This window comes from Pinus tabuliformis, chromosome Q (genome assembly GCF_031772625.1).
Source record: "Pinus tabuliformis cultivar Carrire ecotype Pingquan chromosome Q, CPIR1, whole genome shotgun sequence".
In the NCBI taxonomy this organism is placed as follows: Eukaryota; Viridiplantae; Streptophyta; class Pinopsida; order Pinales; family Pinaceae; genus Pinus; species Pinus tabuliformis.
In genome coordinates, this window is record NC_142296.1 from 876,108,533 (window position 1) to 876,180,621 (window position 72,089).

The window sequence follows — 72,089 nt, forward strand, 5'->3', positions numbered from 1 at the left end:
GGGCAGGTCCGCAAGTAACATTACCAAGGGATGCGGGACTGCAGGTAATGGTAAGAGAAAGTGCGAAACCATAGTTTTAGATCTTTTCAAAGACTTTCTCTCATTTTTAAGGCTTGACATGAAGAGCTGAGGTTTGAGACTTACAAAGGAGGACAGTATGAGTGGTGATAGACTCACACTGACTGCAGAAAGTAATGGTTACAATATTTTGTGTAACAGTCCCTTCCTAGACGAAGCTAAAAGAGTCTTGGATAATCGTCCTGTATCACCACAGAGACTCCCTCCTGGGTATAAGAAACTCTTGCCGAATCCATTACTAGTTGAAAATCCAACTGACCCACAATTGGAGTCGGTCGAAACACCTATCATTGAAGATAAACCCTTTGAGTCCTCATCATACCAAGGTCAACAGGTCGAGACGGCAGTCAACCCACACTGACTGCGGAAAGTCATGGTTATAATATTTTGTGTAACAGTCCCTTCCTAGACGAAGCTAAAAGAGTCTTGGATAATTGTCCTGTATCACCACAGAGACTCACTCCTGGGTACAAGAAACTCTTGCCGAATCCATTACTAGTTGAAAATCCGACTGACCCACCGTTGGAGTCGGTCGAAACACCTATCATTGAAGATAAACCCTTTGAGTCCACATCAGACCAAGGTCAACAGGTCGAGACGGCAGTCAACCCCATCTTGACTTTAGAAGATTTACCTTCAGATGATACAATCACCGAAGAGAATGAGAACGACACCATTCAAATTCTTTTCACAAACATAGACTCAGATGAACATGGGGGCAATCTGCCCATTCCTTTACCGCAGGAAGAAAATTCGTCGGAGTTGTATCCGGCCGTTTATTCGGTCCCACCTCCAAGCAACCTAGTCATTTCCTTCGATTGGAATCTACTATGCAGACCCCGTTTACCATCTAATATACCATTTCGAATCATAGTGCAAACTTACAAAATGGTGATGGTTGGTACCATCATAGATGAAGGGGCTTCTGTGAGTATCCTTTCCTCAACTGCTTGGAAAGCGCTTGGTTCACCATCACTTTTGCCTGAGATGTGATATCTAACAGGCTGTGATAAAGGAACCAGTCAATCGTTAGGGATCCTTCCAAGTTTGCCTATAAAATTGAGAAGGAAAACCATTTATCTGAACGTGATGGTAGTCCAAGGACCTTTATATTACAGTCTACTCCTTGGGCGTGACTACATTTATAGCATGGGAGCCATCGTCTCCTCACTCTTTTGAGTAATTTATTTTCCACATGAAGGCAGAGTGGTCCAGCTCGTAGACCAGCTTTCATTCCCTGGTTCACACATAGCTAATAGTCAAATTCCATCCCTAACAGGTCTTTTCGCACAAGGAATGTCTCATCAATCTCCAGTTTTTCCACCTAATCAGCGTGAGTGATTTGGTGGTCAAGACTGAAACCCAGGGGGCATGCACCCTCGCCTGCTTCTACAGGAAAGCTTCAGGTATAGGGTCAGTTTCCATAGAGGATATATGACTGGTCTGACACACCCGTCCATTTAGGAAAATGGGATTAGACCGAAATAAGATACCTCTATTAGAAGGTAGGCCTTTCCCGATAGAACAAATGTTTTGTCTGCAAATTGAAGGGTAACATGGGAAGGTAGGCCTTTCCCAATAGAACAAGTGTTTTGTCTGCAAATTGAGGGGTAACCTTGGAAACTCTACTTCACTATACCTGGGGCCATGAAAACTTTTTGCATGAAAGTGAAAAGCGACCATTTATTTTCTTATGTTATAGGTTCTTAACCCTTTAAAATTATAGGATTGGTTGTTCCTAGCTTACATAATAAAATGAGTCTCAGCATAATTTCGAATGGTGCAAGCTCCCTAAAAACTGAACCTATCGATGAGACATCCTTATTATACGACTTGCATGAGCAGTTTCACGCGAAGTTCAAGCTCGTTCAAAATTAAACCTAGCAATGAGCAAATGTTCCACCAGAGTTTAAGCTCATTAAAAAATGAACCCATCTCTAGTAAATAACCATTGCGAATGCATTTTCATCAGCTTTTGAGCCTTGGTCGTGTTCTTACCATCACCTCCACTCTGTTGTTGCCGATCATTCACCTCCATTTGATTGTTTACCCCTTTTGAGGAACAACTGCGACGAGTGATCCTATTAGCCACCTTCTTACACTGTCGTGATTGGAAAGTTCCAAACCTTACCTGGAACCAGCTACTATTTGAAAACATCACTCGTTCCTCAAAAAATGAGTCTCCTTTAAGCTCTTTTCATCTGACTCGTAAAATATGAAAAGATTCCCAAGCAATTGCCCTCTCCAGCTTGTTAAAGTGATTGGAAGTGCTATCCCTCCTCTAGATTTTAATCTTTTTTGACTTGAGGGATTATTACACAAAACGATCAAGCATTTGTCTTGTTCGGCTCGTTAAAACTATCAAAAAGTCATCCCTTTCGCATTGTTTTATACTTTTTCAAACTTAAGGGATTATGTTACTAAAAAGGAATATTGGAGTCTTCTTTCTGTCTTTTTGAGACTCTCTAAAATTGAAAAGGACCGAGTTATCCTTGTCGTTAAACTCATTAAAACAATAGTGACAAACTTCTCCATTCAGACAAGAGCAAGTTTCACTGTTGCTAGGCTCGTTAAAACATAGCAACGGGTTTGCCCTAAGGGAAAATTATAGAACAAGCATACGTTATCCTCCTCAAGCTTGACAAAAATAAAGAGGTACTGGTCAGAAATGACTGGGGAAAATTGGGAAGAAAACTTAAAGAAACTTTATTGGTAGCAGGTCGCTCTTGAACATGACACTTTCACTCCATCACCATGATTGAGTCGGGTTGGGTTATTCCATTCATTAGTCATATCACCATTGGTCCACCGTACCATCCACTTTTGGGGTTAACACTACCAATCCATTTTAGTGTCACCGATATGTTCAAGAAAATTCGCTCAGAGAATTCACCTACCCAGCTTATGTCTCATCCGCTACAATACCTTCATGCTTCATTCTTTCATGACCGCCACCCTGAACCTTGTATCATCAAATCATTTGCTCCATTCCGTGTCATAGATGTGGGATCCATTAATGCCCTCCTACGATGGGTCACTTCTTGTCGACGTTAGCTCATTATCCAAGAAGCCGACCTAGGGACAACCCTTCCAGTACTTTGAAGCTTGCATGCCTCAATGGCAAGTTTCTCACTTCCAGCGACAGGTTTACACTAATGGCCTTCGACCGAAAGACTTTGCATGGTGTTCGACATCAACTCATGTATTCACACCACGTGAATTGTACTGCAGTACCTTGAGGGTCATCATCATCATCAGTGATTCCTCTCATGCCTATTAACAGTTTACATCATTGACTGGTAATCAGGAGATTTCTTTCCATGTTCGACATCAGAACATATTTTCATATGGATCAACTTGTACTTCGGGCGAAGATTGAACAAGTTTTGAAGACCCTGAATCTAGTCTCATCCATCCAGGCTGCGATATAATCAGGAAGATAAAGACATCAAATGTACATCATTGCTGCACAGATAATCATCCAAACTAAGGGATGATGGCTCTACCAGAATCATCAGTCTGCACACAGACGATTGTCTGTCCCATGTACATGAAAATGAATTTATCAAGCTGAGCATGGGAATTCCCACCTCAGCTAGATCATGAAAATATATGAAGATAATGTATTGTATTTTATCTTATTACGGGTCACCTTCTAGTGCGAAAAACCTCGGATCCTCATTATAAAGCATTCCACCCGACATCAAAAGATTTACGACCTCATGCTTTAGGGGGCAACTGTTATAGACATATTTGGGCACTGCAACCCCAATCACATATGTCCATAAACCAAGGGCTTCTAAGTCCCTAAAAGTGTTGTTTCATACCCTAAAGGAGCAAGTTCAGTTGATTACATCATCTCCCAGAAGTTCTCCATGAAAAGCTACTCAGAATTGGTCAAAGCAGGACCATACAGATTTCCCAGTGCTAATGGTGTGATGCATCTCACCTGCCACATGCAAAAAGTGCAATGCATACTGGAAAGCACTTCTATAGGGTGTGATGAGCGAGAGCAGACAAATGGCACAAGCCGTTTGTTAGGTGGAAACCCAGAGAATCCTCTAGAAACTGCTCATTTGACACTTGCCTCTCCGAGCTTGCCCAAGGATGAGTAAGAGATCTAAAATCTCCATGTGGAACCAGGAACTATCAGAGAGATGACACTAATCAAAATCCCAGAAGCTGACTCACCCCCCTACAAATATCTATAAATGGATCCCTCATCCAAGAGATCCAAAGGTTGGAATTGGGTAATTTGCAAAGAGGTGCTACTGGTTTCTCTTTGAAGACATCGTTGGGTGATCTTGCTTTGTGTGAGGTGAAGAGGGCTTTCAAGCTTGGAGGATGGTGCTGGGTTAGACCAAGTGGTTGTAATCCTCTCTTCTATGACTTTTACTAATAAAGCTATTTGAGTTTTCCTCCATATTCTTGTGTATCTCTAAATACTGTGTTTGTTATATGCATTTGTATGGTCAATATATATCTGATCCTATATTTTTTACAGTGAAAGATCTCTATGCTTTGATGGTATTATGCTGTTGTGAATCTATAGGTGCTCTTTGAAGCTGGACAAGTAAGGAAGCAGTGGCGAGATTCTGTCAAAGGGGAAAGGAAACAAGAAAGGAGCCAAGTAGAAGACTAAGGTTGGTATTCTCTACTTCTTCCTCATCTCTCTCTCGTAAAGGAAAAACAAGTGACTTTAATCTGTTTGTTTCTAAGATAACTACCCGTATTAGTGGGACTAGCATCTCTGAATAGACACTAGATTTCCCGATAACACCTATGCCTTTAATATGTTTCTCAAAAGACCCAATACAAGCATTCTCAGAAGAATTTGAAAACAAACTGGAATCGCTTACCTCTTCTTCAAGCTGATACTTGATTAAGTCTTCTTTTGCAACAAAGAGTTGTGACTCCAACTCATGAATTCTTTTCAGGTTCATATTTGAAGGATGAAGCTGCCTCTCCATTTCCTGTAGCCTGTCAACAAGCAACTGCTTCTCTTCCTTCATAGAATTCAACTTCTTTATAAGTATTTTGCTCTTCCTTCCATCCTCATACATTTCTCTCACCATATCCATCATGGTGGATAATTCTTGCTTCATGTCTTCATCAAAGAGTCTCATGCAGAGAAGAATTTCAGGACCCACTTATAGAAGTTGTCATTATGCCAATGAACAAAAAAAACTTCAATAAGATAAAATAAAGAGCTTATTTAAGCAACCTCTTGCAACAAACCTCTTGTGCTTTGGATTGCCTTGAGGTCCTTTAGGATAGAATAATGCCTTCAGCCATTCTCCTTCTTGTCCTTCCTAGACTGAGCTATCAATAGCTTTCCCTTCACCTCTGCAAACTCAAACAATGGTCAGTCTGCAAACAAGCATACAATCAGCCTTTTTCTGTTCAAACACCTTTCAAACAAGTAGTCTTTGCTTTGTCAATCAAGCATTCCGATATAATCCTTCCTTGAAGGTGTGGTTAATCAATCTTAAGCTCCGATACCACCTAATCGGGGCACTTAGGCTTCTTGTCTCACTTGCAAGAATCTCTCCCATTTCAAAGCTTGAATATTCCCAAGTCTTTAATGATTAACCAATGCGCAATTAAGAAATGCTTGAAAACATAGGCATATGCTTGTTTTTATTGTTGCCTGTTATGTGCTTTAAAATCTGTTGTGTATGTTGATATTTAAATGTGATTAAACATATATGTAAATGCATATAATAGTGAATAATCCAGAAATAAAACAATAAACAGAAGACAACAATTTAATGAGGAGTTCACCCAACTCTTGTGGGCTACGTCTCTGTGAGCTCTTGTCAATTTGACTTGGCTCTTTGGGATTATGGCTTAAATTCTTTTACAAGTCCGTGACTCAACTCCATATGGTTTACAAATGAACCAATGTGCTTAGAATACCATCTTACCCCTGGATTTTGCTGCAAATACATCCAAACTCCCTTGGACTTGATTCCTTCAATCAATGCTCCTCGCTATCTTGAGCTTCTTCAAACACTAACTCCATCAGAATTTTGCATTTCCTCAACTGTTGAAGCTAACAGCACACTTGAATTTAGACTAGCCCTGACTCTCTGGCTCTTGGGCTCTCTGTGGGTCTCTTGGCCTCTTTCGCTCCTCCTCCCACTTCTCTATGGGATTGTGGCTCTCTATCCCTCTTGGGATTAAGGCTCTTCGGCTCTCAATTCTCTGTCCCTCAGCTCTTTTGCCCTCAGGCTCTTTTGAATCATTATTGTTTTTGAGCTCTCTATTTGTGGCTTCAAAGCCAAAGCTGCATTGCCTGTTCATTTCAGATTCCTCTTCCAGGCATTATACAATCATTGCTTAATGCCAAAAGGGGAGGTGGCCACCATTTCTATAATGTAAGAGTGCCTCGGGCCTCTTGAAATCCTTCAGAATCCCAAACGTAGTCGCCTTCTATTTTACACAGGAAAATGTATTTTAAATGGAGAAAATCTGCCAAAACTCAATGTATCGGACTTCAAAAGTCCTTAAATCCACCTTATTCTCCTATCGAGTCCACTTGCAAGTCGCCATCGCATGCCGAAATGGCCCGTCCCTTTGTATTTTGGAAATACATTAAAAATAGTGAAATTAACGTAAAAAATGGCTTTGGGCAGATTTGTAATTATATATATTTCCATTTCCGAACCCTTTCAAGTGTGGTTTACATCACATCGTGCTTCCTCTTTGTATTTCTCTTAATAAGCAAGATATACGAAAATGCATTAAAAATGCATTTCGACAGACTTTAAAATATATAAAACCCAGTTTATATCGTCGTCGGGTCCGGCTATCGGATCACATATATCTATAACATATAGCCCCACATTGTTTTGTATCTCCGATTGCAATCCACTGACATCGGCGATCAGCATATCGGGGTGTTACGGTCTGGGGGTCTTCACTTATGCTTCCCCGATCGCCGATCAACAATCAAATCTTGATTTTTTCTTCCCTTTGCCAATCCGACAGCTGTAATGTGCTCATCACATTCGACCCATCGCACATCTTAAGGCCTCGGGGCACTAGTCCTTCTCCCATGGACCTGTGCAATGCGATAAAGCAGCAATCGCTTATCGCAATCGTTGATGGCCCGAGGTCCTTCCCTTTGAAATAATTGTGATGCGATATTTCCATTGTTCTATGCAAATAGGGCCATGTGGCCCAATCCAACCCTGCCATGTGTCAGCTGTGGATTGGCTCGTGAGCCTATACTAAAATCAAAATTTTCAATATAGTTCAAAATTTAATGAAATTGCCTCCTTTTCTAAGTACATTGGAAAATTTTGATTTTACAATAACTCCTTCATCCGGAGTTTGTTTTGGTCCATTCAAATTGTGTCGGCTTTAGAATGAATAGATCTATGCAATGGAAATATTTCTGAGAGCAACCTGCGATTTTAATTTTCCTCTGATTTACAAAGGATTTGTGCCATTTGGCACCTTTTACCTCTTATATGAAGTCTTTTAGACTTAGAGGTTTATCCAGGATCCATTTTTGGATCAGGGAAGTGATGAAGAAGGAATAGTGAAGTTTTCTCCATGAATTACTATTTAGTTAATAAGACAAGGATTCCCACGAATACCACCTCTGCCCACACCACCTCCAACTTCACCACCGTTACCTCCAACTTCGCCCATACCACCTCCACCTCCAATGCAGTTCAGTATGGAAAATACAGTGAAGTTGCCTTTGTTCAAAGGCTTGGGAAATGAGGACCCAAACCAATTCTGGTTTGTTGTGAGGGTTGTATGGGGAGGTCAAGGTGTCCTAGATGATCATATAAAGAAGGTGACATTGGTTAGTTCTCTACAAGATCGCGTGCTAACCAGGTAAATTAAGTACTCTAATGATAACCCGAATGTTGGAGTAGTAGACATTCAAGCAACACTAAATAGGGAATTTAGTATGCCTAATATGAGGCACATCCGATTGTGGGATTCAAAGAGATCGCGATGCAACTAGGCGAGATGCCTTGGGAACTAGATTAGAGGTTGAAATGCACAATCCACGAAGCCAACATGAATTTGACCGATGGAAATCATCGCGAGTGGTTTGTGGCTTCACTACTACCACACTTAAGGAGTGCATTGTCATAGAAGCATATAACAACTCAGGCAGAGGCCTTGGAGATTGCCATGAGACTACATGAGACTCTGATGCAAGATCCTAATTTAGGAGGTCAGCAGATCCATGTGCAACTAAAGAATCTGTGCCTTGAGATGTGAAGTCTGAAGCAGGACAGGATGGTCTGACTAGAGGTATGCGAGGAGGTATGGTGCTTGAAATGAAAGAGTTAGGGTCATGACAAAGACCATTTCCCGGTCTTTGCAAACTACATTGCAGGAGGAGGATCGATGCCTTTAAGGCCAGAAGCTCAACCAGGACCTAGCGCGAGAACTGCATTATGGTCCGCTATCTGTCAGGTAGCCGGAAAACATGTCAGGGATAACTGTCGCTTACTGTAGAAGTATGTATAAGCACTGCAATAGTTGTTCTGAAACTTTTGTAGGTCGATAGGACATGATGAGCATACTTGCAGGAGATGTGAATTGATGATCGATAGAACTCCCACCTATAGGGTTCAGGCCGAAACATGGCCCCTTGACCAGAATGCAAGAATGGCATGATTAGGATTTCGGGGGCACAGATGAGGCCGAGGCCAAGGAGGACCTGACAGAGTTTGAGGACAATTGATTTGATACAATTGTGGAGGACTAGGAAACTATGCTTACGATTGCACTAATCCAACGCGTCCATCGTACAAGTATTACACATTTTTTATCATGAAACAGAAGAATGTCCTACGCTGATAGCTAGGATACATGACAAAGGGGTGATACCAGCTCCGTCGACTCAAAACCTGCATATGCTGAGGTATGAGCCGCGCGAGGAAGATCCAAATGTAAATACAGTGCTAGAAGTGGATATCACGACAAGAGATGACAAGGGGAAACATCCAGAAGACAGTACATGGGTTTGCAAACCCCCAACAAAATAGGTTGTGTTCGATTTGGAGCGCGCTTGTGAAGCCTTCATGGAAGCTAAGAAGAGCTTCGCTGAGGCCTCCACCTCAAGAAGCAAGGATAATCATGAGCCGGAGATGGACCCCTCTATGCTCACAAATTTCCTGGAAACCTGTATGAAGTTACTGTGCGACAGTAAGGCTATGAAAGGATCACAAGAACTCATCAATAGATGTGCTAGAACCGCACCGTGTGAGTCACACATAATACAAAAGATTGGCAAGCATAAAACAAGGATGGGATGGGAGATGAGACTGACAACACAGATAGGAGAGTATGAAATGGATCAGATCATTTTGGACCTGGGGTCAAATGCGAATGTCCTACCAAAATAGACATGGGAGTAGATGGGGAGACTTGCGTTGCAATGGTCTCTGATTCAACTAAGGATGGCGAATCAGCATAAAATCATCCCCATGGGACAGCTGCAGGGGGTGACCATGGATATTGAGGGAGCGAGCGCACTGGCTGAATTTGAAGTAATATAGATAGTAGAAGACAACAATCCCTATCATGTGGTCCTGGAAATTTACTGGGCTACTGATATGAAATGAGAAATCAACTTGAAGAAGCGAAAGATGATCTTTGAGAAGTAATTGTTGCGTGTAATATTACCCATTGATCCTGTTGAAGGATCGCATTATATTGAACCTGTCCGCGATTATGAGAGTGGTGAAGATCTAGACTGTATCTATAAGATAATAGCACGAGACCAAGATTAGGTGAATCCCACCATGGATGGATGGATTGCATGGGATCGCGAGAGTTCCTGCACTTCGAACTCTGACGAAGAAATAGAATTCTAGCATAATCGGTTACATGAAGTAACTATGCTGAATTGTAACATGATGACCCAATTGTTACATTGTGTGTCGTCAGAGGTAAGAAATATGCTTATTTATGATGGTATGAATGAGGTGGATATATTTTTGGATGCATTTGAAAGGGAGGTACCAGAAAAGCAGTGCTTCCAGGCCTTGGACTAGGCACTGGGCACTACGCCTGTAAGATGGTGGGGTACGCACAAGGGAAGCTTTGGTGATTGGAGCGAATGTAGGAGGATGATGGGAACATGATTTGGGAAGCCTAATATGTGACTGATAGACAATTATGATGGTCAGAATGATCTGAGTGCGCATCTGGCCAAATGGACATAGGCTTAGGGAGAAAATCCCCAACCTAAGTGGGTGCACCTGTTCTATCACACCCTAGATGTTATCCCAATGAATTGGTATATAGAAACAGAGCTCCGCCATGTGACAGATGAATGGGATATTCTGCATGAAGGATTCATGATGACATTTAGTTTTGAGGATGGGTTTGACAGTATTGATGAAGTGCTACAAGAGGTGAAAGTAGTTATCTATAGGATACTACAGGATCCTTTAGACCTGATTCAGCCTGAATGGGCTACTTAGCTGAGTCACGTGCTCGAATGTTATAATGTAACTACTGAAGAAGAGGACGAGGATCTATGGACGATTAACATTCCAGAAATAGAAGGCCACCATGAGGTTCAAGGACCACAGATTGAGAACCCTGATATAACCGCTCCGTTGAAAACAAAACAAGTGAACATTGGTATGGAGGAAGAACCCAAATCCACGAAGATTGGAGACTACTGGGATGATACGATAGTGGATAAGATCACTGAATTGCTGCATGAATACCAGGAATTATTCCCTACCAAGTTTATGGATCTAAAAGGAATAATCGAGGACCTAGGAATGATGAAGATCACGTTAAATCCCGATGCAAAGCCATTTAAGCAAAGGCCTTATCGTCTCAATCCGAAATATAAGGAGAAGGTTCGCTTAGAGTTAGACAAGATGCTTGAAATAGGCATCATTGAGCATGTGGAATAATTTGATTGAGTAAGGCCAATGGTGGTGCAAGAGAAGAAGCAGAAGGATGAGATAAGGATATGTGTGGATATCGAAAAACTGAATGACACTTGTGTGCACGATCCTTTCTTGACTCTGTTCACAGATGAAGTGTTGGACAATGTAGGTGTCTAGGAAGCATATTCCTTCACTAATGGGTTATCTGGGTACCACCAAAACAAAATTGCGCCGAAGGATAGGAGCAAGACCACCTTTGCGACTGAGTGCGGCTGTTTTCAATACACTGTAATGTCGTTTGGATTGAAGAATGCGCCTGCAATCTTTTCACGTGTGGTGGTTGCATGATTCAAGGAATTTATTCATAAGTTCCTGGAGGTATATTTTGATTACTGGACTGTATTTGGGTTGGTTAAGCACCATGTAGCAAGCTTGCGCCTGATGCTGGATATCTGTTGAAGATAGCAGATCGTGCTCAATCTCAAGAAGTTTGTTTTGCATTCCTTTTGGGAACCTATTAGGGCATGTGGTTTGCAGACAAGGACTGATGGTAGACCCCACGAAGATCACAGTGATACTGAACTTGGAAGCGCCGAGGAGTGTGAAAAAGCTGCATGCTACTCTACGACATATGTGATATTACAAAAAGTTTATTAAAAGCTATGCCCAGATCACCGTGCCGATGGAAAAATTGTTAAATAAGGATGTCACGTTCTGCTGGAACGATGACTATAAGAAGAGTTTTGATATATTGAAAGAAAAGATGGTTATTGCACTGATTCTAGTCTTCTGAGACTGGAAGAAAGAGTTTTACGTACATTTCGATGTGTCATGTAAAGCGCTAGGGGAAGTACTAACACATGCTAGTGGAGAGGGCTTGGACCATCCTATCGTGTTCACAAGCCACAGATTATCCAAAGCAGAGAAGAACTATTCTACCACTGATCGCGAGGGGCTAGCTATGGTTTATGGACTCTATAAGTATAGGCACTACTTGTTAGGAGCCCATTTTAAGATGTATACAGATCACTCTACGTTGAAGTACTAGTCAATAAGCATGTGTTGGGGGGGTGAATCTAGAGATGGCTCTTATTATTCCAGGAGTACAATTTTGAAGTTGTTGTGAAGCCTGGACGATTGAATGTGGGACTAGACCATTTGTCGTGCATCAAAACATGGGAGGAACCTACTAACTTGGAAGAAGGATTGCCTGATGCATAGCTATTTGTAGTACGTGTCCTTTATGGTCATTTTGAGGACATAATACACTTCCTAACAATAGGAACTGCACTAAAAGGATAATTTTTCCAGCAAAAGAAGAAATTAGTGGTGTGCACGACATATTTTTTTGTCATTGCTGGGCATCTGTAAAAAATGGGTACTGATGAGATATTTTAACGATATGTACCTGAGTTCGAGAGAAGAAGCATCCTCGCGGACACTCATGGGGGTGTCGTGGGAGGACATTATGCAGGGAGAGCAACCGCATAGAAGATTCTATGCATAGGGTTGTGGTGGCCAACCCTTCATCAGGATTCAAAAGAATATTGCAAGGTGTGTGATGTATGTCAAAGAACAGGCAGGCCATCATGGAGGGATGAAATTCCTTTGAATCCACAAATGATGTTGTAACCCTTCGAGAAGTGGGCGATAGCTTTTGTAGGACCCATTCAGCCACAAGGGAAGACTGGAGTAAGGTACATTATCGCTTTGACAGAGTATTTGATTCGTTGGATAGAAGTGCAGTTGTTGAAGGATTGCATAGCCACAAAAACCGTGAATTTCCTATTTGAGCATGTAATTACGCGATTTGGGTGTCCAAGGATCTTGGTAAGTGATCGTGCTACGCACTTCCTAAATGAGACGATTAGCACACTAACAGAGGAATTTCAATTATATCACAAGAAGAGCACACCTTATCACCCACAGGCTAATGGGATAGTGGAGGCATTCAAAAAAGTGCTTGAAAATGCACTGACCAAGGTTTGCAATGCTCAACGAAGTGATTGGGACCTACGCATACCTGCAATATTATGGGCTTATCGAACGACATCCAAGAAATTGATGAGACAAACCCCTTTTATGCTTGTCTATGGTGTGGAAGCCCTAATGCCTATGGAATACATCGTGCCTAGTCTGTGCATATCAGTGCTCATAGGTATGATGGATTGTGGAGCCCTGGAAGAGAGGCTCGCATAGCTGGATGAGCTCGAAGAAGAAATATTTCTGGCTGGATTTCACTAGCAAGTCCAAAAGTAGCATGAGAAGGCATGGCATGATTGACACATCAAGTTGCGCACATTTAAAGTAAGTGACCTGGTTTTGTTATATGATAGTAAGTTTGATAAATTTCCAGGGAAATTCAGGATGCACTGGTTAGGGCCTTATGTTATTAAGGAAATTACCAATGGAGGAGCAGTATAGTTGGTCAAGTTAAATGGAGAACCCTTACTAGGAAAGGTGAATGGAAGTCTCTTGAAGCCATACACTGAGGGTTCGACCATGTGACTAAATGAAAGTAGCACATTCTTAGTGCTCCAGGCAAATGAAAGGAGGCACAGGACTATAAACTACACTTCGCGGGTTGGAGAGCTGCGTGATTGGAATATGGTGCGGAGTGAGGACATGTCACTGGGTCCGTGACAGTGCAGAGGGAGCTGCGCTACTTAGGGAGAAATCGTGCAGGTTAGCTGGAAAGTGACCGTTAAAGTCACTATTCATGGAAAGACGGTAGAAGTGAGGGCAAATGGAGTGGGCGACCGACATTTAATATGAAATTTATGGCTTATATTCTTGAAAATTTGTTGCTAATCCATAATTAATGAACTGATTTTGGGGGTAACGGTCGGATTTGAATTCAAATTGCCCTATAAATTACAAGTGATTTCCCAACGAAAAACACTTGGAATTTTAAGTAGTTATTGGTTGAGCTCTCAAGCGCCTATGAATCGTGATTAATATGAGCTTATGATATTTTCTGGGGTATTTTCGACTTTGCCAGTGGACACACATGAATTCTTGTGGAAGTGTTACACTAAAAAATGTCACCATGACTATTTGTAGTTAGTATGGCTCCATCCACTGTCATACTATCCTCCTTGGCAAGTCTCATGCCTCTACTCTTCATGTCAAACTTCAAGAAAGAGAGAAAAGTCATTTAAAGTCAATTATCTCTGGTACGCAGTTTCTCTTAGCCTTACCTGTGCGTACGCAACCCAAGTTCACAATACCTGCGTACTTGTACGCTCTGTATGTAAAGGGGTGGGTGCGTACTCCTGTAAAGGTCAAAAGGCACAAGTTTCACTCTAAAAAAGTTACTTGTGGTCATTTCTAGAGCCTTCTAGAAGCTTGTTTGACGTGTATGAAGCGCCTCCAGATGGTTCATGTATCCCTACCAAAGAGGAACTTATCCCATCAAGAGGGGAGCTATCCCATCCAAAGAGGGGCTTATCCCATTGATGGTGGACCTGAATAACTTCCTCTAGAGCACTATAAATACAGGCATTGGGCCAAAGGGAGGGGAGGTTAAAAAGCTGAACATTCCTAAGGGTAGATGCTTCTGGAATTAGGACTTCCTTGTAGAAGCTTGTGAGGAGAGATTGCCATCTTTGCTTGTTCTATTTGGAAGTGGGTGAGTTGATCAGAGTAAAGGAGGACTCTTGTGGACCCTGGGAGGGACTTGCACAACACCAAGGCTCAGGTTGTAATGGTTCCTTTTGTTACCTTTTAATACAAATTAGTCCATTCTTCTCAACAATTTGTTATTTATGAGTTGTTTCATATACTCCTTGGTCTATATGTTAAATATGTTTTATTTTATGTGATATTCAGGTGCTATTTAATTGTTTGATTGTTAGTGAATGCAGGTTTCGAAGCGAAGGAGGAGCTCATCCGAATCAACGAAGCTAGACTACTACAACAGCGTTGGCTTACAGGTAGGATCTAAACACTTGATTTCTCATATTGTAAAAGCATATTTAGAGAAGGATTGCTCTCATTTGTCTTGTTTGTCACTAGAAAGTCTTAGGCTTCTAGGGATGTCAGTTGTGTCCGCACTAACAACTCTTTCCACGTGACAAAATGGCGACTCCGCTGGGGAATCCATGAATGTGTTTGAGTTCTTTTTGATTTGATATTTTGGTCTGAGAAAAATCGCTTGTTTTCTGATTTTTGGCTGTTTAACAGTGTATTTGGGTGGGTTAGCTTAGAGTCAATTTAGATTTTTATTTTTCTTAGCTTTGCCAGTAGTACGCAGTCTCAGAGTTAGGCACAGTGTGTACTTGTACGCACTGCGTCTTTGTGCACAGGGCGTCCCCGCACCTGTGTAAACTAATCACCTGCGTACCCCGGTCAAATTTGAGAAAATTTCATTTTTCCTCTTTTTGCTCTTTAGATTTTGTTTTTACTTTGTTTTTACTGCCCAGATCCATTAGTTTACTGTCAGAGATCTTCACTTGAACTTGTCCCGTTAGTGTCGAGGGTTTTGGTGGAATTCATAGGGATTTTTCCTTAGGGTTTTATTTTTAACTGGTCCTGTAGTGACTTTGGCGTTAGAGGTTGTCAAACTTTGGATCTCCTTGGTTTCGGTCAGTCCTCTTAGGAGTCGGGCCTGTCATAGAAGTCACCCTTGTGAGAGACCTACCTTTGTGTCTTCTCTTTGTGAATCTTGAAAAGTTTGTTTGTTAAAACCTTGAATTTCATTCTTGAGAAAAAAGAACAAAAAGATTTCGATTTTGTTTTTTGATTAGTTTATGGTTCTGCATGAACTGATCCTTAGTTGCATTTTGACTGAGTAAAACATCCGGGAATTATCCTTGTAGGCTTTTGTCCTCATTATTTTTTGCTTTTAGGTAAATTTCCTTTTAATTTGCTTTTGAGTGAATTTGATTGTCTTAGATTTGTTAGATTTCATTTGATAAATAGTTTTTACATGCTTTATTAATATAGAAAAAACACAAAAAATTCTTTTGGAAATTTTTTTCTTTGGTAGCATTTGTAGTCTTTTGGGAGAAAAAGAAAATTTCGTGAAGTAATTAGTGGTCATGAGTTGTGTGTTTTGAAAAGATAAAGAGATTGTTTCTTTGATTGTCTTTACTAAGAAAGTTGTTTTCTATAAAATTTGCATTTTCCAACTCTCTTAGTTAGGAGATTCATTGAAAAATAAAAGTAGTGTAAATCATCTTAGGTGCATCTTTGTAGTGGTTGCAAGTCGAGTCTACACACCACCAGTTTCATCTCCACTACCTTTTTGTCTTTAAGAAAAACCATAAAATTAACGCTTAAAGTAAAATTAACTTAGTAACTTTTATTTACTAGGGCTCTGAAACACCAATTTAGATCAGGCTAGTGTCTTGGAGTAGGAGAGTAATTAACTCTCCAAGACAACAAAACCAAACAAGTAGCTTATCCTGTGATAGAATAAATCCAATTGTTTCATTTGTACTCTGGGAAAGCTCCTCTTAAAGGAGAAGCATGAGCTCATGTCCGAACCAGTGAGGGGATCAATCCTCCCTCGTTGGGAACGACGCCAGACACGCACGTATTACAAACGGTAAACCTCAGATTAACCATTGTCGAGGAGCCAGGGGTCACTTGTCAGTAAACCTTGGATTATTGTCAAGGAGCCGGCAAGGGGATTGAGCTTGATACTCTGCCCTTGCGTGCTGTCGGAGTGTAGACTGTTCCCCCAGGTGCATTTGTTGTTGTTGGTAACCTTAGTGACCATTATCTTTAGGACTCTACCGAGGTGACGGTGGAGGGAAGATCCCACTGTACCTGGAGCAGACGTCGGCTAGACTCACTTGGATTTTCTGGGGGGTTCACTTCACTCGAGACGGTTAAAGTGGAGGAACTTGTGCCGGTCTATTCATTAAGCAGGTTGTCGGGGTAACTGTTCCACCCGCCACTTCTGTACTGAATCCAGCGATGTTGGGTTTCATCTCCAACTAGCGTTTTTGGTTCGGAAGGCTACTGTTTGTGCTTGGTTTGACGCCCTAGATTCTTTAGGTGTGTGATTCAAATTTGTTTGGTTCTTTAGAGACTTTAGGTGGTTTACTTTGAGATTTTACTTTGTTTGTGTGTGCAGTAGTTAAAAGTTTTTAAATGTGGCGGAATTACCGAGACAGTCCCGTCGACTTCGGGGCAAGTCTCCTGAGGTTGTTTCTGTGGCCGAATTGTTGAGGAAATCCCGTAGACTTCGGGGTGAACCTCCTCAAGACGTCCCAAGTCATTACGAAGGTTTAAAGGTACTTGTTACTCCTAGTGGCAGTAAAGTAGGTTCACTTGAAGAAGGAGAATCGTCATTGGTAGTCCATCCAGATTACCAAGGTCTAGAAACAGGTTATAATCCTGAGGCAGTTGCAGTTTCCGAGCTTGCTGGTAGTTTTTCATCTACTAGTGATATAAGCGAAGAACCTGAAATATCTGAACCTGTTACTCCAACTTCTAGTGCACCAGATTCACCTAGGGTAGAAAGAGTCATCACCGAAAATCTTCCTACTGGTTTGATAGCTATTGAAGAACTTGCTCCAGAGGAAGAATTAGGCGTATCTATCCTTGAAGATCAACCTACTATTGATCTAAGGGAGCGTGAATCTATCTTTTACAGTCCTCCTAGAAGTACTACTTGGTACCTTTCGTTAACCAGTTATTTAGACAACTCAGGGATAAGTTTTTCTCCACCTCGTACTCCTTTTCCACCTGGAGGTATTTATACTCCTGTAAATATGTCTGGTCAGTTGTCCGTGTTCACTCAATCTCCTGAATCTTTCTTGCACGACGGTCCTTCTGTTCCCGCTGGGTATTAGTCACTTTCTGGTACCTTTGCAGGGGCATCTCCTCAACCCATTGATCATGGGTTATTAGCTGGAAACAATGGTAATAAACCGTTGGGTGTAGGGGACATTTATTTGATGTCAGGTTCAGTTCCCGTTTCTCAACCTCAAGGTGGCCAATTACCGCCTGGGGGGCAGCCTCAATTAATGCCTGGGGGACAACCTCAAGGTACACAAATTGCGTCTGGGGGGCAACCTCAAGGACAGTATGTACCCATAGTACAATACATGCCTCAAGGTCAACCCCAACCTCAATATGTACCCCAGGGTCAACCTCAGTATCAATATTTACCTCAAGGGTATCAACCTCAAGGTCAAGGTCAACCTCAGTATCAGTATTTACCCCAAGGTTATCAACCTCAAGGTCAATACTCGAGTCAAGGTTATCAACCACCTCAAGGTCAGTCATATGTTCAAGGTATGGGAACTGTGCCTTTCAGTTATCAATCCTATCCTCAATCCGGTTATGGATCTCAGTATCCTCAACCTGTTACGGGTCAATACCCCGGAATGATAGTGTGGGATCCATCACAAGGTCAACAGGTGTTGCAGCCAAGTATACAATTGTTACCTCAAACTGGACAACCCGTAGTTTCTGGTTCACCCCAGCAACCGCAACCTATCCAGTCAAATATTCAAACTTCAGTAACTTCGGTAGTTACTCAGCCGCCAATTGCACCTAGTACTCCATCTCAAACGACTGCTACAACTACCGCAACATCTACCGCACTTACTTCTGGAGTATCGACAGCTCCGGTTTCTATTGTCTTTGCAACCACTCCTCAGACATCTTTACCGTTTTCCGGATCTACGATTCAAACCACGGTCCAGATGCCTGTAGGGCAGCCTGGTTTAAGTACTTTTATAACAAGTCAACCTCAATTTACCTACCAACATTACCAGGGACAGTACCAATTCGGTCCTGCTGTCCAAAAACCAGTTTACGAGTATCAACCGTATCCTGGGTACACTTATCAACAATCTCAACAACCCCAGTACGGTCCGGTTAATCCTAGTTTTCCAGGAGGATATAATATCCCGAATGCGATTCCTGTTCCAAGTTATCCTGGATATCCTCCTCCTGGGACTGGTCTTGTGACCCAAAGTTTTAGGGATCCTAATCGGCAATTACCGTTTATCGCAACTTTGGATTTACCCGACTTGACGCGCTTAACGAACTATCCAATACAATATGTTCCGTTCTGGCCGCCAATGCCAAATAAGTTTCCCAGTGATATACCCAAGTTCGAAGGTAAGTCTGGAGAAGATCCGTCCAATCACGTGATGACTTACCACCTCTGGTGTGCTTCAAATTCCATCTCGGATGATTCGATCCGCTTACGTCTTTTCCAGCGTACGCTCATTGGTCTCGCGGCCAAGTGGTACATTGAGTTACCACGGGCCTCTTTTTACAATTTCAATCAGTTAGCTACCTCGTTCCTAACTCATTTTCAGTTGCTGATTAGATACGATAACGGCACGGAGCTATTAACTTCATTAAAACAATCGACGTCCACTTATATTTCCGATCATATTCATGAATGGAGACGTCGAAGACGTTTAGTGAAAGTTTTTATCCCGGACCAAATCTTAGCTGAATGGTTTGTAAAATCATTATTACCGAAGATTACTGAAGATGTAGCTAAGGCCGGAGTAGTTACTGAGGAGCAAGTCATTGCTCAAGCCCAGTACCTTGACTTAGTTTACACTCAGTCGGGTACGTTGCACGAGAAGATCCCAGACCTTCCTAAGTCGAATCAAATCGCTGCTGCTCCTTCGGGGTCTCATGCTGCCGATGCCATGATTGGTACGGTGAATATTAAAAGTAAGAAGAAATCCTCAAAGAATTCTTCTCCAATAATAACCTTACCAGACTCCCCGACAGGAGAGTCTTCTCCTGAAATTACCGCCGACATTCACGCTGTAGAGTCATCTACGGCTAAATCAAAAAACGGTGGTAAGAAGAAAGGCAAGAAGAAGGATAAAGAAGACAAGGCTCCAAAGGAGAAAAAAGAGAAGTCGGAATCTAACGACGAAAAGTGAAAACCTCGCTATCCTTGTTTAATTTGTGAAGAAGCTCATTTCACAAGAGATTGTCCTCATCGGGCAGAGATTGTGAAAATCGTTAAAGGTTCCCCAACTCCTGTTGTTTTGAAAGATCCATTTCCAAAGCAGGAGAGTAAAATGATAGGTTCTTCCTCGAATGCCAGTGAAGAACCCATATTGATGATGTCTCATGTACAGATTGCGACTCGATCACAAGATTATGGTAGTAAAATTCCTGTTGATGGATCGAAAGAAGCAGAATCTTCTCGTTCAAATCCACCAACCTCAGCTCCCGGTTCCGATCCACTACAGATAGAGAAACCTAACCCGGACTTAGTAATAAAACCGCCCGCCAAGGGTGTACTTCGAAGGTCTGCTTTCAACCCACATGCGAGAGCGGCCCAGAATTACAACATTGTTGAGGATTTAGTTGTTTCACCCTCAGCAATGTCGGCTTTGGAAGTGCTGCAATCATGCCCAGCACAGAGAAAACTACTTTTTTCGGCTATAGGAGCTGTTGATGTTCAGGACCCGAACCTGATAATCTTTGATCTAGAAAATAGTACACCGCGTCTCTCTCATCAGATGGCTTTCCAGATTCCAGTGATAGCCAAAAACAGGCCAATTCATTGGACTGTAATTGATGAAGGAGCTTCTACGTGTATTATGTCGATTCAGTGTTGGAGATCGCTTGGTTCCCCTTCACTGAACCAATTCTCGACGATTCTTAAGGCCTTTGATGGCCGTGGGTTCCATCCGTTTGGCATTCTACAGGATTTGCCTATAGGGGTTGAAGGAAAAACCGTTAGTCTGGATGTGGAGGTGGTTGATGCCCCTCTAGACTACAACCTTCTTTTGGGTCGCAGTTGGTCTTACGCTATGACAGCGGTCGTGTCATCGGTCTTCAGAGTTATAAAGTTTCCACACAATGGTAAGATCATGACGATAGACCAGCTGGCTTACTTTTCATCCGACCCAGCCTCTTCAGAGAGTATCCAGCATGTCGGTAAAACGACTATCCCTTACAAGGATGTTGGTGTAGGATTAGTTAAAGATTCTGGTTTACTGGGAACTTTTCCTTTCCCTCCAATCAACGCAGACCCTTCATTCGCAACCATTCATATGATTACTTCAGACACTATTATCTATGATGATCCTTGGATTGTCCCATCTGAATCTGAGGTAGATTCATTCGGTAACACAATGCCTTTGAGTCCATATGAAATTGCTTATCAGGTCGTGCAGTCTTTTTCCGACTCAAGTTCAACCCAAATCGACCAAATGAATGTGGTCCGTGAGGAATCACTTTTCACATCAACCTCAGAACGGATAACGTTTCCTGAAGTTGTGTCATCTGACGAACAACTTCGCGAAATCCTAAGTGTAGACGATCTACCATGGGAAGATCTTCATCATCGATCTTCGTTTTTACCTGAGGGAGATGACTTTGAAAATGATTTTTCATCAATTTTTACAGCTGAATATGTCAAGGATGCTCAGAATCCCATGAAACATCCTGATTCAGAGTTGAATTTGGGAAACATTTCCAAAACTATTGCCATTGACATTTCAGTCAAAACCGGAATTATTGAGAACATTCATATAGGTGCCTCGTGTACAGATGACGAAATTCAAACATACAAGGTCCTATTTCAAGAATTTCGCGACGTGTTTGCCTGGTCCTATGAGGAAATGCCAGGAATTGATCCCTCCATTGTTGTTCATGAAATCAAGACTTACCCGGACACTAAACCCGTTCGGCAACGTCTGCGTCAGATACACCCTAGGAAAGCGGCTGCGATTAAAGAAGAAGTCGAAAAGCTGTTGAAAGCAGGTTTCATTTATCCGATCCCGTTAACGGATTGGGTATCGAATATTGTTCCGGTTAACAAGAAACAAGGAACAATAAGAATATGCACCGACTATAGGGATATAAATCGTGCTTGTCCAAAAGACAACTATCCTACGCCCTATATCGATCAAATAATTGATGATTGTGCCGGCAGTGAAATATTTTCCTTTATGGACGGTTTTTCCGGTTACAACCAAATCAATATTCTACCTGCCTATCAACCAAAAACGGCTTTCATTTGTCCCTGGGGGACATTTGCTTACTGCAAATTACCTTTTGGACTTAAGAATGCCGGAGCCACTTTCCAACGGGAAATGTCTTACGCGTTTCACGACATCAAGCACATTGTGCAGCCGTATCTCGATGATTTGCCTGCTCATTCTTTACATCGAGTTGATCACCTTGTCCACTTACGCACTATTTTTATGAGGTGTCGGCATTATCGAATTCGGTTGAACCCACACAAATGTGTCTTCTGCATAGAAGTGGGACGATTGCTAGGATTTGTCGTTTCAAAAGCCGGTATCCGCGTTGATCCCTCGAAGGTCGAAGCTATCATCAAATTGCCTCCTCCTTCGAGTTTGCGCCAACTCCAAAGTTTGCAGGGGAAAGCAAACTTTTTACGTCGATTCATTCCTAACTACGCCGAGGTTACAAAGGGTTTCACCCGGTTGTTGAAACAAAACGCTCAATTCTCTTGGGATGAGATAGCTCAGAAATCTTTTGATGCACTTAAGCACGCGTTGACCCATGCACCGTTGCTGCATCCTCCCAATTACAACCAGGACTACTTTTTGTATCTCGCCGCCTCCCACTCCACCATTGGAATGGTCTTAGTTCAGGAAGATGAATTCGGAACGGAACATGTGATATATTATCTTAGTAGGACGTTAAATCCCACTGAGCTAAAATATTCGCATGTGGAGAAATTGGCCCTGGCAGCTGTTCAGGCTGTCCAGCGTTTTCGTCATTACATTCTTCTCCGTAAAACTACAGTAATTTCGGATTGCAACCCTATGATCTATATTTTGACTAGAAAATTGCTAGGGGGCAAGTACTCCAAATGGATTGTTATCCTGCAGGAGTTCGACTTGGAGTTTGAAAAATCTAAGTCTAAGAAATCCTTAGTTTTTGCGGAATTGATGTGTGACTTCCCCCGTGCTGACACGGAAACTGTGGCAGAGGAACCCATTGTGGACGAGTCGTTGTTTCTTATCAGCACTTTAGATCCGTGGTATGGGGATATAATCGTCTATCTCCAAACCCAATCCTTTCGGCCCGAAGCTTCAAAATCGGAACGTCGGAAAATTCGATTCCAGTCCCAACAGTACAAAATTATTGGAGATACTCTTTATCGTCGTGGGGCGGACTTGATTTTTCATCGTTTCTTAACTCATGAAGAGGTAGAAAGGGTTTTGAATGACTGTCATTCTGGAGCATGTGGCGGTCATATGTCTAGGTATGCCACAGCTCAGAAGGTGTTGCGTGCTGGCTACTTCTGGCCGTCCATGTTTAAAGATTGTATCATTGCGGTCCGAAAATGCCACAACTGTCAAGTGTTTGATCGCAAGATGCGCGCACCACCTGCTCCTCTCCACCCTATAATTACCGTTGGTCCTTTTGCTAAATGGGGTATCGATTTTATTACATGTAACCCTCACTCGGCCGGGGGGCATGCGTATATCATCCTTGCGGTTGATTATTTTACTAAGTGGGCCGAGGCGATGCCTACATTCGAGGTAGATGGCAAGACAGCTGCGATTTTCGTATTCAATCATATAATTGCTAGGTTTGGTATCCCACAAGCGATAATCACTGACCATGGACGCCATTTTCGAAACATTATGATGACAGAACATACAAGCCAGCTTGGTTTACGCCATGATAGTTCTACTCCTTATTATCCTCAAGCAAACGGTTTGGTTGAATCCATCAACAAAGTTCTAGTTATCATGATCCCACGAATCATTGGTATTCATCGGTCGAATTGGCATAACATGTTATTTTCAGCGCTTTGGGCGTACCGAACCTCAGTGAAAACATCAACAGGGTTCACTCCTTTCCAACTAGTTTATGGTTTGGAAGCAGTGTTGCCCATTGAATTACTCCCAACTACTTCCGAAGAGGAGAAGCGTCTGTTATACTTAGCTAAATTAGATGAGACTCGACGTGATGCTGCTTTGGCAATCGAGACTCACGCAAAAAGAATGAAAGCTCAGTATGATCGTAACGTGACCCCTCGTAATTTTTCGGAAGGAGACCTAGTGCTATTATATGATCAAGCTAACGATAAGTTAGGTGCTGGAAAATTTGTTCCCATGTGGCATGGGCCCTACATTGTCAAGCGAAAGCTAGCAAAAGGGGCCTATGAGCTGGTAGATTTTGATGGGGACTCTTTGGGTAAGCCCAGAAACGGACTTTACCTAAAGAGGTATTATGCTTAAATGGTGGGTATGGAGATTCAGTTACTTTAGTTAGGTTAATTTTTCTTTCTAGCTGGTGTGTTTTGTTAATTTAGACAGTGTGCTTAGCTTAGAGAGTGTGTTTTCTGTCGTTATTCTGGCTTATCTAGGTTTTACTCTTGATATTGCAGATGTCGACACCTCTCCAAACATACATTGGATTTGCTGATGGTGCTTGTTGTAGTACACGGAATATCTCTTCCGCAGCTTGGGTTATCTATTCGCCCTCTGACGAGTTAGTTTTTATGCATGGGGTGAGCCTCAGTCAAACAACAAACAACATTGCAGAATACAGTGCAGTGATTGAATTATTATCTGAATCTATTTCATTTGGGATTCGGAGTTTGATAGTGAGGTTAGATTCTGAACTCGTTGTATTACAGCTTAATAGAGTCTATGCCATTAGAAATCCAGTGTTATTAAGATTGTTTTTGAGGGTGCATCTCTTGGAACGTGAATTTGATTACATTGAATATCAGCATATTCCAAGGTCTTTAAATACATTAGCAGATGCAATGGCGTCTCGAATGTTAAATAGACATTTGTAACAATCATAAATGTAAATTTATAAACATTTCATCACATATGTTTAACAAAATAAGCCAGTAATAATGATATATATATAGATATGAGTGTGTCAAAAAATATACATCGTCTTCGATCATAGGTTGAAAAACACCTTATGATCGACAAAAATGATAAGTACAAAAAACCAAAAATGTCACATGTGTCTACAAAAAGTGACTAGCCAATCACTGGTGGTGCTCTCTATATGAGACCACTGCCCGCGCTACCCTACACAGGAACCTCCTGAAAGGTCCTGGGACTGCGACCACATAGCGCTGAAGTAGGATAGGAATATCGTCTATAGTCGTCTCTGGTATGTCTACCGTGAGACGCTCTAAGTCCTGTTCCAGCTCGGCTAAGGTCTCTGCGGCCGCGTCCTGTGGAACTGGTGCTGGTACAGCTGGTACTCTTCTCTCAAAAGCCCGGAGAGTGGCCGGACGCCGTGGACCTACATTTGCATTTTGAAAATTTTTTGCTGTCAGTTTTGAGACGATATATAAAAAACAAAAAAAGTAGATAATTTAAAAACTTGTGAAAAATGAAGTACCTCTGTCGTCCCATTGTTCTCCCTCTGGAAGAACCATGTCCGGATCATTGCGAAAATCTACTCCGGCATAAGGAAAATCCTGAATCGCAAAGACCTGGCTCTCCAACCAGTGAAAGTAACCCGCAGGAAATCGGACAACCCCCGCTCCCTCATCAGGATGCCGGGCCATTACCGAAACCCATCGCGTCAACTTAGGCTCCCGAGGAGGCCCAACTGGAACAGTAAGATGCTGTGGGATCAGCATTGGAACTCTCTCTAGGGCAAAGCTCACAACTAAAGGCCCATATCCAAAGGTCTTCAGTTGTCCATTCTTTGCCCTAGTCAGTTGGCCTTTCATATTGGCCAGCACATCATCGCACCAGTTGAAAATGGTGCCTCGGAAGCAATCTATAGCCATCCGCATTTGGGAACCAGTGGCTATGTGCAAAGCGGCAGCACCGCAAAGTCTGGTAACTGTAAAGGCAATTACCATAAGTTCAGGTCGGGATATGTATTTTATTTCTATCCCCTTCTCCTGGTTTTGATTGTTGCACCACTCTAGCCGGATACTAGCAAGGGATTGGCCACCCGGCCTAGTCCCGAATAGAGAAAGTTGCTCGCCCCTGTTAGGCAAGCCAGTGAGAAAACATATGTCGGAGGACTCTATCTCGAGCTGGTGTTCTCCGATGTAGAAACATTGATCCTGAATGTTCCACCTTTCAACTATCCACTCTAATAATGGCACCTGGGCCCTCATGCCAGGTATGGCCCAGTACTTGTAGAGACTGCATGCCTTTAAAGCATCAATGGAAGGTTGATGACCTATTGCGGCCAAATCGACATCTTCGTGTTCTCTTTCACGCAAATCTAGCATGGTGGGCAATCTACACACCAAAAAACATTGATTAGAATTCATTAAATCAAATTTTGATGGTTAGGTTTTGAGTTTGGGTTTTGAAAATCCGCTTTGCGCGGAGTACGCACCCCGCATTCAGAAAACAGAGCGTGGGTACGCAGCTGTTCTGAAGGTGGGCTGCGTACTCCGACCAATTTCCCATATAGGAAAATGTCGGGGTACGCAGGTCACCCATGGCGCACCTGCGTCCCCCGAAAAGCGGACCCTAAAACCCCAAACCCTCCAAAAAATCAAACTAGAACTTAAAATGGAATTCTAAACGAATGAAATTGAAGAGGAGGATGTTGTGAAATACCTGAAAGAGACGGCGCTCGATTCCGACGGTCGGATTCTCCGCAAAGTCCACGGGAAGTTTCTTGCCAAAAGCCCTTTTCTCACCCTCAACAGTAAAATGGTAAAAATGACATGGTAAAAAGTCTTTTTATAGGTTTTTTGGATAAATGAATGCTAAGTTTGTTTATTTTTCACCATGAAAGGATGTTTTTCAATGTATTTTTGCCTATCTTAAACAGGTATGAGTAATGTGTTGTTTTTGTGCAGGACAAAAGGACTTTAGGGTAAAATCATCATTTTTCACAAACCAAGACATCAGAGTCATCTTTTAAGCCCTTTTCTGACTCCTAAAACATGAAAAGATTGCCGAGCGTTTCTTTTACACTCGTTAAAATGGAATTAAAAGACGGTCCTTTTTACAACCCTTTTCTGACCGTAAAAACAAGAAAAGATTGCCGGATTTTTGTCGTTTCAAATTTGATACTGGAAATAAAACGACATGCCTCTGATCGCTTTTTACTTTTCAGGTCAAAGGCATTAATCATGAAAGTACTCCTTGGTCCCAAGATCAAGCGGTTCTCTCAGGTATTATTTTATACTTTTTCGGGCTTGGGAGACACAAATTTACGAAAAAGTTCACCTTGGAGTCTTCTTTAGTTTTTTCAGACTCTCTAAAATTGAAAAACGCCGAGTTTCTCCTATATTGGACTCGTTAAAATTTCACAGTAAAGGACCTGTTCGATTACAAACAGGAATGGACCACTCCTTCTTAGGGTCCGAATCTAAACTAAGTTGGACTCATCTGAAGGATGAGCTTATAATCAAGCATATGTTATCCTCCTCAAGCTTGTAAAAAATAAAGAGGTACTTGCCAGAAATGGTGGGGGAAAAGAGAGAAGAATGAACCTATTTGTTATCCTTTGTTACAGAAGAACCTTATCACCGCTCTTGAACACGACACTTTTCATTCACCTGGGTTGGGAAATCCTTTGCCTTAAAGCTGATAAAACCACTCTGAAAGTCTTCAACTGTTTCTGGGTATTAACTTTGGGTCAATTTTCACCAAGCCATCTGTTGTGTCGTTATGTGTTCAAGAGGTCTCTGCAAATAAACCATTCATATGCAAAATACTTGTCATCCATTTGACCATCCCTGAGTCAGTCCTTATAGCAACATTTCTTCAACTTGAACAATGATTTCGTGTTGTGGGCTTGCCTGCGACGGGTCGCTTTCTATCGACATCAGCACATTATCTAGAAATATGACTTAGAAATCGTCAGTACCTTGAAGTTTGCATGCATCAATGGCAGGTTTCTCGCCTTTGACGACAGTTTACATCATTGACTTTCGATCAAAGGATTCCGTGACGTGTTCGACATCAACCCATTCATTCACATTTCATGGATTGTACTGGGTACTTTGAGAACCATTGACATCACTGGTGGTCTCTCTCACACTTGTTAACAGTTTACATCATTGACTGGTAATCAAGTGGTTTCTGCCATGTTCAACATCAACTCATTTATTCGCATGGATAGAATCGTACCAATTCAGGAAGTAGAGATGAAGACCCTGGATCTAGTTCCACCATCCAGGCTGCGAGGAGTTTTGTATTCATTATATAGTAGACTAACCATAAACAGATGGCTGCGTCCATACTGTGTCTAAAAAAGTCTACGATTGTGATGTACTGCAAAATCATTCTTGTATCAGAGCAGTAGTTAGATTGTTAGTTAAAGTTTTTAACCTGAGTATGGGAATGCCTACCTCAGCGATGATATCATCTTATATATGTATTTTGTGTTGAATATTTGCAGGTTCTGACCGGGCTCTCCGCAAGATACTCCTTGAAATGATAAAGTACTTCACCCTTCCTAGATCATATAAAACCCTAATCTACTACAGGCTTCGCACTTTAGGGGGCAATCTGTTACACTAAAAAATGTCACCATGACTATTTGCAGTTAGTATGGCTCCATCCACTGTCATACTATCCTCCTTGGCAAGTCTCATGCCTCTGCTCTTCATGTCAAACTTCAAGAAAGAGAGAAAAGTCATTTAAAGTCAATTATCTCTGGTACGCAGTTTCTCTTAGCCTTACCTGCGTGTACGCAACCCAAGTTCACAATACCTGCGTACTTGTACGCTCTGTATGTAAAGGGGTGGGTGCGTACTCCTGTAAAGGTCAAAAGGCGCAAGTTTCACTCGAAAAACGTTACTTGTGGTCATTTCTAGAGCCTTCTAGAAGCTTGTTTGACGTGTATGAAGCGCCTCCAGATGGTTCATGTATCCCTACCAAAGAGGAACTTATCCCATCAAGAGGGGAGCTATCCCATCCAAAGAGGGGCTTATCCCATTGATGGTGGACTGAATAACTTCCTCTATAGCACTATAAATATAGGCATTGGGCCAAAGGGAGGGGAGGTTAAAAGGCTGAACATTCCTAAGGGTAGATGCTGCTGGAATTAGGACTTCCTTGTAGAAGCTTGTGAGGAGAGATTTCCATCTTTGCTTGTTCTATTTGGAAGTGGGTGAGCTGATCAGAGTAAAGGAGGACTCTTGTGGACCCTGGGAGGGACTTGCACAACACCAAGGCTCAGGTTGTAATGGTTCCTTTTGTTACCTTTTAATACAAATTAGTCCATTCTTCTCAACAATTTGTTATTTATGAGTTGTTTCATATACTCCTTGGTCTATATGTTAAATATGTTTTATTTTATGTGATATTCAGGTGCTATTTAATCATTTGATTGTTAGTGAATGCAGGTTTCAAAGGGAAGGAGGAGCTCATCCGGATCAACGAAGCTAGACTACTACAACAGCGTTGGGTTACAAGTAGGATCTAAACACTTGATTTCTCATATTGTAAAAGCATATTTAGAGAAGGATTGCTCTCATTTGTCTTGTTTGTCACTAGAAAGTCTTAGGCTTCTAGGGAGGTCGGTTGTGTCCGCACTAACGACTCTTTCCGTGTGACAGGAAGATCATGTCCGCACCCCCAGAAGTTATCAATACATAACAAGTAGTAGAGGATATAGCACAAGGAATGAAGTGAGAGGCCGAAGTAGGTGCCCCGGAAGTAGCCGAAGTATTGCGAAGGTCCCTAAATCCCCGAGAACACCGAGACCGAAGACAACCCCAACCAAGGAGACCATGAAAGACAAGAAGGGAAAGCAGCCTGCCATACTAGTGTGCGTATTACCAAGGAAAAACCCACTAAAGCCCACTCCCCAGGAGAAAGGCAAGGCTATAAACCTAGAAGTAGAAGAGGAGGATATTGATGACATCCCCCTAGATGATGAGGATGTGGGAGTGGAAATAGAGGAGGTTGAAGCCTAGGGTATGAACCTTATTACATAGTTGCCGGAGTATGTCCCTCTGTGCAAGCCTAAGTCCAAGGTCCGAAAGGACATCAATGAAAGTAAGACTCCACTGCAAACCCCTTTGATACTAGATGAAGTCACTTTCGACAGTCCACATTTGGCATGGGTGCCAATTTTGAAGCTCGAAGACTGGGACTTAGCGTACCATGATAAGTTCCCACACCTGGCGACTTAACCGTTGATGCACCCCATCATAGACACAAATATGGTGATGACTACAATGGAGCCGTGGAAGTGGCTTAGAGGAGTAGAGAAGGCAGGATTACTCAACCTACTCTTAGTGCCACACTATAACCGCACCCCCATGACAGTTTTAGTCATCAAGCAGTTGTTGTGCTTCGTGCATGATGGGTGTCTGTGGTTGGAGGAGCTGACACCCATCACCAATATGTTGATTCATTGCATAACGCGCCTGCTATATATAGTTGAAAATCCAGCTATTATCTTTGGCTGCAAGGGTGGCGATCTGGCGCTCGTATAATCAATGAAAGAAAAGTTCAAGCTGATGAAGAAGCCACGTGGGTACGCTATGTACAGCATCTATGACCCTGTTTTGAAGGTGGTAACACAAATCCTTGTAGGGAAGGTGATGCAAAAGTGTCACGTTGATAAGGTACCAACACTTGTCGTCGCACTCGCACGGCAGTGCACGGAAGGAGTCCAATTGAACTGGTGTGGAGAGTTCCTGGTGAACTACCATGAAGCGCAAGAGAAAGCAAGGCATTCCACTATGTGTGGCTCTTGTTGTCGATTGTGCTCGTAACGTGGGAGCTACCATAGGAGAGCCAATTCCCCTCAGTCGCGCTAGACCTTCCTGAAGCAGTGAAGTATGCTTCATTGTGGCTGACCAAGGACACAGAGCGCATTCAAGACAAGAAGATCTTCTGGATCTTGATGGAAATGAATATCAGGATGGCTATCAATTGCAAGCCGTAATTTTTGCCCATGGTATATGCTAACCTACAGAGCTATGCCAAGTTTAAAGCTAATTTCCATCAGATTTTGATCAGGTTGCAGAAGGACCCTGCGCAGAAGTGGTACGAGTTTGTGTACCTAGCCACAAATGATGCCATGATGCGATGTTGGATAAATGGCCAACGGAGTGGTGCACCTCAATGAAATTGGCGGTGGGTGGAAGCAAGTCTGCTGCACAAAAGAAGAAGGAAGAGGCCAAGCTGAAGATGGCGTAGCTGGTCGAAAAGAGGAAAAAGGAGGCCATTGAGTAGGCCCAGGCAAAACAAGCAGGAAAGGAGGCATGAAAATATACAGGTGGCACAGAGCGGGGCTCTGACTAAGGCATGCAGTCACCTTCACCTAAAACTAGAGAGGAGAACACAGAGCAGCACAACGCGGACCCTCAAGAGATGTCTAGCCGCATTAAGTGCCTAAGAGAGCTGGAGAAGGGAGGGTCTAGAAAGAAATCCAAGGCAACCAAGACCTCGCTGGACCCTATCACACTAATGGAGGGTGACTTATATGACATCGGTGACACAGTCTGAGATGTCACCGCGAAGTCCCTGCAGCAATTCGAAAAGTAGCAACAGATCATCCTAGGGATCATCCAGACAGGACTGCAGGAGTTGCAGACCTATGCATCACAAGTTGGTACGGTGTCTACCATCTTGGCTATCGGGACATCAGAGGTTGCCGATATGCTACGCATGAAGGCTTCCAGTACGCTAGTGCTGTTGGATGGAGCACTGACAACAGAAAATGAGGTTGACAAGCCCACTGTCAGTGCCTTTAAGGGAGTGGGATTGAACCTAGTAGTGATCCCGTGTGAAGCACTCCATCTCTTGCATGATGGAGTCATTGTAGAGCTGAGGGCCCGTGAGCATTGCGCCCTCCAGGTTATTAGTGAATAGAAGCACTCCACCTCTTGCATGGAGGAGGAGCCAATCAAGTTCCGCATCCGTAAATTGGCCACAAGGGTGCACAATACTCGGAAAGATATGGCATGGGTTCAGTTGGAGATAAACCTGTAGATTACAAAGCTCCAGTTGAGGGCTCAACCTTCAACACCACCAGAGGTAAAGGAACAATGAGTGACCACTATCACAGAAGTAGTTGTGATAGTGGAGAGTGCAATAGTAAACTACACACAATTGTTCAAACAATCGTTTGAGGTCCTGGCTAGCTTGTAGGAGGACCCAAACATCTAGAGGCTAGAGATAGAAACACACGAACTCCAAAAACGCTATGAAGAAGTTAAGGGCATAGTGCGAACCGTCGTGCTGAAAAAGTTTAGCCAAGTTACAGGAAGCCAAGCAGCTGAAGGAATAGGTGGACATAGCACTGCACAAGGAAGCAGTGCTGAAGGTTCGACTAATGCCCTGGATGAAGGAAGCTTATGCAGTCATAGGAAACATTGAAAGCAAGCTTGCAACCCTGCAAGCAACACAACAATAGCTTCAGGCTGATAGTGCAAGGGAATTAACTAAGAAGACAATCGAAGATGTGAAGTAGGTTGCAACTCAATGCACAATCGAAGTTGTGGTCATCAGGGTCGAGCTGGATGGGCTTTGCATAAAGATCTCGGTGCCTACCAAGTGACTCGAGGGCAAGTCACAATGTTTGTGTTGGGGGCCTGTCGGGAGCGGGATCCTCCAAGGGAAGTTTTGGGGCTAAAAGCCCATGTCTAAGTCATTTTTTGTAATATTGTAAAGAATCTGCATTTTGTGGTCATGGAGCATGAAGGTGTTATGTGTCATAAAGGGTAGTCCACCCTTAGTTTTGTAAAGTAAAGTCAGCTATAAGAGATCTTACCATGGTCCGCAGACCATGAGATTGTATAAAAAGAGCTAAAATCTAAGTAGTTTGGGAGAAAACATGTAAGAGAGTCATAGTTTTAAAGAAAGAAGTCTAGGGCTTGGGTTGTAGTGTAGGTAAAGGCTCTGCAGCTGAGTGCGTAGAGGCCTAGGGTAGAAGTCTGCAGCTGAATGCGTAGACCCCTGCAGCTATGTGTGCATGGTGGACATAGTCTGTAACACTTGAAAGATATTAATAAAAGGAGTTATTCTGCAATTTCTGTGTATTTGTTTTGTTTATGGGTTTGGATATTTTGTGTATGAATTTCCTTTGTTATTCTTCCCTGATGTGTGAATGAATACAATTACATTGAATAATTAAATGCAATTACGAATATCTAATTGCGCGGTGATAAATTTAAGTATTCAGAAAGATAAGAAAATCACTTAGTGTAATTGAGGAATTTGTACGGCGCGCTACCATAATAGTGAAAAAGTACCTGAGCCCCAAGTTAGGGTTGCACGAAGGTCGATCGTATACTTTTGTGAAGGTATTGAAAGATGGAATAGAGGGTTTGTCTTACAAGCCCTAGAATGGGGTCACCTGCGTGAAGGTATGTTGGGTCCCTATAATACTATTGATTACCCCATTACTATTGTAGTTGTACCCCTTATTAATATTGTTGTGCCCCATATAATCCCTCTATTATTATTTTTGTGGATTTATATTATTATTGTTAGGTCGGCTGGGTTATATTGTGACTCCTTAGACTCCTATATATAGAAAGGAGGTTTTGTCATTTGAATCACACAAGAATTGTTCATTTATGTAATGTAAAGGAGGTTTCTCCCTCGAAGAGGCTGAATTGTAAGGTGTTGATGTATATTTTCTATCTTTTTATTGAGCTGGTTTCATAACATTTGGTATCAGAGCTTTGGATTCTAGGGTTTCACTGCTCCAAACAGGTCATCGTGGCAGTTTCACTATAACTTTTTTCTGCAATGTTTCAGAAGCTAAAAAAAATCCATTTGATAAGACATCTCACTGAATCTCGGGTCCAAATTTCAGAGCTTTTCACGCTATATTTGCGGAGATATGATCTGAGGAAGTTGGTATTTTTGCAGATTCCTGAATTACATTCCAAACAGGTGACCTGGGGAAAATCATCATAACTTTCTCTCTGAGCATTGGATTGACATTTTGTAAGAAGGTACAGAAAGAGGACGGACTATAGTCTCTTGTATATATTATTCAGTGCCAAAGGTCGAAACAGTGACTCGGGGCACATCGTACAAGTTCGCTCTACTGAACTAGTCTATAATCAGGTCACTGTGGGAGATTTTGCATAACTCTTCCTTGGAGAATACAATTTGGATCACACTGGTGGCATTGGGAAGAGGACATAGAGGGTTACTACAGATCACAATTTCAAAACTGGATGATTCGAAAGTACAAAGATACATCGGACGCAATATCGAGCTCCTACCAAGTGAAAAAAGGTGTATAGATTTTTTTAAATTTTTGCTTAAGCTTGGTTTGAAAATTTATTTTGAAGGAATTCAAAGGGCTTAGTAGAGCATTATTATCGGTAACTAATGCCCCGAGAAAAGAAAATGCAAACACCTAGTAAGAAACCTGAAAGCTCTAGCATGACTCATGAAGAAGAGGAAGAAATGCTACATGATATATCAAAATTACAAGACGAGGTGCAACAAATGTCACTCTCACAAAAGCTAATAGAAGCTAAGATAAAGGGCATGGAAGCTAAGATGGACAATTTGAAGATAGATTTGAAGACAAATTTGACAATTTTTCTACAAGAAATACTTACTAATGGTGAAAATGTAGTAAAGGAAACTCATGATGCAAACAAAAGAAATGTTAATCATGATTTCATAGACTCCAATGTGGGATCGAAGACCCACCATATTCCAAAAATCATTATGAGGAAGTTTGATGGCAAGGATCCCGCAACATGGATATTACAGATGGAGCAATTTTTCAATCTCTATAACGTGCAAAACACACAAAAGGTATGTATTGCAACTTTATATTTGGAACCAAATCAATTTGTATGGTATTAATGGCTTTTCTCTCGTCAACAACTTATCATTTGGGCAATTTTTACGGAAGAATTGACAGCACATTATGAGGATACAAAAAGCAACACTTTTTTTAGCCAATTGATAAGTCTCAAACAAAAGGGTTCAATAATGGAGCACATTGAGGAGTTCCAAAAATTGAACATAAGGGTAAAAAAATATTCTAGAGGAGCATAGTATTGATGTGTTCATAGGGAGTTTAAAGGATAATATTCATCATGATGTTCGCCTTTGGGAACCTGATTCATTAGAGAAGGCATTTAGGTTAGCAAAAAAATGGAAAGCAAAATTATGGCTACCAGGAAGCATACCACTCACAACTATCAAGATGGAAGTGTTGTTGCCCCTAGTCTTCCACAACCTATAAGGTTGACACCATAGCAATTGGAAGAAAATAGAGCAAAAGGGATTTGTTACAGTTGTGATAGCAAATACACTAAAGGTCATAAGTGTGCTGAGAAGAAATTATTCTACATAGATTGTGAAAAGGAAGAAGAAAAGGAGCAAGAAAGGTCAAAAGAAGAGGATATACTCCAGGAACAAAGCCTAGATAAAGAAGAAATGAATCTGACCATATCTTGTAATGCATTGGCAGGAATTACCACTCCTCAAACCATCAAGATAAAAGGACAAATCAAGAAGAAAAAGGTAATAGTTTTGATTGATTCAGGAAGTACCCACAATTTTATTCGTTGTAAGGTAGCAAAAGAATTGAATTGTTTCTTATATCCAGCACCATAGTGTCAAGTGATGGTTGCAAATGGAGGAACAATAAATTGCTTTGGAAAGTGCCATAATATCAAGCTATCCATGGGAGAATATGTATTGACTAGCCCAATGCTTTCCATTCCAGTGGGAGGTGTTGATGTTGTACTAGGAGTCCAGTGGCTACAATCCTTGGGTACAATAGCTTTTAATTTTCAAGAATTTTTCATGAATTTTTTTGTGGAAGGAAAGGAAGTTGAATTAAGGGGTATTGTAGGGAAATCAGGAAAGATAATTAGCTCTAACGGTATGACAAAGCTTCTAAAAAAGGAACAAAGAGGTGTAATTGCACAATTATGTTCGCTAGACGTTTCCACATTGGAATCATCTATTTCTTTAGATCTCCAAAACGTCTTGGACAATCATTCCAAGGTATTTGAGACTCCCAAAGGTCTCCCACCTATTCGTGATCATGATCATGCTATTCATCTGATTCCAGGAAGTGTTCCTCCAAATATCAGGCTGTATAGATATCCCTATTCCCAAAAGAGTGAAATCGAACGTATGGTTGCAGAAATGCTAGAGGCCGGTATAATTCAACCGAGTCAAAGTTCTTTCTCTGCTCCAATATTACTGGTGCACAAGAAGGATGGATCATGGCGCATGTGTCCAGATTATAGGGAGCTCAACAAGCTCACTATTAAATATAAGTTTCCCATTCCTGTCATTGATGAATTACTAGATGAATTGCATGGTGTTATAGACATTTTTGTGCCTTACAGCATTGAGCATGAAATGTCCATAATCTAAGGGATCCAAAGTCCCTAAACATGTTGTTCCTACCCCTAGAGGAACAAGGCTAACAAACCACAACAATTCACAGAAGTTCTCCACCAGAAACTGCTCAAAAACAAGTCAATTCAGGATCATTTCAGTGGCTACACTGGCTACCTACGTTGAATGTCAACTGGAACACTGGCTACCTGCGCCGAACGAGAATGGACAAGTGGTAGGCTCATTTCTCAAGGTGTCAAAACCCAGGAAGCTTCCAAAATGACACTTGCCTCAGGGAATTCGACTGGTGATGAGTAAGAGGTTCCAAATCTCCAATTGGAAGCAAGAACCTCCAAGTGGACTCAAGAACTGATAGAGGGAGAGGACACTAGTCAGATATCAAGCTGACTCATCCTCTCTCCAAACATCTATATATGGATCTCTCCTCCATGAGATCTGGAGGCTAGAATTTTGTTATTGCGAAGAATTGCTGTTGGTTTGAGACTGGAATCATTGGGTGCTTAATGCTTTGAAGGGGCTGAAGATAGGAATTCCATTTGCTGGGAAGGAGATGCTGGATTGGAGCCCTCTGGGTTGTATCTCTTCCTGAACCTTGTTATTCATCAATAAAGCTATCTTGGTTTCTCCTATATGCTGATGTATTTTGATGTATGAATGTATTAGTGTATTTGGTTTATTTCTAATCCTAAACTAGTTATGTATGTGAATATTTGTCTTTGTGTAGTGTTCTTCTCTTGTCGCAAGTAGCTGTTCTCTTGTCGCAAGTAGCTGTTCTCTTGTGATCTTGCAGGAAGTTGAAGCTGGATAAGCAAGAAGGCAAGTAGCTGTGAACACCCAAAGAGAAGAGAGACTGGATCGAGGGACAAACGGAAGACATCGGTAAGTCTATTGATCTCTCTTCTTTCACATTTCATAAAGGAAGAAACCAGCATAGCTGTACTCGTTTGTTGCTAAGGCACTGTCACACCTTAGGTGGATAGGATCGTCCAGCATAGGCATTTTTCCCCACAACAAATTGGCAACTCCACTGGGGAGATTTTTTTAGTCATTTTATTTGTGTTTCTATCATTGTTTGTTTCATAGACTTGACAGCAACAATCGAACTGCATCTTTCCCGGATGCAAAGTAGACAGTTGCTGCTTTGATCCAATTGCTGGACTTGTCTATGATCTGAACAATGGACTCACAAATGATTTGATGATCCTTGTGATAGATCTTAGTAGCCTTTCAAAGCATCCCTTTGATTACACCTTGCTTGTTGCTTTTATTTGGCCTAAAACAGTGAATTAAATAGCAAACTGTGACCCAGAACCTGAGGGAAACGAGAGTTTCTCCTTCAGCGCAGACCCAGTGAAGGGATTCTACATTTCAACGTAGGTCCCGTGAAGGTTACCTGCGCTGAATGTCAAAACCCCTGTGTTGAGATTGCGCTGAACCAGTTTGTCCTTGTGCAGCTGGGGTTCTCTGCTCTGTTTTGCCTTGTTTTGATCTCTGATTTTTGGAGCCTGTAACCGGCATAGGTACCAGTCGGATAACTCCTTTTCTCTGCTTAGATTCCTCCTCCTTTTGTACAAAAAGACTGTGAGTGTTTTTATGTGTTTGTGGCGTCATTTACAGTTTTCCTTTGCATGAGTGAAATAATCATCCTGTAGCCCTTGATTCAGATCTGTTGATTGTGATCTTAGAAGAGAGTTCATTGGTTGTTTGCAGATTGATTATACATTTACTTTTGCTTATTGGTTTGAATTTTGTCTCTTTTAAGTGTCAAAACAAGTCTTTATTTCGAAAATCGTTAAGTGTTGTAATCTCTTCTACCCTCTCTGATTTCGAAAAAGTAAACTTGTTTGTGTTTATCATTTAAAAGCAAATTCAAAGTTGTACAAAAAGCTTTCTTTGTAGGCATCAATACTAAGAAAGCGGAAAACAAACACCTGCATTGTGCATTTGCATTTGATAGTTTGCATGTTGGATTTGGGAAAAGTGCATTAGAGTGTGCTGATTGCTCTTTGAGAAAAGATGGTGTCTTTCTTTTCCCTTAGTAGCTAGGATTTTCAAAGTTGAAAAGATATAAAGCTTGCTTATCATCTTTAGACTGCATTTAGGAATTTGTATTATACATCTCGTGGTGAACCTTGAAAGGCAAACTTTAAAAAGATCAACCTAAAATAAATTGAATGAACTTAACAATGCTTTGCAACATAACGCACAACATAGAGGTCTAGGCTAGAGACGTGTTCCGGCGTCGTTAAGCCTGGTGACTGTCAATCTCGTGGATGGTGGGTGATTCCTCCTGAGGGACGATAGCGCCAGTACGGATTGTGCTCCCACGTACCGTCGCGTATATATTGGGAGACCCCTATAGGCATAAAACCTTTATCCTTAGGAAGCCGTGTTTGCCGCCCTACTGATCGCAATGCACTGAACACAGCATTTAGGAAGATCGACCGCCCGTACCCTAAAAAGTATTCTACGGTTTTGCGAAAAGTTTGGCACACCCGCTGCCTAGAACTCCAGAGCAGTTCCTTTTGGCCTTTTTCAGACTCTATAACGGAAAAAGTCCATCCGAGCATTTGTCACTTCGGGCTCGTTAAAACATCGAAGGAGACTAGAGTCATCTTTAGCTTTTTCTCGACTCTTTAAAATTGAAAAAGCAAGTTGTGTCTAAAGCGTCGTTAAAATTTATTTTAAACGGAACAATCACCCTTTATTCCTGCGTTGATCTTTAGGTTGAAAAAATGGAGCACACCAACCAAGGAATTCCCCTTGGTGGAAATCCTAGTCCCTTCTCCTCTTGGGGAGATGTTGGTGCACCCCACATGGCCACATTGTCGCTTCCAGGACTGACAATTGGCCTGCCAGTTTGGCTCTTTTCAACCAATGTCGTTCAGAACACCACCATTCCTAAACAGTCAAGTCAACAGTTAGACCAGACCAGAGTTGCCCACCAGCCTTCTACTTCATCTTCCTCTCCTCCTTCCTCTTCGCTTGACGGAACTGGTAAAACAAAAAACCAGGTTCCTAAGGAGAAGAAGGAAAAGAAGAAGAAAGAGAAGAAGAAGAAGGAGCCAAACGTGACTGGGGGCAAACAAGTGTCGTCTGACAAAAATCCACACACAGCACTGACCAGGCCTAAATCGCCATGTGTCATATGCAAGGGAGACCATTTCCATAGAGATTGTCCCTGTATCCCTCGAATACTAAGGGACTAGTCTCCCCGTTTGCACAATTCGGTAGCATCAACCTCTGATAGCCATGTTGACTGCTCACCGTCGACTAGTGAAAGTGAAGTCCCAGGACAGAGAGGGAAATCTAGATTTCCTTGCAAACTGTGTGAAGGCGATCACGCCATCCACCGTTGTCCCTTCTTAGATGAGGCTAAAAGAGTTCTGGAAGATCGCCCGATTTTACGAGCGCAACTTCCTCCTGGATATCAAAAACTCCTGCCAAGTCCTTCACTAGTTGAGAACCCGGCTTGCCCGCCCAGGTGGTCAGCCGAAGCGCCTATCATTGAAGATGAACCATCTGGATCCATGCCTGACGAAAGTCAAAAGGTTGAGACGGCAGTTGACCCGGTTTTGCCTTCAGAGGCTCTATCTTCGAATGATACCATCACAGAGGAGAATAAAGACGACACCATCGAAATTCTCTTCATTAACACTGACTCTGATGAACAAGGGGGCAATGCCCCCATTCCTTTATCACAGGAGGGAAGTTCGTCAGAGCGATATCCGGCCGTCTATTTGGTCCCACCACCAAGCAACCGGTTGTGTCCTTTGATTGGAACCAACTAGGGAGACCCCGGTTGCCAGCAAGCATACCATTCAGAATTATCGTTGAAATATACAGAATGGTGATGGCTGGCACTATCATTGATGAGGGGGCATCTGTGAGTATCCTTTCCTCTATTGCTTGGAAAGCGCTTGGTTCGCCAGCACTTTTACCTGAAATGAGAAATCTATCAGGTTTTGATAAAGGAACCAGTCGACCTTTAGGGATCCTCCCCAATGTGCCCATAACATTGAAAGGGAAGACCGTTCAAATGAACGTGATGATCGTTCAAGGACCCTTGGATTATAACCTACTCCTTGGACAAGACTATATATATTGCATGGGAGCTATAGTCTCCTCACTCTTTAGAGTAATGTGTTTTCCGCATGGAGGAAGAGTGGTCAAGCTCGTGGACCAACTTTCATTTCCCGGATCACGCATCGCAAATAGTCATATACCATCCCTAAATGGTCTATTCATGCAATAAGTGTCTCAACCCACGGTCCGTCCTCCTGATGAGCGCGAGTAATCAGGGAGGATATGACTGGAACCCAGGGGGCATGCGTCCTGGTCTGCTTCGGCAGGGAAACTTTGGGTATAGAGTAGGTTTCCGCGGGAGAATACGACTAGTCTGTACCCCGTCCGTAGAGGAAGAGGGGTTATTCTAGAATAAGATTCTTTTGTCAAAGTTATGTGAGTTGGCAGGCACCGTCGCTCACCTTTGTTTATCTCGGTAAACATCGCCGAAAAATTGTTTTATTCGTGGCCGCGAATGAGACAATCTTTGGGTAACCTGAAAGAGGTAAGCCTCTCTCTTTAAAACAATTGTTTTGAAGGAAAAGAAGTAGGGGTAACCTTGAAACCGTACTTTATACCTGGGGGCATGCAAACCCTTTTGGAGTGCGAGCAAAGAGCGGTTATTTATCTGTTTTTTGGGTTAGCTGTTTCCTAACTTGCATAAAGGAAGGGTGCGGGGCAAAGCTTTGTGAGGTGAAGCTCCATAAAAAATAGAATCTCAATGAGACACTCTTATCATATGACTGGGTATTCGAGCAGTTTTAGCACACAGTTCATGCTCGTTAAAAAATAAACGCAAGATCCGAGCAGTTTTAGCGCATAGTTCATGCTCGTTAAAAAATAAACATAAGACCGAGCAAATGCTTCCACCCGCGTTTAAGCTCGTTAAAAAATGAACTATCCCGGTAAATAACCACAGTGAATGTAATATCATCAGCCATTAAAGCCTTGGTCGTGTTTGCACCGTCACCTCCACTTTTCCATTGGCCGATCGTTCACCTCCATATGTTTGTTTACCCATTTCGAGGAACAGCTGTGAAGATTGATTTCACTAGCCATCCTTGTGACACTGCCGTGATTGGAAAATTCCAACCTGTACCTGGAATCAGCTGCTAACCTGTTTCATCACTCGTTCCTCAAAAGACGAGTCTTCTTTAAGCTCTTTTCATCTGACTCGTAAAATATGAAAATATTGCCGAGTCCTTGGCCTTCCAGCTCGTTAAAGGGACAGGAAGTGCTATCCCTCCTCTAGATTTTAATCTTTTTGGACTTGAGGGATTATTGCACAAAAAGATCGAGCGCTTGTTTTGTTCGGCTCGTTAAAACTATCGAAAACTCATCCCTTCTGTATTATTTTATACTTTTTCGGACTTAAGGGATTAGATGACGAAAAAGGACTTTTGGAGTTAACTTTATGTACCTTTTCAGACTCTCTAAAAATGAAAAGGACCGAGTTATCCTTGTCGTTAGACTCGTTAAATGCATTAAATAGCGACAAACTTGTCTTTAGACGAGAACGAGTTTCACTATCGCTAGGCTCGTTAAAACATAGCGATGGGCTTGCCCGAAGGGCAGGTTATAGAACAAGAATATGTTATCCTCCTAAAGCTTGACAAAAATAAAGAGGTACTGGTCAGCAATGACTGGGGAAAAATTGGGAGAAACTAAAGAAAACTTTGATGGTAGCAAGTCGCTCTTGAACATGACACTTTTCCTCCGTACCACAATCGGGTTGGGTTGTTTCATTCACCGGTCACATCCATGGTCTCGCCATACCATCCATATTTGGGGTAATGCTACCGATCCATCGCATCAGTGTCGCCATATGTTCAAGAGAAGTCGTTCAGAAAAGTCAACCGTGTCCCATCCACTGCCGTACATTATCCTTCATCCTTTCATGACCGCCACCCTGAATCATATGTCATAGATCATTTTCACCTCCATCAAAATCATTAGCTCCGTTCCGTGTCATTGATGTGGGATTCATTAAGGCCCTCCTTTAACGAATCGCTTCTTGTCGACATCAACTCATTATCCAAGAAGTTGATCTAGGAACAACCCCTTCAGTACTTTGAAGCTTGCATGCCTCAATGGCAAGTTTCTCACTTCCGACGACAGGTATACATCAGTGACCTTCGACCGAAAGATTTTGCGTGGTGTTCGACGCCAAGTCCTTTATTCACACCACGTGAATTGTACTGTGGTACCTCGAGGGTCATTATCATTATCGGTGATTCCTCTCGCGCTTGTTAACGGTTTACCTCATTGACCGGTAATCAAGCGATGTCTTTCCATGTTTGACTTCAGAACATTTCTCACATGGATCGACTTGTACTTAGAGTGAAGATCGAACGAGTTTGAAGACCTTGGATCTAGTTTCATCCATCCGGGCTGCGATATATATTCAGGAAAGATAAAGACATTGACATGTACATCATTGCAGTAGATAATCATCCTACTCAAAGGATGATAATTTCACCAAAATTATCAGTCTACCATCAGACGATTGTCTGTTCTATGTACGGAAAAATGAATTTATAAAGCTGAGCATGGGAATGCCCGCCTCAGCTAGATCATGAAAGTAGTATGAAAAATAATGTATTGTATTGTATCTTATTACAGGTCTCCTCCCAGCATTGGATGAACTTCAGATCCCCCTGATAAAGCATTTCACCCGATAAACGGCCTCATACTTTAGGGGGCAACTGTTATAGACATTTTTGTGCCTTACAACATTGAGCATGAAATGTCCATAATCTAAGGGATCCAAAGTCCCTAAACATGTTATTCCTACCCCTAGAGGAACAAGGCTAACAAACCACAACAATTCACAGAAGTTCTCCACCAGAAACTGCTCAAAAACAAGTCAATTCAGGATCATTTCAGTGGCTACACTGGCTACCTACGTTGAATGTCAACTGGAACACTGGCTACCTGCGCTGAATGAGAATGGACAAGTGGCAGGCTCATTTCTCAAGGTGTCAAAACCCAGGAAGCTTCCAAAATGACACTTGCCTCAGGGAATTCGACTGGTGATGAGTAAGAGGTTCCAAATCTCCAAGTGGAAGCAAGAACCTCCAAGTGGACTCAAGAACTGATAGAGGGAGAGGACACTAGTCAGATCTCAAGCTGACTCATCCTCTCTCCAAACATCTATATATGGATCTCTCCTCCATGAGATCTGGAGGCTGGAATTTTGTTATTGCGAAGAATTGCTGTTGGTTTGAGACTGGAATCATTGGGTGCTTAATGCTTTGAAGGGGCTGAAGATAGGAATTCCATTTGCTGGGAAGGAGATGCTGGATTGGAGCCCTCTGGGTTGTATCTCTTCCTGAACCTTGTTATTCATCAATAAAGCTATCTTGGTTTCTCCTATATGCTGATGTATTTTGATGTATGAATGTATTAGTGTATTTGGTTTATTTCTAATCCTAAACTAGTTATGTATGTGAATATCTGTCTTTGTGTAGTGTTCTTCTCTTGTCGCAAGTAGCTGTTCTCTTGTGATCTTGCAGGAAGTTGAAGCTGGATAAGCAAGAAGGCAAGTAGCTGTGAACACCCAAAGAGAAGAGAGACTAGATCGAGGGACAAACGGAAGACACCGGTAAGTCTATTGATCTCTCTTCTTTCACATTTCATAAAGGAAGAAACCAGCATAGCTGTACTCGTTTGTTGCTAAGGCACTGTCACAACTTAGGTGGATAGGATCGTCCTACATAGACATTTTTCCCCACAACACATGGATCAATTTACTTCGCCATGTTGGATGTTCATTCAGGATATCATCAAATCAGAATGAAGACTGAAGACATTCTAAAAACAAAATTTAGAACTCATGAGGGTCATTATGAATTTTTGGTCATGCCTTTTGGCCTTACCAATGCACCTTCAACATTTCAAGGTTTGATAAATTCAATTTCAAACCATTCCTTAGAAAATTTGTGTTAGTATTTTTTAATGATATACTAATCTACAGCAAGTCTTGGAAGGATGATGTTGAACATGCTGACAGGGTGCTACAACTATTGGAGGAGAACCAATTATATGCAAAAGGATCCAAATGTTTCTTTGGAGTACAAGAGGTGGAATATCTGGGTCATATTGTATCTCATGAAGGAGTTAAGGTAGACCCTATCAAAATTAAATCCATTAAGGAATGGGAAATGCCCACAGCCATAAAGCATCTGCGAGGATTTCTCGGGTTGACAGGGTATTATCACTAGTTTGTTAAGAAATATGGGATAATAGCAGCACATCTAACAACATTATTGAAGAAAGATGCATTTTCATGGACTCCAGAAGCAACAAAGGCCTTTGAAAATCTTAAAGAGGCAATGTGCCAAGCACCAGTCTTAGCTACACCGGACTTCACAAAAACCTTTATTGTCGAATGTGATGCTTCAGGAAATGGAATTGGTGTTGTTTTAATGCAAGATGAAGGACCCATTGCTTTTTAAAGTCGTCCAATCAAGGGAAAGTTTTAACACAAAGCTATTTATGAGAAGGAAATGTTGGCAATACTCCATGCACTTAAGAAAAGGCGACCCTACCTAATGGGAAGACACTTCAAGGTAAAAACAGATCATGATAGGCTTAAATACTTTTTAGAACAAAGATTATCCTCTAAATAGCAACAAAAGTGGGTCACAAAGGTGTTGGGTTATGACTTTGAGATCATCTACAAAAAAGGGAAGCAAAATGTGGTGGCAGATGCACTCTCAAGAAAGGATGAGGACGTGGAAGCATTGTTGTGTGCCATTTCTATTATCCAACCAAATTGGATAAACGAAGCAAGGGAGGAATGGAAGAATGACAAAGAAGTGTGGGCACTTATTCGAAAGCTACAACAAGATTCCAGTACGTCTGATACATTTAGCTGGAAAAATGATTCGTTATGGTACAAAGATCACTGATACCTCTGTAAGAATTCCCAGCTAAAACAAAATATTCTTATGGAATTGCACACTTCTCCCTTAGGAGGGCACTCAAGATTTTTAAAAACTTACCACAGGGTTAAGAAGGAATTTTTTTGGGATGGCCTTAAATCAGATATTCAAAAGTTTGTGGCGGAATGTTTGGTTTGCCAACAAAATAAAGTTGAAACAATTACGACACCGGGTCTATTACAACCTTTATCCATTCCAAGCCAACGTTGGGAGGAGGTTTCAATGGATTTTATCACGGGTTTACCCAAGTTTGAGGGAAAGAGTGTCATCATGGTGGTAGTTGATAGAATTACCAAGTATGCACACTTTTGTGCATTATCACATCCATTTAAAGCCAGTACAGTTTCTACTGCATTTATGGAAACAATTCAAAAGCTACATGGAAACCCAAATATTATTGTAAGTGACAGAGATCCCATTTTCACTGGAAATTTTTGGACAGAATTATTTTCTTGTCTTGGTACTCAGTTAGCTCATAGCTCATCTTATCATCCTCAATCTAATGGGAAAAATGATATAGTAAACAAATGTTTGTAAGGATATATTTTTTGCTTTGTATCTGATAAAATTACACAATGGGTCAAATGGTTGCGTCTGGCTGAATAGTGGTATAACACTTCCTTCCATACAACAACAAAAATGACCCCATTTATGGCACTTTATGGGTATCAGCCACCATCCATGACATCATATTTAAGAGAAAATTCTAAGGTTCAAGTAGTGGAACATCACATCGAACATCAACAACAAGTCCTCCAACTCTTAAAGGTTAACCTCGTGTTGGCACAAAATAGAATGAAACAACAGGCAGATCAACAGCGCAATGAAAGAAGTTTTGATGTAGGTGATTGGGTATGCCTACAGCTACAACCATATAAGCAAATGTCCCTCAAGCAAGCTAAGAAGGATAATAAATTATCACCAAAGTATTATGGTCCATACAAGGTGTTGCAAAAGATTGGTACTATGGCATACAAATTGGAGCTTCCTACAGCTTCTTGATTGCACCCAGTTTTGCATGTTTCATGTTTAAATAAGGTTATAGGTGACAAGCTCCCGGTTCAAACAAAATCGCCAGAACTTGATGAGGAAGGAAAAATTATATTGGAACCGGAAGCAATCACAGAAATAAGAACTCGACAGCTACGAAATCGATCAATTTCAGAGTATCTTATCAAGTGGAAGAACTTATCCGCTAAAGATTCCACATGAGAGGATGAAAAGTTTATACAGAAGCATCCAGAACTACTCAAGCATTGAGGACAACACTTTTTTGAAGGAGAGGGGTGTTATCACCCCCAAGAAACTCTCCTAGGTTGTATCTAAGAGATGCTCGGGAACATTACAAACTCAAAAAAATGTTGGAAATGGATGAATGGAAGGAATGATGCATATTCATGCCAGATAACCACTTCTACTATGGTTAACTCCAGACATGGGTGAACACCCCCAAACTACAAGGCTTTAGACCACCAATTACTCATAGTTTGGGGATTAGGTGAACATGGAGAATACTGACCACACCAACAGATGCACAAGACCATGTGACGGCCGGCTGCAACCAGTAAAGAGGTCTGCAAATCTATTTCCTAATGCACAAACAGGATGACAGCTCTCTGGCATTAAGTAAATAGATACCTGCATAACACATTCAATGATACATACTAGACTTCAACACAGAGGGTGGATGACAGCCCCTCTAATGCTAAATATCAAGAGCACATGAATAAATGCATAACAGGAACAGCCTAGAACATAGTAGAAATGGAAAGTGAGAAATTAACCTCAAAAGAAGCTTGTATTAGCTAAAAATGAAGACCAGACACTGCAAGTATCAAAGTAGTTACAGTCTCCAGAAGTTGAACCTTACATCAAAACTACAACCATCCACCTTCATTAGATCTTGTTTTTGGGTATATATAGAGTTTCATTACAAAATTGTTCTGTTATTCTACGCGTGGAGGGGTCATAATGGACCACCAACCACTTTAACTATCTGATATGGGTCTCTGTTACAATCTGTTGCTGTAATGAACAAAATTGATCTTTTCAGATACTCTGTTGTTCTTCTCGAACAGGTGGAGTGTATTATGGATGCAATTCCATAATTGATAAATGCATTTAACTGCTCGAGGCACATCCTTTTCTTCTCGGCCATACTTTCTATTGAATGCAATTGTTGAGGAGTAACTACACATGGTACTAAACATTGGCCACCTTCGTCCTTTCTGGAGTATGGAATGGTTATGGACATGGATAGTTGGGATAGGCGGAGGAAGAAAATCGGCCGTTGGATTAAATGAATGAACGGCGGGGATCTCTCGGTAGGAGGCATCGAGAGGAAGCAGAGGCACAAATGATTGTGAGCTATCGGATCTTGCAAATGGAAAACGGAGATTGGTTTACAGGAGATGCCGGGAGATACGGGAGCGGGACGATCATAGGTTGCTGGATATCGGATGGGAAGATCCAACGGTGATTAGGTGGAGGACATGCACGAGGGTTAACGAGCGGGGATGATGGACGGGTGGTAAGCGGTATTGCCTGCACCGCTTTTCGGAGGTGGGTGGTAAACGTACGCAGGCTCGCAATATGAGTCATCGCGTGACGCATGGATGATGGGACTGGCGGAAAACCACTTTCCCCATTGGTTAATATGCGGGTCGTTCACAGGATCGAGAGGAGCGACTACCATCCGATCGTGGCGGAGTTGATCAGATGGCACGGGTTTAACGCACATGTTTTGTGTGACTGATGAGACAGGGAAAGCGGCGAGCTAGGGACTTTGTAAAAGCGCACGGTTATGAGGACATAGTCATATGGAAATTTAAACTCCACATTCAGGGCTAAGAGAAAAAGCTATTATATGTGATTTTAAACAAAGGACCCCAGAAAATAAGGAGAAATGAGGATGAGCAAGGTGAAGGGTGGTGGGAACACACTGGCATAGGTTTATTTTGAGCCAAAACCAAGGACCAAGCTTACTCTGGCTTCTTTGAATTATTAGCAACCTGTAGCAAAGTTAACATTGGCTCCTTTTGGGGATGAGATCCTCCCTATGAGGTATCAAGGACTGCAGACCAATGCCTTTCTTGTGAAAAACAAATTAGCAAAATTTCCTATTGTTCCATTGGGCATGGAGTCTACTTTGCTCACACTAAACTGATAAAATAAAATATTTACAACTTTAAGGCCAAAGATCTTAAATCACATAAGTTTTCAGAAAACGTCCATTAACTGGGCCATCAAAAACTGCTTCTCCTCCTATGCTTTTCTACATGAAGGTATTGTTCCCTTGAATCTGAGAAATGATAAAAGGCCCTGTCCAGAAAGCATCAAACTTCCCATGATTGCCTTTCTTTTCTTTTAGTGCATCCCACTTCAAACCAAGTCTCCAACCTGAAAATTATCTGTTTTTCCTTCTTGTCAAAGGCTTCCTTGATCTTCTTCTGTTGTGCTGCAGCCTTTTCAACCAGTTGTTCCCTGATTTGGTGCACCTCTGCTAAATCAATGATCCTCTTTGCCATGTCTTCTTCCTCATTCTGCTCTTATTGAAGGAATTTTGCCACAGGGAGAGTTAATTGAATTGGGAATACAGCTTCAGTGCCATATACCAACTTGAAAGGAGAATTCCCTATGGATTTCTTGGTGGTTACTCTGTCAGCCCATAGTCCATACCTGAGCTTGGAATCCCAATTCTTTTTATTGTCTTCCAATGGCTTCTTAATTATCCTTATCAGACTTTTATTTGAAGACTCTGCTAAACCATTGCCTTGAGGGTAATATGAGGTGGAATGAACCAGTTTAATGCCCATTGAATCACAGATATCCACCAATTATTTTTCCCTAAAAGCTATTGCATTGTTTGTGACTAATTTATGTGGACAACCAAATCTGGTAAAGATATTTTCTGTCAAAAACTTCATGACCACATTATGATGTACCTTTCTCATAGGGATTGCTTCAATCCACTTAGTAAGATAATCAGTGGCTACTAATATCCACCTGTGCTGGACACTAGAATGTGGATTGATTTCTCCAATGAAATCCAAGCCCCATTGCTGAAAAGGTCCATTAACATGTATTGGCTTCAAGGGCAAGGACTTCAATTGCTATCTTCCTTCGAATCTTTAGTACCTGTCACAAGATTTAACAAATGAAAAGACATTAGAAAATAAGGTGGGCCAATAGTACCTAGCTCTAAGGATCTTATTGGCAATGGTTTTCCAATAATGGTGCCCTCCACACATGCTGGAATGAAACTACTGCATAACTTTTATTGATTGTTCTTTGTCCAGACACCTCAAAAGCACTCCAAATGGAACCCTCCAGTAGAGCAGATTTTCATGGATACAATATTTTGTTGCCATAAGTTTAACAGTTCTGACTTGACTTTGAGTAAGGCCTGGAGGGATTTCTAGCTTCAGCAAGAATTTAACTATTGCAAAATACTAATCACAAGAAGCTAGAATTTCGGCCAATGTCTGATTCTTTTCTAGTTTGGCTGCTTCCTCTTCTTCTGTTTGACCACTTTCTGAAATTGAGTGCATGAGGTTTATGTCCAATGTTCTGCAATTTTCTTCAGATAATATTCTAGCAAGACCCTGACCTCTGACAAGCTTGGTGGGCCTTAGTTCTATATTGAATTCAATCAATTTTGCAATCCATTTAGCCCTTCTTCCATCAGCATTAGGTTGTGTTAAGACATATTTTATTGCAACAGAGGGTACATATGCAATTATCTTGCAATGAAGAATGTAAACTCTGAAAGCTTTCAAGGATTTGATAAAAGCATATGATTATTTTTCAATAATATCATACCTTAGCTCAGCATCCCTTAAATTTTTGCTAAAAAATGCCACCGGATGCTCTAAACCTTCTTCATCTTCTTGTGATAAAACTGCTACAAGGGTGTCATTAGAGGCAAAAGAAAATAAATGAAACTCCTGGTTGTAATCTGGACTGCTTAAAGTAGGAGCGTATGCAATAGCTTTTTTAATGGAATCAAATGATTTTCTTGCTGAATCAGTCCATTTGATCTCTGACCCCCTTTTCAACATGGAGATAATGTGCTTCACCAATTCTGCAAAATTTGGTATAAACCTCCTCACAAAATTAATCTTGCCCAGAAAGGACTGGATATCCTTCTTTGATCTCGGGACAGACAAAGCCTATATTGCTTTTACTCTTTTTGGGTCAATTCGGACACCTGCAGCAGAAACAACATGTCCCAACAACTTTCCTTCTTCTAAAGAAAACTATGACTTTTTAGGATTAACTGAAATCCCAAACCTTATGCACTTCAGAAACAATTTCCTTAAATGCTGCAAATGGTCTTGATGGCTACTGGAATATACTGTTATGTCATCAAGGTAGATAAGGACAAATTTATCCTTCTCTCCCACAAATGCTATGTCCATAGCTCTCTGAAAGGTAGCTCTAGCATTCATCAACCCAAAAGGAATCTTGGAATACATAAAGCTGCCCCAAGGAGTGGTGAATGCAGTTCTCTCTTGGTCATCTGGATGCACAGCAATTTGGTTATAGCTTGAAAATCCATCCAGGAAAGACATTACTTTGGCTCCTGAGACCTTTTGAAGCAAATGCTCCATATTGGGTAGGGGATAATTGTCTTTCTTTGAGCACTTGTTTAAGTTTCTGAAATTGACACAGAGTCTGATTTCTCCACTTTTCTTCCTCACTACCACCAAGTTGGCTACCCATTTCAAATATTTGAGAGGGACTATGATTTTGGCAGCCAACAACGTTTTTATTTCTTTTTCAATCAGAGGAAGGAGAAAAGGATTTATTGGTCTCAACTTTTGTTTGAAAGGTATGGTGTCTTTCTCTAGAGGTATTTTATACTGGATGATCTTCTTATCATATGTTTTCAGGTCACTATATTCCTAGGAAAAGACATCAACAAATTGCTTCATTAAATTGCAGTATTCAGAACATTGATCAGCAGACAGATGTGTGGACAGATTTATGTATCTTGGCCAACTTGGATTCCCTATATCATGCTTACAGGCTACAGATTGATCTTCTTTTTGGGCAGCCTTGTAAGGCATGCCATTTTGGTCAAACAGTCTTTCTAGAGGAATTAAACCCTTAGGAATATGATTTCTCGGAAGTTGGACAATGTTATCTTTGCCAATTTTATTTCTAAGCTGGGATTGAGGACATTGCTTCAAGGCTTCATTTTCTTGGTCAATTTTCATTTCGGAAAACTCATCAATGACTTACAGGAATCTATTTACTTCAGCATCATCCTAAAAAACTTTCCAATGCTAGACATTATTGGGCAAGGACGGTCTATATTTCATTTGGACTTCATAAACTAGTCTGGGAGGCATGGGAGGGATAAACAGGCTAGCAGATACAGCAAGGGAATCAGCAAGTTGATTTTTGGCTCTAGGGATATATGAAATATAGAAATTATCAAAGGAATCTTTGAGTCTCCATACCTCATCTCTGTATGCTTTCAGCCTTGGGTGCTTTGCTCGAAATGTTCTGTTTACTTGTTGAATGATCAGATCAGCATCTCCAAACACCATTATGTTCCTGATTCCTCTGTCCTTAGCTACATTAAGGCCCAATATCAGAGCCTCATACTTTGCTATATTGTTGGTGACTTGAAAATCCAGCTTAAAAGATAGATGTGTGCTTTCTTGCTCTGGAGATACCAGCACCACCCCTGCTCCTACAGTCTCCCTGAAACATGATCCATCAAAGAACATCTCCCAAACCTGACTTCCTTACTCTTCCTCGACCTAATTTGTTGGTTTCTTGAGCTGCATTGAGGCCTTCTGGGATTCTTCTATTTGGAGGATACATGCTCCACAATCAATGTCCACAGCATATATGGGATGATTAGTAGGATTCTTTTCATCACTGATGATGTATGCCAACTGTGTTTCGCTGTACAATCTCCTTCTTTCTTCTCCAAAAAATAGGATAGTGGCATAAGATAGATCATTTTGTAATGTCCCACCTAGTCTCTTAATCCATCCTCTGGACCGCAGCATGCCAAACTTAGGAGGGACATCTGCTACCACAATATCCATCGTCATACCCTTCATGAGCAGCTGAGTTAAGGTAATGGCTAGGTCTTTGATTAATCCTAGGCATTTCACTTTCCTTGAATCAAAAGAGAATAAATCATGATATGGTCTAGTGATATCAAGGACTAACTCTTCCATGACAGCTTTAGGCATCAAATTATGGCTGGCCCTTGTGTCTAGCAGGCAATTGTGGAGGATTTTGTCATGAATGGTCAAGGAGACATAAAATGATGGAGAATTATTATCAGCAGGTTCGATCATAGGGCTAAGCACAACTACAGGCTTGTCATCTTGCAAATTGACAGAGTCAGTGGAGGTTTGTGGGGTTTCCAGTTCAAGAGCTTCAAGGATAGGCTTTCTAAACACTTCACTCTTTACCAACTCTACCAGAGGCACAGATATTTTTAACTTCTGGACTTCTAACTCAAAGTTGAAAGAAGAAGGTAACTTATCAGAACCTCTTACCTCTTGAACTGGAGCTTTGAGGATGACTGGATCAGCTGCTGGTCTTCTCTGCTTGATATTCTGTGACTCTATTTGGGCAGCAGCTCTTTGGGCAGGATTCTCCTTGATATTTTTTGCATTTGACCTCAGATTGTATCTTTGCTGCTCCTCAGTTTGTAGAGAAACCTCTCTATCCCACCTTTGACTGTCTTGTTCTTGTAGCAAAGATTCTTTGTATGCATCCAATGTTAAAAAGGCAGCACTGCCTTTATCTTCCATACACTAAATTTCATCCTCATCTTCAATCTGTTCCTCCTCCATGACCATATTTTGAAAAGGAGCTTTAACCTTTTGATCCTCGTTAGCTTCTTTACCCCTCTGAAAGATTTTCACTTGCTCATTTGCTCTCTTGAATGGATTTGGGTTTCTTGGAGCAAATGTGTTTGGGAGCTTTGTCTTTCCTGAGTTCTGTTCAACCTTTAGCTTAGCTATCTCAGCAACCAATGACTCTATCATTCTAGTCATTTTTTCTAATTTAGGCTCTGAAGATGAAGAAGAGGAAGAATAAGCCTCACCTCTCTGCCTCCTTCTATCAACATGACTTCTGAGCTTTTCTACAGCGATAATATTATACTCTACTTCTAATGCTACATCCTACATGTCAGCCAAAGTAGCACATCTTCTTTCTCTCAACAACAAACAGAAATCAGAGACATAGGCACTGGAATAGGCAAGTTTGGTAGAGGTGGGGGTAGGCTTTACTTCAGTGGGTATCTTACTATACATACAATTGAATCTTTTATTAAAATCAAGCAGTGATTCCCCCTTCTCCCTCTTCAGGTTACCAAACTTAGTATGGTAATATAGCAAGTCCTTTTTATCTCACCAGTGCTTCAAGAATGCTTCATCTAAGGCTTCAATATTAGCAATAGATCCAGGGGGAAATTCTCTAAACCACTTCCTAGCCTCTCCATCAAGTCTCTGTACAAAAACTCTCATCCACACATCATTTTCACTTGTATCCAAGTTATCACCATAGCTGTAGAAAGATTCAAGGTGCTCTTCGGTTGTTACTCCCTCTGTGCCAGTGAACTTAGGCATGTATTTTTGATATTCTCCTGCAGGCATGGCATTCAAAGGAACAGGCAAGACTAGGGGTCCATACCTAGCAGCAATAATTCTTTCCTTCTTTATAGGTGCTTGCTTCCCTGCCATGACTATGGTAGGTGAAAGGACACTGGCAGATTGAGTAGTTTGAAGCAATGTAATGGATGACAGAGACAACGAGATGTTCTGGACTGTATGGGAGCTTTCTTCGGACTAAGATTCAAGGGGAACTAAATGGACAACGAGATTTATGAATCTCTGCAGGTGTTTCTTCACTAGCAACACTAGGCTCTATATCTTCAAATTGTGTACCCTCAACTAAAAATTTCTCATGCAGAGACAAATATGATTTCTTGGGCTTACCTGATCCTGATGCTCCTTTCTGTGATGTTTCCTTCTGGTTAATAATATTCTCAGGGTCAGGCACTGGAATAGCTGGTGATTTGTGAGGATTTTTTTGAGTGTGTCTCACGAACTGAGCCAGGACTATAATGTGGAGTCACCAAAGGTTAGTATTCCTCCAGTGGAGTTTCCAGATAGATGATTACAACCTGAAATGTGCCTAGACTTTGTCTATCATCAAAATATGGAACTGTGTCGTCTCCCAGGGAAGCTGAGCTTCAATCTCCTCTCCCCGGCATTGGCACCAATTAATGGTATCACCCCAAGAAACTCTCCTAGGTTGTATCTCAGAGATTCTTGGGAACATTACAAACTCAACAAAATGTTGGAAATGGATGAATGGAAGGAATGATGCATACTCAAGCTAGATAACCACTTCTACTATGTTTAACTCCAGACATGGGTGAACACCCCCAGACTACAAGGCTTTAAACCACCAATTACTCATAGTTTGGGGATTAGGTGAACATGGAGAATACTGACCACACTAGCAGATGCACAAGACCATGTGATGGCCGACTGCAACCAGTAAAGAGGTCTGCAAATCTATTTCCTAATGCACAGACAGGATGACAGCTCTCTAGCATTAAGTAAATAGAAACCTGCATAACACATTCAATGATACATACTAGACTTCAACACAAAGGTGGGATGACAACCCCTCTAATGCTAAATATCAAGAGCACATGAATAAATGCATAACAGGAACAACCTAGAATAGAGTAGAAATGGAAAGTGAGCAATTAACATCAAAAGAAGCTTGTATTAGCCGAAAATGAAGACCAGACGCTGCAAGTATCAAAGTAGTCACAGTCTCCGGAAGTTGAACCTTACATCAAAACTATAACCATCCACCTTCATTACATCTTGTTTTTGGGTATATATAGAGTTTCATTACAAAATTGTTCTGTTATTCTACGCGCGGAGGGGTCATAATGGACCACCAACTGTTTTAACTGTCTGATATGGGTCTCTGTTATAATCTGCTACTGTAATGAAAAAAATTGATCTTTTCAGATACTCTGTTGTCCTTCTAGAACAGGTGGAGTGTATTATGGATGCAATTCCATAACTGATAAATGTCTTTAACTACTTGAGGCACGTACTTTTCTTCTCGGCCATACTTTCTGTTGAATGCAATTGTTGAGGAGTAACTGCGCATGGTACTAAACATTGGCCACCTTCGTCCTTTCTGGAGTATGGAATGGTTATGGACGTGGATAGTCAGGATAGGCGGAGGAAGAAAATCAGCCGTTGGATTAAATGAATGAACGGTGGGGATCTCTCAGCGGGAGGCATCATGAGGAAGCATAGGCACAAATGATTGTGAGCCATTGGATCTTGTAGATGGATGGCAGAGATCGGTTTACAGGAGATGCCGGGAGATACGGGAGCGGGATGATCACAGGTCATTCGATCTCGGATGGGAAGATCCAACAGTGATCGGGTGGAGGACATGCACGAGGGTTAATGAGTGGGGACGACAGACGAGCGGTAAGCGGTATTGCCCGCACCGCTTTTCGGAGGTGGGTGGTAAATGTACGCAGGCTCGTCATACGAGTCATCGCGTGATGTGTGGTAGATGGGACCAGCGGAAAATCGCTTTCCCCGAGGGTTAATATGGGGGAAGTTCGCGGGATCGGCAAGAGAGATTACTGTCCGATTGTGGCGAAGTTGATCAGACGGCACGTGTTTAACGCACATGTTTTGTGTGATTGATGTGACAGGGAAAGCGGTGGGCTAGGGACTTTGTAAAAGCACATGGTTATGAGGACATATTCATATGGAAATTTAAACTCCATGCTCGAGGCTAAGAGCAAAAGCTCTTAGATGCGATTTTAAATAAAGGACCCTCGAAAATAAGGAGAAATGAGGATGAGAAAGGTGAAGGGTGGAGGGAACACACTGGCATAGGTTTCTTTTGAGCCAAAACCGAGGACCAAGCTTACTCCGGTTTCTTTGAATTATCGACACCCTATAGCAGAGCTAATAAGGGGCATGTTGGGTCCCTATAATACTAGTGATTACCCCATTACTATTGTAGTTGTACCCCTTATTAATATTGTTGTGCCCCATAGAATCCATCTATTGTTATTTTTGTGGCTTTATATTATTATTGTTAGGTTGGCTGGGTTATATTGTGACTCCTTAGACTCCTATATATAGAAAGTAGGTTTTGTCATTTGAATCATGGAAGAATTGTTCATTTATGCAATGTAAAGGAGGTTTCCCTATCGAAGAGGCTGAATTCTAAGGCGTTGATCTATCCTTTCTATCTTTTTCTTGAGCTGGTTTCATAACAAGGTAGGGATAGAAGAAATCAAATGACATCACAACCATATCAGGGTGTAGAAACTTGGTTCCAACATCCCCCCATACTGCTTCGGGTGAGACTTCGATCCGCGTTCCACCGGCTGATGCCTAAAGGGCCAGTAGTGTAGGGATTTGTTTGGCTAATTAACGTTGAATCTGGGTTAGGCCCCCTCAAGCCAATAGTAGGAGACTTGGTATTTTTATGACTACAACCATTCAAACAAATGTCCCTCAAGAAATCTAATAAGGATAATAAATTATCACCCAAGTACTATGGTCCTTACAAGGTATTGCAAAATATTAGTACTATGGCATACAAATTGGAGTTGCATGCGTATTCTCAAGTACACCTATTTTTCCATGTTTCATGCTTAAAGAAGGCTATTGGTGATAAGCTCCGATTTCAAATTGTGCTGCCAAAACTTAACAAAGAAGGAAAAATCATATTTAAGGTTGAAGAAGTCACAAAAACAAGAACCTGGCAACTACGGAATGGATTAATTTGAGAGTATCTCATTAAGTGGAAGAACTTACCCACTGAAGATTCCACATGGGAGGATGAGAATTTTATACCTAAGCATCTAGAACTACTCAAGCGTTGAGGACAAACGTTTTTGAATGAGGGGGGCATGTTAGGTCCCTATAATACTAGTGTATCCCCCTTATTGTTATTGTTAGTGTAACACCCTATCGTTATTGTTGTACCCATGTGTTCCCCATTTTGTTATTGGTGTGCCCCATATAAGCCCACTATTTTTATTGTTGTGCCCTTACATTATTATTGTTATGTACGTTCATATTATATTTTGGCCGCTTAGACTCCTATATAAACCAAGGAGGTTTTATCATTTGTATCATCCAAGAATTGTTCATTTATGTAATGTAAAGTAATTTCCCCTCTCAAAGAGGCTAATTTTAAAGTTGTTGATCTATATTTTCTTCCATTTTGTGAGTTGGTTGCATAAAAGACTTAATCTATACATGCTTAGAAAAATCATCCAAAAAATCAAGTTTTTGGTGATAAATATTTAGGATTTAAGAGTAGAAGTAGACTAATAAGTTCATGATAACAAGCAAAATTTTCCTTCTTATCCAAAAGTGAACCTAAGAAATTTTCACAAGCCAGTAAATATGGTCATCAATTCAATGTTATGGATGAAGAGCTAAATCATATTAAATAAATGAAACATGGGAATTTATGCCTAAACCAAAATATAGGAATGCTACTGCAAAAAGCATTGGTCTCCATAAAAAATTGAATAAGGATGGATAGGTAGTGAGAAATAATTCTAGATTGGTTTTCAAAGGATATGCACAAGTGGAAGTTGTTGATTTTGAATAAAATTTTCTCTAGTTTCCAAACTAGAAGCCACAAGAATTTTCTTGACATTTGCTTCTTTAAAGGGTTAAGGTTCATCAAATGTATGTCAAGTCATCTTAAATGGAAACTTGGAAGAGGAGGTATATGTTGAACAACTAGAGGGACTCGACATGTTAGAAAATGAATACTATATATGTAATTTAAAGAAAGCTCTTTATGGTCTTAAGCAAGCTCTTATTGATTGGTACTAAAGAATTGGTAGCATTCACAATATCAAGGATTTGAAAAGGGAGCACTAGATGGAAATGTATACATCAAAACAGAAAATGAAAAAAAATATTAATCATTGTTGTCTATGTGGATGATATCATATTTAGAAGTGATGTTGACACAAGGAGCCAAAGGTTTGTAGCATAAATGAACAGAGTATGAAATGTCCATGTTGGGAGGATTATCATTCTTCCTAATATTGTAGGTTGTTCAATCAAATAAAGGAATATTCATCTCCCAAACCAAATATATTAGAAAAATGTTGAAGAAGTTTGGAATGGAAAATTGTGCACTTGTTAGCACTCCCATGGTTATAGGATGGAAATTCAACAAAGATGTGAACCACTAGATGAAAATACAATTGTGTAACATCAATCAATAACATCTTGTTATATTTAACAATATTAAGACCATATATCATGTAAGTTGTAGTATTGATTACAAGGTTTCAATCGACACTAAAGGAGAATCATGTGCATGAAGTGAAGAGAATCTTTAAATATTTAAAGGGAACTATGGAATTTGGCTTATCATACTCAAGAAGTTATTGTTTTACCTTAACATCATATATTGATGCATGCTTGGTTGGAAGGGTTGACTACAAGAAAATAATTAGTGAAGGGCCATTCTTTTTGGTAAATTTTCTGGTTTCATGGTTGATAAAGAAACAAACATCAATCTCTATATCCATAGTTGGAGCTAAGGACATTGTTTCAATAACATGTCACTCAGGTTATTCAAATGAAGCTGACTCTAAAGGACATTAGAATAAAATATGATCAACCAATTTCAATTATATGAAATAAGACAACTGTAGTAAATATCTCAAAGAACCATGTTATGCATTCAAAGTCAAAACACATTCCTATCAAATATCTCTTCCTAAGAGAATGGGTAGCTAATCAAAATTTTAATCTGGAATATATTGCTACAAAAGAGTAAATTGTAGGTATATTTACTAAACCTATTCCTAGAGATACATTTGAATATTTAAAACAAAAGGTGGGAGTAATACCTCTCCCATCTCATTAGTAAACATAAACACAACTTCTGGTGCAGCAGTCTCCAACTCTTGATTTACGTAAAGGGGGAAGAATGCAGATGCAGAAAAGAAACATTTCAAGGGGGGAAGCTCCTTTAAATTTACATAAAAGGGGGAGAAATTATAGAAAAATGAAGAATTTGTGGTCAACAGGAAAAGTTGCGTACATGGGTGGTTACAGATTGGGGATGCCCCTCAACATTTTTCCAAATTTGTTTGAGGGTTTCCATTAATGAAAAAAGGGGAGATCATTATATAATGTGTTCTCATTGATGTCAAATCTAGGGGGTGACCCATGAGACCCTTTTTGGATAAATATTAAAGCTATGAGGAGATACCTAATATGGATAATAATGGTCTTATATAATTTTATATATGTTGGCCTAGCCATAGCCATAAGTTAGCCCCATGGTAAGGAGGCACTTAAAACCACATCAAATGGTTATAAATAGTATTCTTAGCAAGCACATTATAGTATGAATTGGATCAAAGTGATATGATTTATAGTGAGATTGAATGTGTGATCTAAGGTGTAGAGAAGACTAGTGCAAAGGTGAGGTCAAGGATTAGAAGTTCTTATCGAAGGAACAAAGGGCCAATTGCATTTAAAACTATGAATTAATTGGTAAGATTTTTTTTTAAAAGAACCTAGAATTTTACTATGACATGGATTGGCTTGAAAATCAATTTATTTCAACCACACTTTATTAGTTAATGGGTAGAATAATCATTGGTAGTATATGTTTTATCTATCGGACTCTTAGAATATTGGGATTTTTATCAAAGTCTCAAGTCCACAAAATCACCAATATCCCGATATAACTAGCTCTTGATCATATCCCCTCATCATGAGATGCTTAAAGATTAACACTTGAGGGGTAAACCCCCTAACCATATTGACATATCACCATTTTATTAAAAAGGAAGATCTCCTAGATAATCTTTGACATCCTAGTATATAGGATCTTGGTCATATCCCTTAATTGTAAAGTGTTGTAGGTGTAGTGCTTAAGAGCTAAGCCCCTTTGAAATATTTTCATACCTTTGATTTAGTGAAAAGTTGTAGCTACTGTTATTTTTTGATATCCCCATATAGGCTCTCAATCATCATCCTATCCATGAGGGTGTTTAAAAGTAGCACCCGAGGGCTAAGTCACTTGGCATATTAGTATTCTAACACTTGGTGAAGATTCACATATTTGTTGATATACCAATCCCATTAACTCCTAGTCAAAGATCTGATCATGTGTTGCTTAAGTCCTAACACATGATGGATAAATGCCCTCATCACTTCATGATGTTGGTGTTTTAACAAAAAAGTGAAGGATTGTGTATTCACTAGTATTTTGGTATATTGGCTCCCAGTCACCACCCAAGTCACAAAGGTGTTGAATAAAAAAACCTAACTCTTATATCCCTTGGAATATTAGTAAATTGGAAGTTTCTAAGGTGTTGGGACAGGGTCCCCTGCAGTCAGTTTTGCGGAAAAGGCCCAATTTTGGGGCAGAAAGCCCAAGTTTTTGTTATGAAAAGTGTAAAATCTCCAAAAAGTTGTGGTCGTGGAATGCGTAGATATTAAAGTGTCACAAAGGGTTTTTCCCTTCTTTTATATAAGCTTTTTCAGCTTTAGTAGATCTACCGATGGTCCGCTGACCATGGGATTGTATAAAAAGAGAGTCTTAGAGCGTCTAAGGTAGTTAAGTTAATGATATTGGCGAAGATGAATGTAATGGGTTAGTAGAAGTGAAGAGCAAAGAGTCTTAGAGTAGAAGAGGGGCTCTGCAGCTGTGTGCACAGAGGCCTAGAGTAGAGTCCGCAGTTGAGTGCGTAGACCCTACAATAGAGTGCACAGGGAAGTGTTGAGTCTATAAGAGGAGCTGAAGTATCAATAAAGAGATTATTCTAGAAATATCTGTGTTTTTTCTATTTTCTCCTATTATGAATGAATGAGCTATTATGCTATAATGAATAATGGGTTTATGTTTTAATATTGTATTAATGCACGATTCTTCATGGTTTACACTATTATATGAACACAAGCACTAATATCTGTTTACGTGAAGACTATCTTAATGCATGTTAATGATATCAAATACTTAGGACGATCTAGGTAAGTACAAAACTAAGGATAATTACAGAGGTGTGTAAGTGCTTGATTCACCTATTTAGGGTCCACAAAGGAAAGTTGTAGACCTTTACGAAGGTATAGGATCTGATTAAGAGAAGTTATATTGGTAAGCCCTTGGGGCTTATCGATCTGTGCAAAGGCAGGCTTAGGGCATAAAACGACATGATGCTCATCTCTGGGTGGGGAAACTTGGTTCCAGCATCCCCCCATACTACTTTGGGTGAGACTTCAGTTCGTGCTTCATAGGTTGATGCCGAAAGGGCCAGTAGTGTAGGGATTTGTTTGGCAAACTTAACTCTGAACCTGGGTGAGGACCCACTAAGCCAACAAATGGTTCCATTGCTAGGACCGGGATCTGAATAAAGAGATGTGTGATGTCACACCACTGGAATCCAACTAAGAAGGAAATTTAAGATTAGTTGGATATAAAGATCCACGAATTCGCGACGCAAGAAAACAAAAATTTATGACTGATGAAAGAATAGTGGTTGGACAGGTATCTGTACATAGAGATACATGAACTTTTCTTCTGTTCCTTCCTGGTCGAATTATACGAGTGGATAGCTGAATTGAAAAGTAAACAAGGAAGGTGGAGGCTTGATGGTTCGATAGTGTGGACTCTGGAGTCAATGTGGAGATATTGGAAGCCTCTTAAGATAAGATCGCGCACGTTGTCGATCACTAGCTTGATTGTGTCATTGAAGGGTTCGTGATAGAGTTCACGATCAATACCTTAGTCAGTTACAACGAAGCAAAGCGGTGCTTCTTCAAGGGACTGCGAGGTAATTATTTAATATCTTTGAATACTTGGATTAAAATTCTCTTGTGTGAAAAGCGGGTTATGCAATTACCTTGGTGTTTGGAGCTACGCGAAGTGGAAAGTTATTTAGGAATAGAAGGAGAATGGGTCTTGAATATAGCTCGTTGATTGAGCCTCCTCTGAGTGACAAAAAAGGAGCAACATAGGCTTCTTCTTAGAGCGTTTTCCAGTTAATAAGGCAAGGGTTCCCTTGAATACCCCATCCATCCACACCACCTCCATCTTCACCTCCACAACATACACCTTCGCCCACACCACCACCACCTCCACCATCGTTCAATATGAGAATGCAGTGAAGTTGCCCATTTTCAAGGGCTTAGGAAATGAGGACCCAGACTAGTTTTGGTTCATTGCGAAGGCCATATGGATGGCCCATCATAAATGATTAGATGAAGAAAGCGACATTGGTTACTACTTTATAGGACCGTGCACTAATGTGGTACATTAAGTATTGCACCGATAACCCAACAAATGCATTGGTAGACATTCAAACTGCATTAAATAAGGAATTCAGCAGGCCCAATTATAAAGTGCAATCAATCATTGGATTCAAGGAAATCATGATGAAGCCTAGTGAGACACCCTGGGAAGTGGATCAAAGATTGAAACACAAGATCTGTGAAGCTAACATGAATCTTACGAATGGACAGAACCGTAAATGGTTTGTAGCTTCTCTCTTACCTCATTTAAGGGTTTCTTTATCAAAATAAAAGATTGGGAGCCAGGCGGAAGCCCTGGAGATTGGGATAATATCGTATGAGTCACCGATTCAAGATGCTACTTTGGGAGTTTAGTGGATTCACGTGGAGTTTTAGAATCTTTGCCTAGAGTTCCAAAGTCTGAAAAAGGATAGAGCGACTCGACCAAAGGTGCACGAAGAAGTTTGGTGTTTGAAATGTAAGAGTTAGGGGCATGATAGAGATCATTGCCTTGTCTTCACAAATTATGTTGTAGGAGGAGGGTCGATGCCTGAGGCCGTAAGTTCAAGCAGGTCCAAGTACAGGGCCCGCGATGTGGTGTGATATCTGTCAGGTAGCTAGAAAACATGTGATAGGCAATTGGCACTTGCTTCAGAAATTTCTACAAACACCGCAACAACTCTTCTGCAAATTTTGTAAATCAGTAGGTCACGATGAGCACAATTGTCATAGTTATGAGTTAATGATGGAGAGAATGCCCATGTATCAGATGCAAACAGAAACTCGGCCTCCGGATTAAGGCGTTGGGGGAGCGCAAGGAGGATATCAGGGGTGTGAATGAGGCCGAGGTGGAGGAGGACCTGTGAGAGGTCGGGGACAAGTTATTTGCTACAATTATGGAGGTCCAGGACACTACAAATGAGAATGTACAAACCTGACGCACATGTCGTGTCGATATTATACTCAGTTTGACCACACAACAGAAGACTACCCTGTATTAATAGCGAAGATGTGGGAAAAGGGGATGCAACCTCAGAAACCTACCCAGAACCTGCAAATGATGAGGGCTGAACCCCCAAAAGAAGATCCTAATGTGAATATTGTGTTGCGTAGTGGAATGACGACTGGCGAGGATAAGCGGAAGCATCCTAAAGAAATTGAATGGGTCTGAAAAGCTCCAGAAAAGGAGGTTGGCCTTGATTTAGAGTGTGTGAAAGAAACCTTCATGGAAGCGAAGAAAAGCTTCATTGAGGCTTCTACCTAAAGAAGTCAGGATAAATTGTCTAAATAAATGGACCCATTTATTCGTACTACCTTTTTGGAGACCTATATGAAATTGTTATGCAATAGCAATGCCGTGAAAGGATTGCAGGAGTTTATCAATAAATGTGCTCGTAAACAAAATACTCTTAAGGGACCACACGTGGTCAAGAAAATTGGTAAGCATAAGGCAAGAATAGTACGTGAGATGAGGCTCACCGTGCAAATAGGCGAATATGAAATGGACCAGGTTATTTTGGATCTTGGGTCTAATGTGAAAGTTTTTCCAAAATAAACATGGGAGAGAATGGGGAGACCTACGCTGCAGTGGTCTCCGATTCAATTGAGGATGGCGTATTAGCAAAATATTATCCCCATGGGGAGATTACAGGGAGTGACAGTAGATATTGAAGGCGTGAGCGCATTGGCTGATTTCAAACTAATAGAGATTGTCGATGAGAGAAATCCCTACCCCGTACTCCTTGGGATCGATTTGGCTATCGACATGAATGGGTTGATCAGTTTAAATAAGTGAACAATGTCATTTGAGAGGAAATAGCTTCGCGTAGTAGTACCTCTGGACCCTGTAGAAGGACCACAATATACTGAAACGGTCTGTGATTATGAAAGTGAGGATGATTTGGACCAGATTTCCAAAATAATAGTGTGAGACCAAGATTGGGTGAATCCAATAGGTGATGGATGCATCACCTAGGACTACAAAAGGTCCTGTACATCGGATTCAGATGAGTAGTTGGAACATTGGCAGAATAGGTTGCATGAATTATCTAAGCTACGTTGTAACATGATGACTAAACCGCTGCACTGTGTATCATCAGAGGTAAGGAGTTTTCCTTATTATGATGGTCTAACTATTGTAGATAAATTTTTGGATGCATTTGAAAGGGAAGTGCTTGAGAAGCATCGCTTCCATGCACTGGATTTGGCACTACGTGCTACGCCCGCAACATGGTGGGGTACGCATAAAGACAATTTCAATGGATGGCGCAAATAACGAAGGATGATGAGGGTGTGGTTTGGTCACCCAAAAGTGCGATTAATAGAGAAATATGATGGGAGGAGTGATCCATGCAGTCACTTAGCAAAATGGACTGATGCTTATGGAGTAGAGCCTCAACTAGAATGGGTGCATTTGCTCTATCACACTTTGGATGTAATACAAATGAATTGGTACTTGGAGACAGAGCTCTACCATAGCACAGACGAATGGGATACTTTTAGACAGGTATTCTTGATGACATTTAGATTTGAGGATGGATTCGAGTGCATTGATGAAGTGTTACAGGAGGTAAAGGTAGCAATATTTAGAATATGCAGGATCCCTTGGATTTGATTCAACCAGATTAGACCACTGAGTTGCGCCATGCCCTAGAGTGCTGCAATGTGACTTCAAAAGAAGAAGAGGAGGATCCAAGGAACATTAATATCACAGAGGTAGAAGGTCACCGTGAAGTTGAGGGGTCACGGATAGAGAATCCAGATATCACTGTGCCACTAAAAACTAAACAAGTGAACATTGGAATAGAGGCGAAGCCGAAGTTTTCAAAGATGGGGGACTACTAGGATGATGCTACGGTGGATAAGGTCACTGAGTTGCTTCGTGAATACCAGGATTTTTTCCCTACAAAGTTTTCAGACTTGAAGGGGATAATAGGCGATTTAGGAGTGATGAAAATAATGTTGAAACTAGATGCAAAGCCTATTAAGCAGAGGCCATATCGCCTTAATCTTAAGTAAAAGCAAAAGGTTCACTTGGAGTTAGACAAGATGTTGGCAGCGGGTATTATTGAACCAGTGGAGGAGTCCGATTGGGTAAGTGCTATGATAGTTTAGGAAAATAACCAGAAGGATGAGATAAGGATTTGCATAGATCTCAGGAAGCTAAACGATGCTTGCATTCATGAGCCTTTCCCAAATCCTTTCACAGATGAAGTGTTGGATAGTGTTGGCAGGCAGGAGGCATATTCATTCATTGATGAGTTCTCTAGATACTATCATATAAAGATCGTGTCGGAAGATAGGAGTAAGACTATGTTCACGACCAAGTGGGGATTCTTTCAGTATACGGTAATGCCTTTTGGACTTAAGAATGAGTTGGAAATATTTTCACGCGTAGTCATTGTGGCATTCAAAGAGTTCATCCACAAGTTTTTGGAGGTATACTTTGACGATTGGACAGTGTTTGGGTTGGTAAAGAGCCACGTAGCTAGTTTTCACTTGATGCTGGATATGTGCCGGAGGTATCAGATGGCGCTAAATTTGAAGAAGTGTCTATTTTTCGTCCCTTTCAGAACCTTGCTGGGTCATGTAGTGTGCAAACAAGGATTAATGGTGGACCCTGCTAAGATCGTAGTCATAATTAACTTGGAGGCGCCAAGGAGTGTTAAACAGCTACACGCAACACTGTTTCATAATGGATATTAATGAAATTTCATCAAGAGCTATTCCCAGATTACTGCATGGATGGAAAAGCTATTGAAAAAGGACGCTACATTCTAGTGGAGTGAAGAATTCCAGCGGAGCTTGGATGTATTGAAATAAAAAATGGTCACTGCGCCAATCCTAGTTTTCACGGATTGGAAGAAGGAATTTCATGTGCATGTGGATGTGTCATGTATTGCGTTGGTAGATGTACTAACACAGGCCGGTGAAGGATAATTAGATCACCCGATAGCCTTTGCAAGCAAGAAGTTGTCGAAGGTTGAAAATAACTATTCAACGACGGAGCATGAAGGGTTGGCTATGGTGTACGCACTCCAGAAGTTCATGCATTACTTTCTAGGAAGACACTTTAAGATGTATACAGACCATTCTCCATTAAAGTACCTGGTCAACAAGCTTGTGTTGTGGGGGGGGGGGATATGCCGATGGCTGTTGTTGTTTCAAGAGTACAATTTCGAAGTAACTGTGAAGCCAGGGAGATTGAATGCACGACCAGTGATGAGCCTCATAAATGGGTAATTATATGGGATCATTTTACCTCCTAACCTAGGCAAATCAACCATTCTCTTGGCTTATTATATCATTTTCTAATTATATCCTCTAATTATTATATCATGATCACTTCCTAATTTGCAATAGTCCTCTTTCATGCTTTCCTTTCTTGCATCATTTCTCAAAATTTCCTTTCATAGATCATAGTTTAGACCACTTTAATGCAAAACTCAGTTTTTTCTAGATGCACTCATTTCATTGTTTGCTTGATCTTCTTGGTTGACTGTCAGTTTCTATGCAGTAGATTTCTTCTAGCAGTAGGCCATCTTATTAGCAATCACATCCTCCATCTAATCCATGCCCTATAGGTCTCCCAAGCCTCACCTCAATTCTACCTTAGTCTCCTTCATTTTTCATAGAACTTCTTCCTCTCTCCTTGAGCAAACCCAATCATCTTTCTCTCTCTCCTGGTGGTTAATGGTAGACCTTAGGCACCCTAACACCTCATTCCAACCTCCATCCACCTTTTTCACCCACTCTCACACCCTCAAAATAACGGAAATTTCTCTCATCCTCCTCCTGTAAGCCTCCTGTAGTTTCCCTGTTTTCCTCCTGTAGTTTCCCTGTGTCCTCCTGTAGTTTCTTCTGTAGGCTCCCTTTTTGAAGGCCGAGTGTGGGAAAAGCCTCCAAAAGGCCACCTAAGACCTCCTAGGACCCATCCACACTATCTTCTATCCACCCAAGCTCCAAAACCACCATCCAACGCCACTTGTTCCCTGCCACACTCACACATAATAAATTTGATGCATGTCAAATTCACATAAAAACACATAAAAATCCAAAAATATGTTTTTTTGCTTATTTACTTTCAGAAATAGCATGGTTAGATGTTGTTTACTCTATTGAGTAGGTAATGGCATTTCTTTCATGGTTCTCATAGTGTTTTTGGCAAAAGTAGTATTAGCTTGTTAATTAAGCTTTACTAGGTCTTGCTTCACATTCTAGTCTTTTTCCTTTCTACAATTAGAATAGCTTCTGTAGAGTAATCTTTCTTTCTTTCATCACACATAGAGCTTCTTCTGAAATCTATAGAAGTTGGCTTGAGCTCCTAGTGATCTTGCGACGTCTGACCAAGTGAAAACCTTCAGTGAGAACTAATACTTGTGCATACAACACCAACGCTTCCAAGTTTGTTACGAGCTACCGGGTTGATAAAATTAAAGTTGGTAGCCTGGGAGTTGCAACATTATTGCTGCAATACTGGAACTCACCACTTTTTGGCGCCATTGCCGGGGAATCATTAGAGTATTTTGTGATTACTGCTTTCTTCTATTTCCTATTGTAACATTCTGCTAATAGTTTATTTTGGAAAAAGTAGACTAATCATTTCTTTTCTTTCAAATTCTGCATTTCCTTGCTTTCCTTTTCCATTCTACAAATTTCATTTCAGCAAAAGTAGACCAGTCATTTCTTTTCTTTCAGTTCTGCATTTCCTTGCTTTCCTTTTCCATTCTACAAATTTCATTTTAGCAAAAGTAGACTATTCATTTCTTTTCTTTCAATTCTGCATTCCTTGCTTTCCTTTTCAATTCTACAAATTTCCATTCGGCAACTTCATTTTAGCTAGTTGCAATTTGTTTTATCAATTTCAGTTTCTGCAAGTACTATCAGTGTGGGGAAAAGAAAAAAAAACCAACCAAAAATATTTCCTTGCATGCCTCGTAGGAATAGAGATAATTCAGGAAAATTTCTGCCCAACACCCCCACTGCTTCATATAGCCAACCTTCTCTCTTCTTCGGTGGCTACAATCAAGAAGAACCCCTAGGTGAATAGCCAGAGATATTTGAAGAACCTATAGGAGAAGAAGAAGAAGAAAACATTCCTCTGGAGCTAATGGCTGAAAACAGAAATGCTAGGGGAAATGGAGAGAGAAAACATGGTACCTTTCCCATTCAGGAGACCAATGGGGACAACAAAATGAAGAATATAAGACCTTTAGCCATACCTCATTTCCATGGTCTGACTACAAAAGATCCTGACACTTTCTTGTTCAAGTTTGCTATCATTTGTCAAAATTATGACTATGCAGAAGACGAGCAAAAGTTGAAATTGTTCCCTTCTACTCTCAAGGATGCATCACTGCACTGGTTCATGGGATTACCTAGAAATAGCATCACAACTTGGGCTCAAATGCAGCAAGCATTTAACAACAAGTATCAAGACTATTGTAGGACAAAAGATACTAAAGAAGAAATCTTCTGAATGACCATGGGAAGTGATGAGTCCCTGGAAGACTATAAAGAAAGGTTCCAGCTTAATTACAAAAGTGTCGGGGGTGCACTTGACCCTGAGTCTCTGAAGTTGGTCTTGCTTAGGGGAATTTGAGAATACCTTTTAGACACCCTTCATCTACTGGCTGGGGGAGACATCTACCAACTATCCTATGAGGACATAAAGACTATCTTTAGAAACCATTCTAGAGCAGCCAGAAATAAGGGTAGGGGCAGTCAACCCATAACTAGTGCCTCTTCTTCCAATTCATCCATTAAAGGTGAAATTGGAAACATGTTGGAAGACTTCAAGAGTGAGATTCTGTAGACTCTTGCCATGTAAATGGATACCTTACATATCAAAAGAAAATAAGAGGAAGCAAAGAAAGCTTTGGCCATTTTTTGCCCTAGATGCACCAGGAGGCATCCTAGGAATGAATGCCCATTGAACTCTATAGAGTTCTCTTCAGTCTATGAGGAAAATCATTCTACAGATAAGTGCCCTTCCTTGCCCGGTATTAAATTTGTATACCAAGGGGCTGAAGGAGGCACTAAACAGATATATTACATAAACCAAAGGAGGTCGTATGGACCTAGACCATACCAACAGGGGATGCAAGGGACATCTCAGGCATACTACCACCCTAACCAAGTCACCTCCATACCTTCTTGGGGCCCCCCTGCTCATCCTTCCTGGTCCACACCTCCTCCTTGGTCCTTCACATCTTAATATCATGCCCAACCAGCCACCCATTCATTTCAATCCTATGCTCAGCTGCAACCTCAGTGGAATGCACCTCATCAGGGGTGGAGGCCCCAATAAAACTCTCTTCCTGCTCTTCTGCCTCCACCATCTGCCCAACCACAATCGTTACCTTCTGCTCCACCAAGGAAACCCCAAATGCTTGCCCAACCCAATCCGAACCTGAGCAACAGACGGGCTCAGCAAGTGTACAGTGGGGAACCATCATGCCCAACTTATGTTGTGGAGATTCACGAAATTAACTTGCGATCCAGGAAAGTTCTCCCAGATAGCCAGCCTCCACCCAAGGAGGTTGAGGAAGATAAAGAGGAAAGCGAACCTAAATCAAATCCATCCTTTTCTTAGAGACTATCCATGACAATCCAGCCTACCTAGGAAGAGACTAAACTCCTGGGAGAATTGAAACATTTATGTGTGAAGATACAAATTCTCCAAGCCATAAAAGATGTGTCTATCTACAATAGGTTGATCAAAGAGAAGTGCTTTAGACATCCAGGAAGGCACAAGAGAGATGCCCCAACCATCAATATCATAGGACAATTGTCTGACCTGATGTTGGGGTAGATAATCTGTCCAAAATATTTGGACCCTAGAAGCCCAGTAGTTGATGTCCACATCAATGGCACAATGGTCCCACATACCTTGATTGATATGGGAGCTGCCATTAATGTGATGAAAAAGGACACAATGCTCAAACTTAACCTCTAGGGCTCCTTTAGGAAGACCACGACAGTGCTGCAGCTAGCAGACCACTCCACAGTGACCCCTGAGAGGATTGTGGAAGATGTGATGGTCTCCATTGATTCTTGGGAGTACCCTGCTGATTTCTTAGTTCTCCATCCAAAGGCAAAGCTCACTGGGTATCCTCTCATTCTAGGAAGGCCTTGGTTGGCTACAGCCGATGCCTACATCAGCTTCTGAGCTGGAAACATGACCATAAAGAACAGGCATGTTGTTATAGACATTTTTGGGCACTGCAACCCCAAGCATAAAATGTACATAAACCAAGGGCTCCTAAGTCCCAAAAAGTGTTGTTCTAACCCCTAAGGGAACAAGGTAAACTGATTACAGCTTCTCCCAGAAGTTCTCCATGAAAAACTGCTCAGAACTGGTCAAAACATGATCATTTCAGCTGCTCCATAGGAAAACTACGTTGCATCTCACCTAAGTACACTCTGTGGGTGCGTTGCATTTCAAAAAGCCCTTCTATGGGGTGCGATGGGCGAGAAGTGACAAATGGCAGTGTCAATCCGCAAGGTGGAGAGGCATGGAATCTTCCAGAAACTTTTCCTGTGACACTTGCCTCTCTGAATTCGACCAAGGATGAGTAAGAGATCATCAATCTCCAAGTGGAAGCAAGAACTATCAGAGGGAAGACACTAATCAAATCACAAGCTGACTCATCTCCCTTACAGATATCTATATATGGATCCCTCATCCCAGAGATCCAGAGGCTGGAATTTTGCATCTTGTAAGGAATTGTTGTTGGTTTCTTGAGACAACATCATAGTGTTGGGTCATCTAAGCTTTGTATGAGGTGAAGAAGGGCTTACTTGTTGAGAGGATGATGTTGGGTTAGAACAATTGGTTGTAACTCCCTTGGCTCTTTCTTGATTATCAATAAAAGCTATTCAAGTTTTCCTCCATACTCTTGTGTCATTTGTGTTTTATGCATTTGTATGGTCAATTTACATCTGATCCTAGATTGTTTATGATTATAGATCCATGTTCTTGTATAGTGTTATGCTACTTTGATTCTACAGGTACTCTGTGAAGCTAGGCGTACAAGGAAGCAAGTAGCGAAGGACTATCAGGAGAGAGAAGCATCGAACTAGGAGATAAGCACAAGACAGAGGTTGGTCTCGCTTTGTTCTTCTCTCATCTATATTTCATAAAGGAAAAATGAAAGTAGCTTTACTTTTTTTGTTTCTAAGGTAGCTACCACACCTTAGTGGGATAAGCAGTTCTGTGTAGACACTTTTCCCTGTAACAAAATGACGACCATACTGGGGAGCGACTAGGTTGTTTGTTTATCTTCCTTGTTGTTTATTTTATAAACTTACAGACGGAGCCTGAAGTCGAGCCAGGTAGCTTTCGAACTACATTTGCTATGCGAATGCAAAGTAGATAAATGCCGCTTCAGTCAATCTCTGGGGTTTGTTTATGAATTAAACAACTCATTTACAAACTCTCTAATTGCCCCTGTGGTAGCTCCAGTAACCTCCTTAGATCTACCCCTGATTGTTGATTTAGTGATTACCATTTGCTCGGCCAAAACCCCTGAACTGAACTGCAAACTGTGACCCGGAACCCAAGCAAAGTCT